The sequence below is a fragment of the Equus quagga genome, unplaced genomic scaffold (genome assembly GCF_021613505.1).
Source record: "Equus quagga isolate Etosha38 unplaced genomic scaffold, UCLA_HA_Equagga_1.0 1045_RagTag, whole genome shotgun sequence".
In the NCBI taxonomy this organism is placed as follows: Eukaryota; Metazoa; Chordata; class Mammalia; order Perissodactyla; family Equidae; genus Equus; species Equus quagga.
This window is the reverse complement of record NW_025795328.1, coordinates 288,835-360,923: the sequence shown is the minus strand read 5'-3', so window position 1 is coordinate 360,923 and position 72,089 is coordinate 288,835. Positions and strand designations below refer to the sequence as shown.

General features: G+C 38.8%; 1 protein-coding gene across 1 annotated transcript; it reads right to left on the bottom strand.

Moving 5' to 3' along the window:
• Window positions 1–44,185: 44,185 nt before the first annotated feature.
• LOC124232684 (arylamine N-acetyltransferase 1) lies at window positions 44,186–61,446 on the bottom strand. Its single transcript, XM_046649627.1, has 2 exons — window positions 61,370–61,446; window positions 44,186–46,182 (listed from the first exon to the last, which is right to left on the bottom strand). Exon 2 carries the CDS (start codon window positions 46,174–46,176, stop codon window positions 45,304–45,306), a length of 873 nt encoding a protein of 290 aa, XP_046505583.1. The 5' UTR covers window positions 46,177–46,182; window positions 61,370–61,446; the 3' UTR covers window positions 44,186–45,303.
• Window positions 61,447–72,089: the final 10,643 nt, after the last annotated feature.

Here is a 72,089-nt window from a genome sequence, read left to right as displayed (position 1 = left end):
TCATATTATAAAATTACAGTTATGAAAATAAGTCTAATACTGGCATAGAAACAAACAAAAATATCAATGCAGCAAACTAGAAAGAACAGAGAAGGACATGTGTATAAATGGAACATGTTATATGATGAAAGAAGATGCTAAAAACCACTGAGAAAAGAATAGATTATTACTGGTAATATTCGGCAGACTTGTAATATGGAAATAATTAAAACTGAATCCTTACCTTACAGCATATGCAAAGGTAATTTCCAGATGGATGAAGACATAAGTGTAAAAGTAAAATTCTAAAGCTAATGGGAACAACTGTAGGAGAATAGTTTTATGGTTTAAGGGTATAAAAAGAGTTTTTAAAACAAGACCAAAAAAGCAAAATCCAAGCTATGTGAAAAACTTAAGGATTTTATGACATCAGAATTAAGAATTTGCATTGAATGATTGATGTGTAGACAAAGTTAACATACAGATACCAGGTTGAGGAAAGATAATCTCTATGCCTAAAACTAAAAAGAATTAATATAGTATAAAGAAACTCCTATAAATCAAAGATTGAAAATCCAATAGATAAATAGGCAAGAGATCTGAATAGGCAGTTTACAAGAAAAAACTTAATGATCATCGTCTCTATTAGGAGTTGTTCAAACCCATTAGTAATCAGAGAAATGCAAAATAAAACAATAAGGAACCGTCACTTTACACCTATTAGATTGGCAAAAAAAGAGAAAAAAGTCAATTCGTCAAAATACGAAGAAACAAGAAGCTCCTTGTTCTGCTGGTGGGGGTGCAGCTTGGTGCAGCCTTCTGAAGAACAACCTGGCTGAAGTTAGTCCAGTCTAATATGTCTACGCCCTATGCACAAGTAGTCCTAATGGATCTATACTCCAAAGAAACTTTCAAAGTCAGCTGTAAAGGGAAATATATGAGGATGCTCACTGCAACATTTAATGGGCATTGGAGGCAAGCAACCTAGTTGTCCATTACTGATGGACAGGGGAGATGAAGAAGAAGTATGATGTGATAGATGCATACTCTGACATAATATGCAACAGTTAGAAGCAACAAAGCTTCAAACAAAGCCAGAGTCACCACAGCAACATGGATGAATCTTAAACACACAGTACTAAATGCAAAAAACAAACCAAAGTGTCTCTATATAGCAAAATAGAATTTATGTGGATTAAATGTACACACACATAACACTATATATTAAAAGGATAACAACAGATTCAAGGATGCATATTGAAAGCATTAGGGTGGTGGCCTGTAAAGGTGGGAAGAGGAATGTGTAAGATAATAGAAACTAAATATAATGGTATCTGCCCCTGGTTCCTGACACAGGGTTCCTGAAACCCTTGTGATTTCCTGGGTGGTAAGAGTGTCTTGTTCTATGACGATGGTTCTGGGTGGGTTTCTGGATGGCTTCTGGATGAGGGCTGGTCACCAGAAAGACCAACTCATGAATAGAAGCTTAGAGTTTTCAGCTCTTCCCTCTATTCTCTTGAGAAGGGTAAAGGGCTGAAAATGACGTTAATGATTGAGCATGCCAATGTGATTTGAAGCATCCATAAAAATCTCGGCAGTACAGGGTTTGGAGAGCTTCCGGGTTGGTGAATACAGGGAGGTGCTGGGAGAGTGGTGCACCCAGAGAGTGCACAGAACCTCTGCACCCTTCCTGCATACCTTTCCCTCTGTGTCTCCTCCGTCCCGGCCATTCATCTGTATCCTTTAGCATATTCTTTTACAATGAGCGGTAAACATATGCAAACTGTTTTCCCGAGTTCTGTGAGCAGCTCTAGCAAATGAATCAAACATGAGGAGGGGGTTGTGGGGACCTCTGATTTATAGCTGATCAGTCAGAAGCACAGGTGACAACCTGGACGTATGATTGACATCTGAATTGGGGTGGGGGCGGTCTTGTGGGACTGAGCCCTTAACCAGTGGGATCTCATGCTATCTCAAGGTAGATAGTGTCAGAAATTAGTTAAATTGTAAAATACCCAGCTAGTGTGAGAGAATTGCTTAATGGGGAAAAAACTCCCACACATCTGGTGTCAGAAGTGTTCTGAGTGTGGTGGTAGTGTGAGAACAAAGGAGAAAAACACAGGAAGACTGAACTGAGTTTTTCTAACTCAAAATGGAATTAGAAAACTTTTTATATGATGTACATCATGTAACAAAAAAGAATAAGACAATATTCGAGTGTGAAGCCTTGCACGGACCAAAGATGTTTATAAGTCATGAACTAAGTTCAATTAATTCAACATGAGATTAAAAAACAAGTGACCCCTTTCTCTTCAGTTTCTCAAAACAAACCAAAGCTTCCTTCCCTTCAGTCAGAATTAAACCAAAAGCAGCATTTTTCCTGATCATTTCTTTCTCTCTTTAAAACTGGCCTTCTGGCAGAGTTGGTAGTTGAAAACATTCAGTGTTTGTGGAATTGATTTTTACACAGGATAAAAACAAATCAACAATATTTCTCATAAAATATTAGCTGAATTGAAACCTGTATTTAAGCTTCCTGGGGCAGGCACAACCTCTCCTACTGCCTAAGGATCTTCAGCGACAGCTCTCTGGTCATTTGTGGGAAGACTCCCTGCATTTTGTGATGAAAATTATGTCAGTCATGCTGGGAACAATGAAGTTTCTAATCTCACGGGAAAAGCATTAAAAACTGACATTTGTAACTTTGTTAGAAGATTTTTACATTTTTTAATCCACAGATCAAAGCACATTGAAGATTTTCTCTTGGGTGAGGTTGATCATTGACAGCCTTTATTTTCATTTTGTTGTGTGATAGCTTTATTTCTTTATTATGTGTCCCACCCATCATTCTAGGTTCTTAGCAAACAGCCCTTGTCAGAGAATCGTTGGGTATCAGCTATGTGAAGAATGTGGGGGGACTGTATTTCCTGTGGCTTCTTCCTCCCTGTATCTCCTATACCCTGGCTTAGTAACTATTTCTATCTGATACGTTATGACTTAGTCAAAATACTCCAGTTTAGGTGAAAGGAAACAGACTTTTAGATCTCTTATTACTTAACGCCTAGTCAGCCCAGTGCAAAGAAGCATATAGATTCTCATTGTTTCCAAAATTCAGATAAATCTATATAGATCTAGAATTTAATTTTTTTAAACAATGAACAGATTTTCCTAATTCAGAGTAAGTCAAGATTTTAAAGTTTCCAATTTTTTTTCACTAATCTTTTCAGTAATAGGAAATCTACAGTCCTTCAAGACTATCACATCATTTATAGAAAGGGAATATTTTGATTAAACCCTTGACCCCCTCATTACAGTTTTTCATTTTGAGGTGACGAGCAGACCGAATCACTACCTTTAAGAGGACCTGAGCTACTTGGCTTTGCCAGGTTGCAATGGGAAAGATGTGTTAAATGATTATTTACCTGGGAATTTCTAGTGGGGTTTTCTACTAGGCAGGAAGTTGGACTCATAGATCTTTGAGGTTTCTTCTAGCATTGAGTCAGTGAAAGCCATATGTTGAAACTGGATTACAAACATCTTTTACCAAGACTAGCAATTCTTCCTCAGATGAGAAGGAATATGGAGGTGTGATCACACATGGCAATTTGATCTCAAATGGCCTCACCCTGGGGAAGGAATATGTGAGGATTGCATGATGGCAGCCCTGATAACCCTGGAGAGCAGCCTCAAAGTCCTCAGGCCTTTCTGAGGCTGTGAAGAATTGCCACACCACCCTTCCTGGGTTGGAGCAAGCTTGTAGGGCTGCAGAGTCCAAGGTGCAGAGAATGTGTGAGTGTGAAGGACGAGGTTTGCTCTGGTTTCCACAGTGACCAGAGGATGTAATTATGTCACTAGTGGATGCCATAAGCAGCTCAAAGGAAGTCATAAAAGTACTTAGCACTTCTTCAATGTTGTTTTCCAAAGCTATGTTAGGGAGAGACACCCTTGTCAGGCCTGAACCAGACAGAGTCCCACTGCAAGAGCAGTGCCAATGGAGATGGCCCAGAAATGACCAAAGTCACCCTTTGCCTCATTTGAGCACTAAAGTCTCTGCCCCAGGAGGAGCCTAAGCCTTATTAGCATAACCTGTGATGTATGTGGGAGCATGTTTTCAGATGGTGCCTGCTCAAGCTAATACCCACCTCTACATGTGATGATAAATCTTCTCTTTTAAATAGTCATTCCTCACCTGGAATAAAAAACACTTGCTTCCTTTGTTTGGGGAGCTGTGACTTTGGAAATGATTCCATGTGGCCTCCTATTTGCTGCAAATAAATTTTACCTTGTGTGACAACTACTTCTGGAGAAGGTTCTGACTTCAACTCACGAAGAAGTGGACCTGCTTTTCTTGGGTAACAACTGTTGCTAGCTTTTCCTCTAATGTCCAACTATCTGTTCTTCCAACAACCACGAGTGAGTCAATTTGCCTGGCTGTTCAAAACAGATTGCTGCAATTGTTACCCAGGGCCCCGGACTCCTGGTCTATGGGTTTTAGGATTAAGCCAGGGAAAACTGATGGTCTTGTCTGCCTGTTTTATTGACATGGTTATCTTAGTTACATATTTATTTTGTTTTCAACTTCTTTCCCCTCTTTCCTCCATTCTCTCCACCTCACCTTGCCCTTGCCTCTCTTCTCCTTCTCACTCTAGGAACAGAGAGGGATCTTTAAAAGAAGGGAATGGATGGGAGAATATAATCGTTAAAGTAGAAGGATCCTTGGGGCAGGGCATATAGTGCCCACTTTTATAATTTCATGCACCTCAGAAGTGACAACTGGTGGAACTGTCAGAAAGCAAAAGGAGCATGCACCATCAATTCACTTAGTTGAGTATGTTTAGCTTCCTTATCAATAAGAAGTGGATGAGTAGATATGGAGGGGAAAACTGAGGAGAAGGGGGTAATTTGGAAATCTCTTGAGAGCAGAAGGAGCCACAGTGACTCCTGACTTTGTCACTATTTGACACATGAAGGAACAACAGTGATTATTTGTTGTATGAGCCTGGGAGATATGCTTCACAAATAATACTCACTTCACAGGGCTGTTAGGAGGATTACATGAGCATGATGATTAATTTTACATGTCAACTTGGCTGGTCCATAGGGTGCTAGAATATTTGGTCAAACCTTATTCTGGATGTTTCTGTGAGAGTGTTTTGATGAGATTAACATTTAAATCAGGGGTCTTCGTGTGAAGCAGATTGCTCTCCACAATGTGGGTGGGCCTCATAGAATAGGCCTGAATAGAAAAAAAAGACCAACCTCCCCAAAGCAAAAGGGAATTTTCCCACAGATCGCCTTTGAACTTCATCTGCCACATCAGCTCCTCCTAGTTCTACAGACTTGACCTGGAACATCAGCTCTCCTGGGTCTCCAGCCTGCCAGCTCACTCTGCAGATTTTGGATTTGCCAGCCTCCACAATCACATGAGCTAATTACTTATAATACATCTCTCTTTCTCCACACACACACACACACACACACACACACATTCTATTGCTTTTGTTCCTCTGGGACCTCTGACTGATGCAATGAGGTAATATTATTATCCTTATTTCATAGATAGGAAAACCGAAGTTCAGAGAGGACACACAGGCAGCATGCGGTAGACAGGATTCGAGTCCAGATGTATTTTCAGAGCCTGGGTACTTATCCACTTTTCTCTTCTGCCTCATGAGAAAGTGAAGCTTAAGAGAAAGCATAGCTCTAGAATTGTATGGCCAATATATCCAGACAGAGTTCTGGCTTCAAGTCCTGGCTGACACTCCATGCACAGTCACTGTCATGTCTTGCTGCCATGTCCTATTTTATTCTTGCTTTTGGTTAGGAAACAATGGGAGGTGCCAACGAGGTAAGGAAGTTCTCATCACAGAGCAGCAGAGACAGTCGTACCCCGCCCTGACCCATGAGGGTCGTGTTTTGTGATGGCCAGCATCACCAGCGAGGCTGCCCCTCTGTCCTCTGGCGCCTGCATCAACAAACACAGTGGGTGTTGCTCTCTGGCATTTCAGCGAGATGTGTGGCCTCTGTGAGGTTATCCGGCAAACAGTGTATTTGGTTTTCAAATCAAGGCATCTGTAAAAACCAATTTGTCAGACTAATAAATTCAATTCTGAGTCACAAAGCCCTGCAAGAAGATTGTAGCTTTGAATTCTTATTTTTAAATGTTTCATCTCCAGTCCCGAAAGGAAAAGCCCTTTCCTCCCCCTCAAGGGTAAGATTATCTCATTCTTCTGATTCATATTCATCTTTTAACATACAAGTTTTTTTCATAGTTCTTTCCTTTTTGAAAGTGGGTGTCTTTTTAGCTCAGATTTAAACAATAACTACATATCCCCAATGCTTGATTGTTTCTGGAAATCTATTTAATTTCACAAAACAAGTTACCATGCGGACTGGCATGATTTCCATTGTAATAGTGCCATCTCCACCTGAAGCTGGGATGCAGATGATAACAGGCCAGTGCTTGAAAATTAGGAGTTTCAAACCCCGCTCCTTCATGGGAGGGATGCCTATTGGACCAAAATGCTTTTCCATTCAGGCCCAATTTTGGAATATGAAGGTGAAAATATAAAATTTGAAAATTACTTGCTTTTCCATTGCTTTGAGTTTGTTAGAAAAATGGATGAGCAGTATCAAAAATTGGCTAAACTAGGGAAACAAGAAGAAATTCATTTTGAGTAAAGATTTATGAGGCCTGTGAAATCTCAAGGAGAAAGCTGAGGGCTGTCAATTACCTGTGAGTTCTGTGGCTTTTTTTTCCTGCCTCAACTGCCTTGCCTAGAATTCTGATGAACTACAGATCACGTGTAATCCAGATCACACATGTTCAGCTATGACACCCCCCCTCCCCCATCTTCCTTTAAAGAAAAAGGATGCATTACTTATCTATAAGCTCATTTCTGTCAGGGAAAACTGATTTTGCAAAAGCACTTGCTTTTTACCTTGCTGGGGTCTCATGGACAGTGGGTAGATGATGGGATTTGCAGACAGGTCAAATCCTTGCTCTACAATTTACCGGCAGGTAAGGATTCTGCTCACCAATTCCAGTTCTGCCCCCAATTCCAATGTCTGTATGTGTGGTTTTTCCTGCCAAACAATTCTCTGATACTAGCTGGGTGTCCTGCAATTCAACTCAATTCTGACATGATCTACCTGGAGATAGCATTGGTCCCACAGGTTAAGGGCTCAGTCCCACAAAACTGCCCTCTTCTTCAGATGCCAACTACAAGCCCAGGTTTTTACCCATGGTTCTGACTAACTGACTATAAATCAGAGGTTCCCATGACCCCTTGCTTGGGTTCAATTAATTTGCTAGAGCAGCTTACAGAACTCAGGAAACCTGTTTACTTGTTAGATTGCTGATTTATTAAGACAGATATTAAAGGATGTGAATCAATAGCCAGATGGACAGATAAATAAGGCAAGGTCCTGACCAAAGGCAGTTCTGTACTCGTGGAGTTTGGAGCCTGGCACGGTGGCACGTGGAAACGTTCTGGCTCACCAACCTGGAAGCTCTCTGAACCCCGTCCTTTTGGGTTTGTATGGAGCCTTCATTACATAGGCATGATTGATTAAATCATTGGCCATTTGCAATTGATTCGACCTCCAGCTCCTCTCCCTCCTCTGTGGACCTCTGTGACAGAAACAGGGATGAACACCAAATGTGTATTTCTTATTGTTAATCACAGCATCACACCAGGAAATCTTTAAGATTAAGCTTCCAGGTTCTCTAAACTTCAGTCTCCTCACCTGTGCAGTAGGTATCATGCTACCTGCCAGGATGGTTCTGAGGAACGAACAAGCTTATCCTTGCAAAGTGCTTACCGCTGTGCCCAATGTAGTGGGTCTTAAAGAGAGGTACTTGATACCCAGAAGCACTTTCACATCCATGATCTCATCTTACTTTTACCATATTCCTATAGACAGGTGCATCAGCTTCCCCCATTCTTTTTACAGAGATAGGAAACTGAGGCAGGGGTGTTTAAACATATTGCTCAAAGCCGCAGTCAGTGACAGATCTATGTACGATACCCTAGTTTCTCCTTGGTTTATTTCTGTGATTTCCTTCTGTCTGAATTCTTTAATTGGGAAAAGAGCATGGTTCACTGAAAGAAAACCCATGAGCTCTGACAGCACTAGAATTAATCTTTATCCAAAAAGGTAAACACCAGTGGACACAAGTTTGTGAAAATGAAGCTAGCTCTAAATGTCTATTATTACCATTTTGTGGTTTTTCAAGATTCACATTTAACCAGTTAAATTCTGCTTCTCGATTTCTTCCTGTGTATTCTCTCTCTGTGGTTATGAATGTTGCTTTGCTCACCTTTTCCCCTGGGCTTCTTTCCTGAGTGTGAGTTATTGACCCTCCCTTCCACCTTCCCATCTCATTCCCTCTATGGGAAGAAAATTTCCATGTGTGTCTTTGGTACACAGAATAGGCACAAAATATTTGTGGACGAAACCAATGAGTGGACTGATGATTTTTCAGAATTATGGCTGGTTAAGGGAAGAAGACTGGGAGAGGAAAATTGAGAGGGAGAATGTGACGGGGTGGAGTGAGACATGAATGCAAACGTGAAGCTGATGTAATTCTTGCCCTCAATCAATTTTCAGTTCAGCAGGTAGGATAAGTCACAAATCTGTAAAATCCTTCTGTGTGTTTAGCCTTTTATTTAATACTCCTAGATTAGACAGAGGAAGCAAAAGGGATAGCTATTATCTTCAAAGTGTTTACAATTGTCACCAACCTCCCTCGTTTTTTGCTTGAGGAAGATTAGTCCTGAACTAACCTCTGCACCAGCCTTCCTCCACTTCATTTATGGGTCGCCACCATGCATGGCTGATGAGTGGTGTAAGTCTGCACCCAGGATCCGAACTCACAAACCTGGGCTGCGTAGGCAGAGCGTACTTAACTTAAACACTATGCCACGGGGCAGGGCCCTGTAGTTGGGGCAGTATCTTGAAACTATGGTGAGTGTATTGAAAGTGGCTCCAGCTTTCAAAAATTTGGGGATTTTTTTTTTTTGTTTATTAATTGGTGGACATTCATGTGAGAGATCCAGTTTCAGGCACTGAGGATGCTGGGAAGTTTTTGGAGTTCTAATCGTCTTTTCTTGGGACAGGGAATATCCAGGGATATTCAACAGGGTAATCTGGTAGGAAAAACTGATATGATAAGGCAGAGATTAATTTTTTTAAAGGAGAGAAGCTGCAAACTGCTTCAGATTTAAGAATGAAGAGAAAGTCTGCTTAAACAGTTTTTTGTTCTGGGAAGAATAATTTGTGTGGCCCTCCTTAGATATGCAAGTGTCAGGCAAGTAGGCCTTGGGAGAAAGATATAATGGGCGTGTAGTATAATTGTTTCTTGAGAAATACTGCTTCAAATAAAATCTCTTTGTAGGGAGTTCAGGTGGACAATTCACAATTCACCTAGTGGCTGGGGATCTTCTAAGATAGTGGGGGCATAGAACCCAGATCTCTCCCAAGTGATCTGAAGTCAATGAAACCTGTCTCCTTGGATGGAGTGATCTTATCGAGGGCTGCTGGTAGAGAAGGACACTGAAGACCCCAAAGGAAAAAATGGAGGAGATTCTGGGTTGTGATCCAGACATATACTCAAGGCCTGAGGGTTCCTGGAGGAAGAATGGTTTCGGTATATGTATGGCTGACATTGAAAGCTCCTGTGGATCCACATATTCTAACACAGTGTCTGTGCATTGGGGAACTATGGCTGAGCAAGGGAACATGAACTGAAAAACAGTTGTCACTCAGTGCTCATTGTGGGTTACTACTACAGCCTGAAAACGTTTGTGGAGTAGCACACACACAGCACTGGTGAAATATCACTGTCTAGGACAGGGCTAGTCTTCAGCCAGGACACCGTATATCAGGGAAGATCAATACATGTCTCCAGGATTCACAGATCAGACTCCAGATTTCTCTGCACTTGGTGTTAAGAAAAGAACTGAGTTCAAATTAAACCTAAAGTGAGACATAAGTTTTAATTTGTACAGATTGGCAAGAGTTTAAAAGCTTGACACACACTCTGTTGCCAAGGCTGTGGGGGAAGCAGACACTCTCACATAGTGCTGCTGGGAGCAAAATTGTACCGTCCCCATGGAGAGGAATTTGGTGATATTTGACAAACTATATATGCATTTACACTTTGATCCAGCAATCCCATTTGCTATGAACTTGTCTTGAAGATACAACTCCAACAATATGAAAAATACATGCACAAGGTTAGTAATTGCAGCATTACATATGCAGTAAAATATTGGAAAAAACCTTAAATGCTCATCCATACAGACTGTTAAATAAACTATGGTACATCCACAGAGTGAAATACTATATGAAGCTGTAAAGATTATGAAGATGATCTGTATAAACTGATATAGAGTAATTGCCATGGTATATTGTTAGATAAAAAAACAAGGTCAGAGTGGTTTCTATATTATCCTAGCTTTTATGTAAGTAAAAAGGACAAAGAAGAACACATTTGTTTAGTTTGCAAAAAGAACTATAAAAAAGCACAATCCAAAAACTAGTAAAACTGGTTACTCACAGGAGGATGGATTTCTCAGAAAATATCCTTCTATATAATATTGATTTTTGAATTACATTAATGTTTTACCTATTCAAAAAATAAAATTAAATCAAGAAGGAATTGTATTTTTCATCTCTAGAAGTTCCATTTCTATCTTCTGTTTCTCTGCTTATTGTGTTCATCTTTTCCTTTAACTACTCTATACAGGCCATTTTAATAGCCTTGTCTGATAGTTCCATCACCTCTATCATTTTGGGGTCATTCTCCTGCTTCTTGGCATGTCTAGTAATTTTTGATTGACATTGTGAAACTGACATGGTTGAGCACCTGACTGTTGTCTTCCTTTAAAGAGCATTAGTCTTTATTCTGCTGGGCAGTTAAGTTTCTTGAGGTCCAATTTGAGCCTTTTGAGGCTTGTTTTTATGCTTTGGTAGATCATGTCTAAAGTAGCCTTTACTCTAGTGATGGTTCAGTCTCACTCCAAGGCTGGCCTTCTGGGTATTCCACTGAATGCTCTGAGAGATCGTAAGGACTCTCCACCATGGCTAGCAGGAACTCAAATGATTCCAGCCTTGTGTGACTCTGGGAGTTCAGCAACTCAAGAACCTGGTGCAGTTGTTCTTTGCCTTGTGGAGTTTCACCCTGTGTATGCATACCTTGGTATTCAGCAAAGACTTGACAGGACACCAGTGCAGATCTCTGGGGAGCTCTTTTCCTGTATAGTTCCTTCTTCTCTGAAAATCTGCCCTGCAACCACTAGCTATCTCAGACTCTCTGAACTCTGATATGTGTCTCCTCAGTTTGACAAGACCACAATGCTCTGCTTGGGATCCCCTTAACTATGTAGTGGTCTCCAATGTGCCTTCAGGCAGAGGGCTGAAGAAACTGTGGGAACTACCTCGTAAACAAACAGACATCTTTTCTTAGGGATCATAGTCCTGTGTTGCTTGTTGTCCAATATCTGAAAATAGTGGTTTTATATATTTACATATTTTATCCAGTTTTCTAGTTGTTTAAAGTATTATGGTAAATCTAGTGCCACCTAATACATTCCATCATGTTTGGAAGCAGAATATATAATATTGTTAATATTATATATATATATATATATATATATAAAATATCTTATGCAATATTTCCTGCTCTGTCCACTATAAGGATCTAAAAGCAATAATACCCTAATAGCAATGAACATACTTAGTGACCAGATCCTGATTTCTAAATATCATTCCCCAGTAACCAACAACAGCAGCAGCAGCAGCAACAAAACTGGGGATCCTTGGATGAATGCCCATTACTAGATCTGCGGCAGAGAAAGTACAAAGTGAGCCTAGAACACCTTTCTGTTTCTGCTGAAAAGTAAGGAAGCACTCAGAAACTAATGGGGACATGTCAAAAGGACAGAGGTTCCGGTTTAAAAGAGCTCCCATTGGACAAATTTGGGAAAATTTGAGCTTCACAAACAATAATGACGGTAATGGATTTTAGCATATTGAATAAAGGAAGAAGCCATGAACTCATAGTGATACTAAAAGGACAGAGTGAGGGTATGGAGAAGCCCTTATTGACAAAAGAATGCCAGTTAATAAATGCAAAAGAAATAACAAAGTTATGAAATTACCATTTTGCAACCACTAATGTAATAGGTGACTCCAGCAACCTCACCAACAAATGCTAACAACTTTGGGTAAAAAATTGATGGGCCATGGGGTATTCACACATTTTTCAAAGTGTGAAACAATAGATATTAGTTGATTACAAAGGGAAAATAAACCGTTATAATGGCGAGACCTGGTGGATACTACCTTAACAAAATAGTCAAACAGCATCATCAGCAACAAAACAAGCTAACATAAGGCATTGAGAAGGACACATCACCAAAGTAGTTGCCAAAAATCATTTAATGTGAACCTAATCAGGAGAAAGCAAACAGACTTCCAGAATGTGAGACATTCTACAAGAAAACATGACTTTATTCCTCAAAAGTATGTGTTATGAAAAGACCAAAGAAAAAGAACAAGATGGGTTACTATTCTAGAGTTGAAGAGATTAAAAAGACTTGACAACCAAGAATAATATATGATGGCTAATTGGATCTGGAATAAAAATAAACAAAAGAAATAAATGGAAAACCCAGTGATAATAGACGTTATTGGGAAAATTGAACACAGAATATGATATTGTTGTATTAATGTAAAATTTCTTGAATATGGCCAGTAGGAGAATGTCTTTGTTCTTGGGAGACGCATGCTGAAATATTTAAGAATGAAGTCTCATGATGATTACTTCCCAATGGGTCAGCAATCACAGCGGTAGGTGGTTGGGGAACTCTGATTCTCCAGGCCTGGATCAGGTACTTGCATATCCTAGGGCTAGAGTCAGCGCCCCAGAACCACATGTCCTGTGGATGAAAGGTATAAAAAGGAAGAGTGGACAACCAAACAGATGTCCACTACCTAGAAAATGAGGAATCACTTTAATATTTTAACAAGATCCCTCTGGAGGGATATGAAGGATAGACTGACATAGGCAAAATTAAAGGCAAGGACACTGGTAGGATGGTTGTTAAAATAATCTAGGTGGAAAAAAATGGACATGAACCAAGGCAGAAGTTATGTGTATGGAAAAGAGAGGACAGATTTGAGCAACAATTATAGGTAACTGAAGGTCCTGGTGATTAAATTGGTTACTTCTCAGATTGTGTGCCTAAATAACCATGAGGTAGGGACTATAAATATCTTTTCATTATTTTATTCCCAACACTTAGAACAAGACTTGGTGTCCAATATGGAATGAATGAGGGGAATTGCTAGGGACATTCAGGTGGAGTGGAGGGCAGATTAATTTCAAATGGAGATGTCGGAGAAGACTTCTTGAAGAAGGTGGTACTTAAAATAGGAAAGGGATATTGACATACCACTAGCGAGTAACTGCATACTTCTGAGAGGTGGCATGGTATGATAGAAAGAGAACAAGATTGGGTAGAGAACTGAATTCCAGAGGTCCGCAACCTTCCATATGACCTTGAAGGAGACACATCCCCTCATAAGTCTCCATTCCTACATTGTTAGAATAAGGAAATTGAATCAGCTGATCCCAAAGTTTCTTCCAGCTCTAATATTCTACTATTATGTTTTAATATCACACAGTTTTCACTAGGTGTCAACTTGCATATGGGCTATATAACCACATTAACATAATATCTTGAATCATGGTGTGCCCTCCCTCAAAAAAGTAAATTCCTACCCTCTGACTCCCAACCATAAAATGAAGATTAACTGTTTGTCACATAAATCAAAGTAGTCTATGATCTGACCCTAAAATGATGTAGTGGAACAAGAATAGACCCGGAGAGAAGAAACCAGGATTTGACTGGGAGTCTAGAGCCGGTTTAGCCTCCCAGGACCTCAGTGTCCTCAAGATCAGGTATTAGTTCCTAGTGAAAACTGTATGGTGATAAAAAAAAACTGAGTTTCAAAAACTGAATTGTTAAGTCAGCTAAGAAAACAGTTGTCTATAAGTCATTTCAACCTACCCACAAATATCAGGGGCAAAAAATATAAAATACTTGGGGAAACTGTTGAGTGTCGGGGTAGCTGGAATGATTCTTAAAGGGTGCCTACTGATGCGCTGTGAGTAGGGACATCGTTGTCTTTGATTTGAATCACAGCCTATTATCCTGCCATTCATCTTGCTCTTAGAAACTTCTGACGTTATTTTGGAATTAAAACAATATTGACTTATTTCTAGTGTAATTTTTCTTTCTTTCCTTTATCTTTTCCTTTTTTAGTTCTAGAATGATTGTTTTCTGAAGGGAAAATGTCAAGGAGGATTAAGGAATGAAATTTTGGTTACTGAATGATTTAGGTGATGTAGTACATATAAGAAATATTACTATATTAAAAATCTCTGGAGAGCCCTGTCACCTTCTCTGGCCTTTATTCAAAACAAGGAATAGAAAGGTCTTACATGATCAAACATTCTCTCAGGATGAATGGCATCTATAAAAATATTTTCCTGTATTGGAAGAAGAGAATGTCATAGGCAGGAAAAAAAAAATCTAGGTTGAAATAGTACTGGGATGTGGAAATTAGATGAAAAGGAGGCAAAACGTTCTAACCAGTTTCATGCCATAAAATCCTTTCCCATAATCAGAGGTCAGTATGGCTCAGAGATTAAATCCTAACTTTATGGTAGAATTCTAGTTATGGACAAATTACCTTCCTATCTCATAAGGTGGTGCTAATTTAGCAAAACAAATATTGACTTCCCATCATCACATTACCCTCATACAGCTCTGGGACTGCAGGATTTGTGCTGCCTTTAGGCCAACTGTGTGAAAATGTTACAGTTCCTAGTGACACAGGCAAGACTATGGATTGAAAACAACCCAAGGAACTTTCCCAACAATGTGTCATGTTAACTAGCGTATTCATATTTGCTTGAGCTCCTGTTTCCTTACATATGAGAAATACTTACTGACCATTCTCTGCCCCACTTTTGGCAGAAGCCTTCATTCCCCTGCCTCGCTTTCACCTCCCCTATACGGTATAGTCTGGAATTCCAAACACTGACTATAAAAAACTTTTTAATCAGCAGGGATCTTTCAGGTTAAAAGTAGTGAAAATGACCTTTAGAGGTGTAAATAGACATTTAGGAAATGTTAGAGGGTGACACTTGAATGAACCACTTAGGGTTCTCTTGGTTATAAGTAATAGAAAACTCCAATTCATTCAATGGAAAAATTTGCTATCTTACAAAACAGGAAGGCTAGACATAGCAAAGTGTTCAGTGTTGATGGAGTCACTGGCTCAAAGATAAACATTGATTGCTCTATCTGTCCAATCTTCTGTCCACAGCATGAGGATTTTTCCTAATGCTGGGCATCCTCATGGTTATAATATGACTCCCAGAAGTAAGTGGATCAACATGCTCTCTTATTCACATCCAGTAGAAGCAAGAGAGAAGTGGTCCAAGCCTGAGGGAGACTCTGGTTCATCTCAGGCAGGTGCCCACCCCTAGACCAATAACAGTGGCTGGCAGAACTGCCTTACTTCCACCAGTTGAATCAAAAGCTCCCCTTTGGAAGTGGGAGTGAGAAGGATAAGAAAACAGTCCATTTCTGTTAGGAAGGAGATAGGAGGAATGGATATTGAGTTGGCAAAAGACTACCATATAGGGCATTTGCTGGCAAAACACAGTTATTCTAGTAATTAAACCTAAATTAATTAGACTAAGCTGCCACCAATGGAAAGGACGGGTCCATTCCACTCACAAAATCCTTACTGAGCACCTAGATGCCAGGCACAGTCCTGGAAACTCAGTACACATAAGTGAATAAGGCAGTTCCCACTCTAAAGGAATTCATCATGCATCTTTTTTCCCAATAGAGTATGGGTTCCTCTTTGTGCACCACTTGAGAGAACTGTTGAATTTTGTAGGAAGAGAGGATGAAGGCCTAATGTGTAGTAGATGTGGTGAACAAAAATGTTTGAGAAATATTCAAGAAGAAGAATTCCCAAGATTTGATGCCTGAAAAGACATGAGAGTGAAGTTAAGTATAATTCCCAGGTTTCTGACTTGCTCAATGGTGGTGCCATTTGCCGAGACAAAAAAATATAGGAGGATGGGTCTGGTGGGGTGCACTCAAGGTCAGAATTTTCTTTCCCCAGTTCCTCTAGTCACCCCATTTTTGTACATTCTCCTTTGTATGCTTATATATTTGATGAACACAAAAAATAAAAAAATACATATTTGCTTTATGCTATAAAAAGTGCCTCTAGCCCTCATGCCCTCTATCATTTATAACAATTTTTGATTGCACATAGCATATATAGATAATCCAAATGTGATGGGCAGGAGAAGGTTAGAGGATTATTAATGCTACAAGGATTTCTTCTGGGAGAGTGATATTTGCTGTAAGTGAGCCAAGATCCCTCTTTGGTTGTTCTCTTGTAGCTGTGAAAGGAAGAAACTGTCAATATGGGGAACTGGAGACGCCACAGAGATGGAGTGACTGCTTTCCTGGGGTCCTTTGGCAAAGGGTGCTTGGTATTCCCCTGTTCTTTCAGTCCTCCAACCATCCTTTTATGCTCTTTTGGTAATCTGGGGTGGGAATTTACGAAATGTAGTTCTCAGGCTCTTTGCCAGTGGTTTCCTACTTAGTTTCACCAGTAGGAGATACTGGTAGGAGATTAGTAGACAGGAGATGGGGAGAAACTACAGTTTTTCTTGCTCTCTTCCTTCTACGTCTATCTTCTTTACTCCTTTTTCTGGAGACATTTCCTCCAAGCTTCTGCTCCTGGTCTTAGGTTCCCTCAGTCCTAGCGGTGATGTCTGTTTCTTGTGGCTGGCTGGGCTAATTGCTGGGCTATCTCATCTCTTCTTTCTTAATGCTTTCAGCTCTCCAGCTGGATGGGAAGGGGTCAGCAAATGGAGAATAACTAGCACACTTGTTTATTTCATTATTATTCCAATTTCCTCCTGAGGGAGGACTATACATGCTCACTGTAATAGATTGAAATATCAACTATAATTGTCTAGTAAAGCTATACATAATTTACAAATAATATGATTCTACTATTCTCAAATTTTTGCTTCATTTCTAAATTCCCAGTTTAAGAGCCCATTTAGGCAATCTGGTCTGGAATAGCAACCCTTAAACTTTAGCATTCTCCAAACTATGCTTGCTAACTGAGGACTGGAATGGCCCTGTGAATGCTGTCCTCACAGGAACTCATGCTACAAAATTGCTTTCCAACACAACTCTTCCACAAAAACGGTTTTCAAAACAAAACAAAACAAAACAAAATAAATAAAACCAGAACCCAATGCCAAGATTTTATTTGTGACCATCTGCACCCTCATCTTGATTATCAGTTGTGCCTTTGTCACCCTCCTACTCCTTTTCTGAACTTTTTCTCCTAACCCATGGTTGCAGGCTGGTTCTCCATCCCCAGCGCCCAGGGCTTCCACAGTGGCCTCAGGCTTTGCAAAGCCCCTTAAGGAATCGATTCACCAAGGCCTGCTTCTCCAAACAGTTATCTGGATTGTTATCAAAAATAAACAATTTTGTCAATAAATTACATTTAAATAGCAGTTTTTAATTTTCAAAGGACATTTGCTTCTCTCGTTTTACACATCCCTAGGAAGCAGGGTGAAACATTTAGTAATAGGCATCACTGAAGGCTTTGGGGCAGGGGTGACATGATCAGATCTGGGAAGAGGCATCTGGCAGCAGGAAGAAACTGGAGCAAGAGGTCAGTGAGGACTCTCCTGCCACAGTCCCAAGGAGTTAAAAACAGGGCCTTAACTAGGGCAGTGGCAGTGGGAATCTGAAGGAGGGAGGCAACGCTGGAAGCATGGAGGTGGTTGAATTGTAGGGATGGATTTGATAAGAAGGTAATAGGGGAAAAAGGTAGTGTTTAAAGACACCTATAAGATTTCTGACCATGAGCGACTGGAAAGAAATGTCAAATTAGGAAGAGTTGTTACCTGAGGGGCAGGCTGATGAAAAGCTGGCTTTTAGACAATGAGTTTTAGATGTTTGGCAAGATACTCAGATATGGATGTCTCGGAGACAGTTATAAATGAGGTATCAAAAATTAGGGGTATGTTTGAAGCTTGAGATATAGAGTTGAGGCTTATCTGCCTCAAAACAGTTGTTTAAGTTCTAGGAAAGAGTGAGATGGTTGAATACAAGGTCTGTTATAGGGGACGGAGTTATTTCCAGGAATGGTAGTCTGGGGGAAGTACTTGTGTAGGCTTTATCTGTACAGCATAAAATTAAGATCATACGGTCTACCGGTTTCACTGTTGACATTAAAATGAACAAGATTATTGTCCTTGGTCCACAGTGATTTTAAAAATAATAATAACACCTGGATAATTACTAGGACTCTACACACTTAACTTTGTACCAAATAACCATACAAAGTTAGATAATATTTTTACACAATGACATTAAAAGTAGTAATTACATGGTTCAGTGATTTTTTAGAAATCATAAACATCCTTCCTTTATGCATGTACAAGGAAAACCAAACCAATGCCAAGAATTTGGATTCTATAAAAAGTTAGGTAGGTCCTCTCCAAAATTCTGCTTAGGAGAATAAACATCAAGACAAGTATCACGACAGCATTTCTGTCTTATCTCTTAGCCAAGTACAGAGCCTGGTACATGGCTCTGGTCTTCTGCAAAGCCACATTGAGGAGAAGTAGAAAGACAAAGACTTTAAAAGACTCTCCCCTTATCCCCTCCTCATTATTTGATGCCTGAAATTCTACCATTTTACTTAACACCTGACTCCTTTTTTAGCGGAGTTTCTCAACCTTGGCACATTGACATTTTGGGCTGAATAATTCTTGGTGGGAGGTCTGACCTGTGCCTTGCAGGATGTTTAGCAGCATCCCTGGCGTCTACCCTCTGAATGCCAGTAGCACACCAATTGTGATAACCAAAAATGTCTCCTGATATTGCCAAATGTCCCACTGGGGACAAGATCAACCAGTGTTGAGGACCACAACCTTAAAGGTAAATGCCACTGTGAGCTGTCATCCATCTCTTTGCGAAGTAAGGGCCAAAGAGAACTGGACTGGCTACGGTGATGGGAAGATTGAACAACAGGCATTGGTGCCACAGGGAGGCTTTAAAGGGCACCTCACAGAGAAAGTAAAGGAGAAAGGACCAGGATGGCTGTGGATGACAAGAGAACTTTCCAGGATGGCTGTGGATGACAAGGGAACCACTGCAAGTCTTGTCAAGGGCTGTGCTGTTTTGGGACATTAACCATCCCACGGTGACGTGACTCACTGCTAGCTGGTGCACCCTGTGTCATATTTATAGACAATGCTGCCTTGTGTGTGGTAGATGTCATGAGCTCCCGTTATATAACCTTAGTTTGCTGTGAGTGGACCGGTGGGCATTTCCTGGCTTATTTGGGTGGCATTTTTCACTGAAGCGTGAATAGTGGTATACTGCAGAGTTTGGGATTGTGCCACTGGAACTGGACCACCTGGGTTTCAAATCCCTGCCCTGCCGCTTAATAACTATGCCATGCTTGTGCTCAGTTTCCCTATCTGTAAAAAGGGCGAACTAATTATACCTACTGCTGGGTACTGCTTGGGTTGCCATAACAAAATACCACAGGCTGGCTGGCTTAAACAGTGCTCTGATATTGTGATTTGTAATAAGAAATATATATTTGGTTTTCATCCCCATTCCTGGCACAGAGCTCCCAAAACCCTTGGAATTTCCTGTCATGAGAGTACAGTTATGTGTCACTTAGCGATGGGAATACTTTCTGAGAATGCATTGTTAGGCAATTTTGTCTTTGTGCAAACGTCACAGAGTGTACTTACACAAGCCTAGATGATGTAACCTACTACACACCTGGGCTCTATGGCTCCTAGGCCACAAACCTGTGCAGCATGTTACTTTACTGAGTACTGTAGGCAATTGTAACACAATGGTATTTGTATATTTAAACATAGAAATGGTACAGTAAAAATGTGGTATAAAAGATACAAAATGGTACACTTGTATAGGGCACTCACCATGAATGGAGCTTGCAGGCCTGGAAGCCGCTCTGGGTGAGTCAGTGAGTGAGTGGGGAGTGAATGTGAAGCCCTAGGACAACACTCTTCACTACTAGAGACTCTATAAACATTGTACACTTAGGCTACACTAAATTTATAAAAAAATATTTTTCTTTCAATAATAAATTAACCTTAGCTTACTGTAACTTTTACACTTTGTAAACTTCGAACTTTTTAACTTCTTGACTCTTCTGTAATAACACTTAGCTTAAAACACAAACATATTGTGTAGTTGTACAAAAAGTTTTCTTTTTTATATCCTTATTCTATAAGATTTTTCCATTAAAACTTTTCTATTTTTTAAACTTTTTGTTAAAAATTAAGACACAAACACACACATTAGCATAAGTCTATACAGAGTTAGGATCATCAATATCACTGTCTTCCACCTCCACATCTTGTCCCATGGAAGGTCTTCAGAGGCAATAACACGCATGGAGCTGCCATCTCCTGTGATCTGTGATGACAACGCCTCTTCTAGAACACCTCCTGAGGGACCTGACGGTTTGTTTACACGACCACCACCGCAAACAACCTGAGTAATGCATTGTGCTACGATGCTGTGACAGTGACAACATCACTAGGTGATAGGAATTTTTCAGTTCCATTATAATCTTATGGGACCACCTTTGTATATGCCATCCTGTCGTTGACCAGAACATTGTTACGTGACCCATGACTGTAGTAAAGACGTCTTTCGTTATGTCAATGAGGTGACTTTTGGAAAATACCTAAAAGTGAGGGCTCACTGCTCAGGAAGCCAACCATGTAATTACGGGGCTGGAACTTTCAACTCCTCTCCAGGGAGGGGAGAGGGGCTAGGGTTTGAATCAATTGCCAATAGCCGACGATTTTAATCAATCAAGGCTATGTAATGAAGCCTCCATAAAAACTCAAAAAGACAGGGTTCAGAGAGCTTCCAGGTTGATGAACACGTGGAGATTTGGCGAGAGTAATATGCTAAGAGAGGGCCATGGAAGCTCCTTGCCCTTTCCCCATATTTTGCCCTATGCAGCTCCACCTGGCAGTTCCTGAGTTATATTGTTTTACAATAAACTGGCAATCTAGTAAGTAATATGTTTCTCTGAGTTCTCTGAGCTGCTCTAGCAAATTAACTGAACGCAAGGAGGGAGTCTCCAACTGATAGTCAGTCAGTCAGAAGCTCAGGCGACAACCTGGATTTGAGATTGGCATCTGAAGTGGGGGGCAGTCTTGTAGGATTGAGTGCTTAACCTATAGAATCTGATTCCACCTCTAGGTAGACAGCATCAAAAATGAGTTGAATTGTAGCACACCCAGCTGGTGTCAGAGAATTGCTTTGTGTGGAAAGAAAACCCACACATCAGAATTGGTGTCAGAACATTAGTTGCATCAAAATTGAATGTAGTGGAGCCATTTTAAAATGGAATTGGAGCTGCCTTTCCAGAGAAACTGCTTTGCGGTCTTGAAACTTGAACTGGGCCAAACCTTTGCATTGGGCTAAAACAACCATTGTTTTACAACTAATTCTTTGAAGAATTAACAGGAAAACAGACATCTTGATCACAAGAACTGATGGTTATGGACATTCTATATGAAGATAGAATCAGTAAACGATCATGGAGAGCAAAGAGTAATTTAGCTTGTTAGCACCAATGATCTCTTCTGAAAACCATCTTACCTCGTCTTCCTCCTTTTCCCCATAAAACCCCTAAGTCCCTCTCCTGTAATTGGGGCACTATTGGGTTCATATTTGAATCTGTGCTCCCTAAATTACAATTCTTTGATCCCAAATAAGTGCTTTGCCTCTTAAACTAGTTTCCGTTTTTGTAGGTTAACACTTGGAACTAGAATTGTGAACAGAAATTGTTTTATCACAGTTTTGGGGGCTGGAAACTCCAGATTGAGGTCTGTCTGGCAGGGTTGGTTTCTGGTGAGAGCTCTCTTCCTGGCTCTGGCTTGCAGACGACACTCTTCTCACCATGTCTTCACATGCCCTTTCCTTGGTGCAGGCACATGCAGAGAGAAAAGGAGCTCTCTGGTGTCTCTTGGTTCTTACAAGGACACAAATTCTATTAGATCAGGGTTCTACCCTTACAACCTCATTTGACCTTAGTTACTTCCTTAGGGACGTCATCTCCAAGCCAGATGAGGCAGGAACTGAGTGGCTTCCCTGAAACACTCTCAGGAGCAATTCTGAGAATCTTGACTCTGATGGGAGAGAAATGTAAGAAAGAAAACAAGGTTAGGTTAGAAAAGGAAAGGGCTTAGAGGATTAATTTGCTAAATTTGATCTTAACTCTACTTATATTATCACATAAATCTCTTTCGTGAAAAAAATATAGATTCTGATTTCTTCTATGACATTCATATTTTCTCAAGGTGCAAACAAGCTTGGGAGAGTTCTGTTATTTCAAATACAGAAAGCCAAATAAATGTCACAAAAAGCTCTTGAACACGTAGATATCCTTGGTTTAAAAACTTTTTTATCCAATTCAGGAGGCACAAGGGGGTATGATTTGATGGGTAAAGATAGCCTACTCAAAATAGGTCCCCTGGGGCCTAGCATAGGGCTGGAAATACTATCATCAACATTTTATTATCTTCTGGAAAACATGTCCCTATCCCAAGAGTATGCAAATTCTCCTGGGCCCACCATTAAGTACCTAAAACCTTAGTACAAATTAAAATTTTCTCCCTGATTGAGTCACTGGGGCTGCTCAAGAACATGTGTCCCCTGAAGATAAAGCCGGGAAAGGATACAAGGGGTATGTCTGCAGGAGGCTGGCTTTGCCAGATTTACAACTTACCTAGGGAAGTTGGCCAGTTTTGTTCTTCTTTCCCTCCTAAAGAAGAGCAACCTTTTTAAGTCAGTTGCATTTTTAGTGTGGCTTTAGATACAACCTCTTAAGATTCTGACTGAGACCATATACCTAAACCCAATAACAAATTCATGGTAAGGCTCTCCCCACTGCTCTGTGAACAAGAATTTAGGCAGCAGGATCTCTCCAGACCTGAGGGCTTCCACAAAGCCTCTTGGTTTTCCTGCCTTGGAAACCAGCAATATTGGCCACTTCAGATTATAGGCCACTTCAGATCATGCTGGGGGCACAGGAACCTTTTCTAATAAACTTGCCCAAGATTCATCTAATTCCCTTGAGGAATATAACCTTGTTTGACTTAGTGTTCACAATTAATTAGGATCTAGACATTTTAAAACTCCGTAATTTAGTGGCCATATTTTGGGTTCATTCAGATTTTAGGGCATCTTAATCAACATAGATGTCACCCAGTATGATGTTATTGACAGTGTCTTATCCTTGGGGCCATGTAGATGGAGAAACATTTAATGATTATCAAGTGGATTGACAGAGCTAGGACTCCTTCAAGCGACCTTTTAAAGAAGACTCAAAGAGGAACTTGTTTAAATGAGAACCACGTTAGTATCCTAATGGAATTGATACTAGGACAGATGACTGCTGGAAATGCCACTCTACTACAACACACATCAACACAACATCAACAACCCCCCCCCCCCCCCCCCCCCCCACCAAACAACAACAGCAACAAAACCCTTTGAGACGGACATACCATTATCGTTCCCATTTTACAGATGGCAAAACTGAGGCATAAAAGTGACTTGTCCAAGCTCACACAACATGGAGTAGAGCACCAAGATTTGAATTCAGACAGTGTGGTGCCAGAGTCTGTCCTTGTAATCACGGCTTCACATGGCATTTTGCTTGTAGACCGTAAGCATCTTCATTGTTCTTCTCATTTCACCATTCTGACCAGGAGAGGAGAGAAGGAAGAGGATAAAGAGTTTGGGGCTCTATTCTTGGTACCTTGCAGGAGCAGTTGTCTTCACTTTAGTAGGGTCATTCCCGCAGAGTTCACCATTGAAAGGTGGGAGGAAAGCAGTGGGAAATTCTATGGAGCTCAAAGGAGCAAGTTGTCCACGGAGAGGCTCCATCTTGAAATGACTTTTTTAAACATTTTTGGGGGAGAAGGTATTTGTCTTGAGGAGTAACGATAACTAGAGGCCTGGGCTATTGGTATCACAGATTTGTCTCTCCACTCAGGGTGGAGGGTCCTACACTTTCCATCTGCCCTGTGGAGACTCCACTGACTTTCTCTGTCTTCTGAACATCCTACCATGATGAAGGGTTGTCACAGGTCTGTACTGTTATCTCAGCTCTCAGTTTATGCTCCAACTTTAGAATGTTTTCTGCCTCAGTCCCTCTGTTTAAATTAAATACTTCATACCAGTAACATATATGCTTATTTGCATTAACGAATATATGTTTTATGAAATTACTTCTTATTTTTATAATATTGACATATATTATTTACCGGCAATATTTCTATGAGATTCCTGAACCAGCAGTGGAAGGCATTACAATTTCATAACTGACAGGTGGTAAAGAAAAATATCCCCTAAATCTCTTCCATCCTTCTTATAATTCCTCACAAACTCAATACTATTTTCATCATTTCAACTGTAAAAGAATCTGCATGAGAGCCAACATAAAAAAAAAGAAATGAAAATAAGAGGTAGGAAAGAGCACATTGTGTATTCAGCAGAGTGACTCTATTAGAATCCCACTTCTGACCTTAGTTGCTGAGACCTCAGGCAAGGTACTTAATTTTTTGATAGCTTAGTTTCCTAACCTCTAACATGTGAAGATACTAATAGTACTTACTTCATAGTTAAAAAAAAAACTTTTCTCAGGTGAGAGGTCCTATTCCTTCCTGGAATCTTCATAGGGTTTTTGTGAGGGTTAAATGTGTTAATAGATGTGTGTGGTGCCTAACACATATTATTAATACTTGAATAGAGGAAGAAAAATATTACTACATGTTGTAGGTATGAGTACATACATAGAACACCTATAATTTACTGAAAAGTCTTTAGAAATAATAAGTGAGTTTCGTAAAAGAATCAAATCCAAATTAAATCTCAAAACTTCAAACATTTTCTTATAATTCAGCAATAACTGGTCTTATGGACTGAACTGTGTTCCCTTCAAATTCATATGTTGAAGTGCTAACCTCTAATACCTAAAAAATGTGAAACTGGCTTTGGAACTGGGTAACGAGCAGAGGCTGGAAGAGTTTTGAAGTGCATGTTAGAAAAAGCCTAAATTGCTTTGGAGAGACTCTTGGGAGAAATATGGACATTAAAAGTGCTTCTGGTGAGGCCTCAGTCACTGGGGAAGGCAATCCTAGTTATAAAGTGGCAAAGAACTTGCCTGAATTGTGTTATAGTGTTGTATGGAAAGCAGGAAACACGAGTGATGAATTTGGATATGAGGTTGAGAAGATTTCTAAGCAAAATATTGAAGATGTGGCCTGTTTTCTTCTTATTGCTGATAGTAAAATGTGAGAGGAGAGAGATAAATTCAAGAAGAAATTGTTAAGTTAAAACAAACCAGAACTTGAAGATCTGGAAAATTCTCAGCCTATCCATATTGCAAAAAAGAAGAAAGTATGTTCTGGAGAGAACACCAAAGGTGTGGCTAGACAATCACTCCATAAAGAGGTTACAGTGTGACTCATAGATCTAATCAACCTCTCAGCAGAAGTGCTGCCTGCTTAGACTGGAAGGGACAGAGATGGCACAAAATGAAAGAGGACTGTCAGACGCCTGGGATTCTGTTAGTAGGCCTAAAGGACAGAGAATGGAGCCAAAAAGGATTACTCTGCAGTCTTAAAATCTAATGAAATTTGCCTTGCTAGGTTTTGGACATGTCTGGGACCCTTTTCTTCTTTCTCATTTCTCCCTTTTGGAATGTGATTGTCTATCCTATGCCTGTCCCACCACAGAATTTTGGAAGCAGATAACTTGTCTGATTTCACAAGTACAGTTGGAAAGGAATTTTGACTCAGGATGAATCATACTTCAAGTCTCACTCATACATGACTTAGATGATATTTAGAGTAGACTTTGGATTTAGAATTGATGCTAGAATGAGTTAAAATTTGGGGGGCTATTGGGATGGGGTGACTATATTTTGCATACAAGAAGGACATGGATTGCGGGGAGCAGAGGGCAGAGTGTTATGGGCTAAATTGTGTCCCCTCAAAATTCATGTGTTGAAGTCCTGACCAAAAGCACCTCAGAATGTGACTATATATATTTGGCGATGGGGCCTTTAAAGGGGTAAATAAGGTAAAATGAGGTCACATGGGTGCTCCCTGATCCAATATGACTGGTGTCCTTATAAGAAGATGAGATTAGGACACAGACACACAGACCATGTGAAGACACAGATCTGCATGCCAAGAAGAATGTCCTCCTGAGAAGCAAAACCTGCTGACAGACATCCTGATCTTGGACTTTTAGTCTCCAGAACTGTGAAAAAATAAATTTCTGTTGTTTAAGCCACCCAGTCTGTGATATTTTTCCCTAGCAAACTAATACAACCACTTAGAAAATACAATGGGAAGCTACCATTTAAAATAGACACTACTCCGGATTGTCAGGGAAATGGTCTTGAAAACAGGGAGCACGGCGTATCCATAATTTGGGAACTTGCGTGGTCACTGGGGCCCTGAAGCTACTGTTGATATCCAAATTTTCTATGAGAATAACCCACCAGCTCCTCCCCCAGGAGAGACTCAGTGTTCCTTTGCAGGGCTCCCATTTTACATTGTCATTGCAAAGCTGTTCTGCTTAGGGAACTGCTATTCCACAAACACCTCCTTTCTGGAAGACAGCTTTACCTCACATTTGCAAAACAAAAAGGTCCATGTAGGGGGATTTTTCAGAGCAAAGGATAAAGCTGCCCCGAGACAGTACTGAAATCTCAGCATTCTGGGAGCTGGTGGGGAGGGTGAAAAAAAAAAATAAGAGTTTGCTTTAGGAATGCAAGCAATTCCTTTCATCTACCGAGGCTTCATGTATCTTGGCAATCAAGTTTTCGGAAGGCGTTTGGTCACTGTAGCCATGGGTACCTCATGGTATGGTGGGCTCTGCAATGACTCAGATGAATTTCAGTCCCCAGACTCCGGTGTGCAAGAATATAGCATCTCTTTATTTTCTATAAAGGAAAACTGAAGTCCAAAGTCTGATACAGCAGGAAAGTATTGAGCTTATTTATTTGCCAGGCAAAGGAACTCACGTGGGTGAATAACTCACCAAGTGGCTCCCTGGCAGAGCCATAAAAGAAGTCAGGAGTTTTTATGGCTGGGAAGGGGAGTTTGGCAGTGGCTTACAAATCAGATATTAACACTTTGGATGGGATATATAGATATTCCTTGGGATAGGACCAAATAGTTACATCAGTTTTTTACCTTGTTGGTTAAAACAAGTCCCACTATTCATTGGTCAGGAAAGAATCTTTAATCAGGTCCAGTGAGGCTCTGGTGTAGCTGACAGACCACAAGTCTTAGTTCTTCTTCAGCTTTAGTTTGAGTTCACAGTTGCTTATCAATGTTGGCTGGTTAGAATGAGCTCTCAGAAAACACAGCATTCGTTTTAATAACTTTTAGGCAATTGATGCTTCAAGTGGAAAGTTCTTCATTTACACTCACATGTAGCCTGGCCAGTGGGAAATCCAAGCACAGCAATTCTTGGCACTTAGCTTCCCTGCTGTTTTGTGCTGCAGCTTTAGAGTTTCACACAGGGTCAATGTGTATGTGCAAGATAGGGGAGAGTCCTCTGATCATTGGCCACCTGCCCTCATGGCTACTACTGAGAAAGACATCCATTGTCCCTGTTGGCATTGTTTCCTCAGAATCACGAGCTCTTCTACTTCATGCTCCAGATCTAGTGAGACTGTGACATAGGGGAGAGCTCAAAGTCCTCAGTTATTGATCAACTTGACCAGTGAGTCATTCAAAGTTCCCTCTTCTTTCTCAGCTAAGGTAATCTCATATCTGAAGTCTTTCAGGTCACACCCTTTAAGCACATACCAATATGACTTCCCTCACTCATTCCCTTACAGGATACACTTCGTGTTTGCTCACAGTATTATAATTATAATACTTAATGATATGGTAATTATAATATTTAAATAAAATGTTGAGGACACAATTGACTCCATGATTTCTTAGTTGGTTGCCCAAACTCGTTCCTTTCCTATCAAAATCTTCCTGGCCCTCCTACTAAATAACCATTTAACACTTTGGTAAGAATTGGTTTATGTGTAAACCCAGAGTCAGTTTACTTATCTGCTTACTTACTTTAATTTTCTAATGGAAATATTTTTGACATACAACGTTGAGTAAATTTAAAGTGTATAACGTTACTTTGATTATGTTTATATATTGTACTATGATTGCCATTGTAGCAATAATTAGCACCTCTATCAATTCACATAACTATATTTTACTATAGTAGCTAGAATAATTAAGTTCTGATGTCTTGGCAAGTTTGATGATTATGATACAATATTGTTGTCTATATTCACTAGACTGTGCATAAGATCTCTAGGACTTATTTACCACTTGTTGCAAGTTTGTATGCTTAAACTTCTCTCCTGTCCTCACAACCACCATCCCCCAGTAACCACCATTTTACTCTTTTTACAAACTCATACTCGTTTGTATGAGTTTGGCATTTTTAGAGTCCACATTTGAGAGTTATTATTCAGAGTTATTTCTCTGTCTGCCTTATCTCACTTAGCATAATGCCCTCAAGGTCCATCCATGTTGTTGCAAATGGCAGGACTTCCTTCTTTCTCTTGGCTGAATAATATTCCATTGTGTGTGTGTATATATATATATCACATCTTCTTTATCCATTTATCCATTAATGGGCCCTTAGGTTGCTTCCATATCTTGGCTACTGTAAAGAATGCTGCAATGAACAAGGGAGTACAGATACCTCTTCCATACCCTTTCTTCATTTCCTTTGAATAAATACCCAGAAGTGGAATTCCTGGATCGTATGGTAGGTCGATTTTTAATTTTTTTGAGGAACCTCCATATTGTTTTTCCTATTGGCTGAATCAATTTACATTCCCACCAACAGTGTACAAGTGTTCCCTTTTCTCCATGTCCTTGCCAACACTTGTTATCTCTTGTGTTCTTGATGATAGCCATTCTAACAGGCACGAGGTAATATCTTGTTGTGGTTTTGACTTGCATTTCCCTGATTATTAGTGATGTTGAGCATCTTTTCACATACCTGTTGGCCATTTGGACGTCTTCTTTGGAAAAATGTTTATTTAGTTGCTCTGCCCATTTTTAAATTGGACTGTTTGTTTTTTTGTTATTGAATTGTATGAGTTCTTTATATATTTTGGATATTAACTCCTTATTTGATATATAGTTTGTAAAACTTTTACCCCATTCTGTAGGTTGCTCTTTCATTTTGTTTATCATTTCTTTTGCTATGCCAGAAGTTTTAAGCTTGACATAGTCTCATTTGTTGAATTTTGCTTTTGTTGTTTGTGCTTTTGGTATCATAACCAAAAAGTCATTGTAAAGATAAATGTCAAGGAAATTCTTCCCTATGTTTTCCTCTAGGAGTTTTAGGGAACCAGGTCTTAATTCTTTGATCCATTTCAAGTTAATTTTTGTGAGTAGTGTAAGATAGGGGTCCAATTTTGTTGTTCTGCATGTGTTTATCCAGTTTTCCCAAAACACTTTTTTGAAGGGACTATTCTTTCCCCATTTTGTTCTTGACTCTTTTGTCAAATATTAGGCAATTGTATATGTGGGGGTTTAATTCTGGGCTCTTTATTCTGTTCCGTTGGTCTATGTGTCTATTTTTACGGAAGCACCATACTGTTTTTTGTTACTATAGCTTTGCAATATTGTTTGAAATCAGGAAGTGTGATGCCCCTGGATTTATCCTTCTTTTTCAGGATTGCTTTGGCTATCTGGAATCTTTTGTGATTTCATACAAATTTTAGGGTTATTTGTTTTATTTCTGTGGAGAATGCTATTGTAATTCTAATAGGGATTGGATGGAATCTACACAGGGCTTAGGGTAGTATGAGCATTTTAATAACATTAATTCTTCTGATCCATGAACATGGGATGTCTTTCCATTTGTTTGTGTCTTTTTTTTTTTATTGAGTTATTGATAGGTTACAATCTTGTGAAATTTCAATTGTACATTAATGTTTGTCAGTCATGTTGTAGGTGCACCACTTCACCCTTTGTGCCCACCCCCCAACCCACCTTTCCCCTGGTATCCACTAAACTGTTCTTGGTCCATAGTTTTAAATTCCTCATATGAGTGGAGTCATACACAGATTATCTTTCTCTTGCTGGCTTATTTCACTTAACATAATTCTCTCAAGGTCCATCCATGTTATTGCAAATGGAATGATTTTGTTCTGTTTTGCAGCTGAGTAGTATTCCATTGTATATATGTACCACATCTTCTTTATCCATTCGTCTGTTGATGGGCACTTAGGTTGCTTCCATGTCTTGGCTATTGTAAACAGTGCTGCAATAAACATTGGGGTGCACAGGACTTTTGGGATTGCTGACTTCAGGCTATTTGGATAAATACCCAGTAGTGGGATGGCTGGATCGTATGGTAGTTCTATTTTTAGTTTTTTGAGGAATCTCCATACTGTTTTCCATAGTGGCTGCACCAGTTTGCATTCCCACCAGCAGTATATGAGAGTTCCTTTTTCTCCGCAACCTCTCCAACATTTGTTGCTATTAGTTTTAGATATTTTTGTCATTCTAACAGGTGTAAGGTGATATCTTAGTGTAGTTTTGATTTGCATTTCCCTGATGATCAGCGATGATGAGCATCTTTTCATGTGCCTATTGGCCATCAGTATATCTTCTTTGGAGAAATGTCTGTTCATGTCTCCAGCCCATTTTTTGATTGGGTTGTTTGATGTTTTGTGATTGAGTTGCGAGAGTTCTTTATATATTAAGGATATTAAGCCTTTGTCAGATATATGACTTGCAAATATTTTTTCCCAGTTAGTGGGTTGTTTTTTTGTTTCAATCCTGTTTTCATTTGCCTTGAAGAAGCTCTTTAATCTGATGAAGTCCCATTTGTTTATTCTTTCTATTGTTTCCCTTCTCTGAGAAGGCATGGTGTCTGAAAAGATCCTTTTAATACTGATGTCAAAGATTGTACTGCCTACGTTTTCTTCCAGAAGCCTTATGGTTTCAGGTCTCACCTTTAGGTCTTTAATCCATTTTGAGTTTATTTTGGTGAATGGTGAAAAAGAATGGTCAATTTTCATTCTTTTACATGTGGCTTTCCAGTTTTCCCAGCACCATTTGTTGAAAAGACTTTCTTTTCTCCATTGTATGCCCTCAGCTCCTTTGTCAAAGATAAGCTGTCCATAGATGTGTGGTTTTATTTCTGGGCTTTCAATTCTGTTCCATTGATCTGTGCACCTGTTTTTGTACCAGTACCATGCTGTTTTGATTACTGTAGCTTTGTAGTATGTTTTGAAGTCAGGGATTGTGATGCCTCCAGCTTTGTTCTTTTTTCTCAGGATTGCTTTAGCAATTCGGGGTCTTTTTTTGCCCCATATGAACTTTAGGATTCTTTGTTCTATTTCTGTAAAGAATGTCTTTGGGATTCTGATTGGGATGGCGTTGAATCTGTAGATTGCTTTAGGTAGAATAGACATTTTAACTATGTTTATTCTTCCAATCCATGTACATGGAATGTCTTTCCATCTCCTTATGTCGTCATCCAATTCTCTCAGAAAGGCCTTGTAATTTTCATTATATAAGTCCTTCACTTCCTTAGTTAAATTTACCCCACGGTATTTTATTCTTTTTGTTGCGATTGTGAATGGTATTGTATTCTTGAGTTCTTTTTCTGTTGGTTCATTACTGGAGTATAGAAATGCTACTGATTTATGCAAATTGATTTTATACCCTGCAACTTTGCTGTAGTTGTTGATTACTTCTAACAGTTTTCCAATGGATTCTTTGGGGTTTTCTATATATAAGATCATGTCGTCTACAAACAGCGAGAGTTTCACTTCTTCCTTCCCTATTTGGATTCCTTTTATTCCTTTTTCTTGCCTGATTGCTCTGGCCAGGACCTCCAGTACTATGTTAAATAAGAGTGGTGATAGATGGCATCCTTGTCTTGTTCCTGTTTTCAGGGGGATGGGGTTCAGTTTTTGCCCATTGAGTATGATGTTGGCTATGGGTTTGTCGTATATGGCCTTTATTATGTTCAGGTAGTTTCCTTCTATGCCCATTTTGTTCAGAGTTTTTATCATAAATGGCTGTTGGATCTTGTCAAATGCCTTCTCTGCATCTATTGAGATGATCATGTGGTTTTTATTCCTCAGTTTATTTCCATTTGTTTGTGTCTTTTTTTATTTCTTTTAACAAAGTCTTGTTTCTTTGTACAGATCTTTCACTTTCTTGGTTAAATTTATTCCTAGATATTTTATTGTTGTTGATGTTATTATGAATGGGATAGTTATTTCCTTTTCAGATGTTTCATTATTAGTGTATAAAAATGCAACTGATTTCTGTATGTTGACTTTATATCCTGCAACTTTACTGAAATCATTGATTTGTTCCAACAGTTATTTGGTTGAGTTTTGGGGTTTTCTGTGTACAACATCATATCATCTTCAATAATGACAATTTTACTTCTTCCTTTCCTATATTGTTACCTTTTATTTCTTTGTCTTGCCTAAGTGCTCTAGCTAGGACTTTCAGTACCATGTTGAATAAGAGTGATAAGAGTGGGCATCCTCGTCTTGTTCCTCATCTTAGAGGAAAAGCTTTCAATTTTTCACTGTTGAGTATATGTTAACTATGGATTTGTCATATATGGCCTTTCTTATGTTGAGGAATGTTCCCTCTATACTCAAATCTGTTGAGGATTTTTATCATGAAAGGATGTTATATTTTGTCAAGTGATTTTCTGTATCTATTGTGATGGTCATGTGATTTTTATCTTTCATTCTATTGCTGTGATGTATTACATTTATTGATTTGTGTATGTTGAACCATCTTTGCATCTCAGGAATAAATCCCACTTAATCATGGTGTATAATCCTTTTAATGTGTTCCAGAATTCAGTTCGCTACTATTTTGTTGAGAATTTTTGCATCTATATTCATCAAGGATATTGGTTAATAGTTTTAGTTTCTTGTAGTGTCCCTATCCGGCTTTGGTATCAGGGTAATACTGGCCTCATACAATGAGTTTGGAAGTGTGCCCTCCTCTTCAATTATCTGGAAGAGGTTTAGAAGGACTGTCTTTAATTCTTCTTTAAATATGTGGTAGAATTTGCAAGTAAGGTTGTCTGGTCCTGGGGTTTTCTGTATTAAGAGGTTTTTGATTATTAATTCAATCTCTTTACTCACCATTGGTCTATTCAGAGTTTCTGTTTCTTCTGATTCAGTCTTGGTAGGTCGTATGTTTCTAGGAATCTATCCATTTCTTCTAGGTTATTTAATTTGTTGGCATATAATTGTTCATAGCAGTCCCTTATGAGCCAATGTATTTCTGTATTATCAGTTGTAGTGTCTACTCTTTCATTCCTAATTTTCTTTACTTGAATCTTCTCTCTATTTTTCTCAGTCTAGCTAAAGATTTGTCAATTTTATTTATCTTTATGAAAAGCCAGCTCTTAGTTTTGTTGATCCTATCTGGCCTCGATTTCATTTATTTCTGCTCTGATCTTTATTATTTCTTTCATTCTACTAAAATGGGTTTGATTTGTTTTTCTTTTTCTAGTTCTTTTAGGTATAAAGTTAGGTTGTTATCTGAGATCTTTTTAATTTCTCAGTATGTGCATTATCACTCTAGACTTTCCTCTCAGAACAATTTTACAGCATCCCATAGGATTTGATATGCTGTGTTCCCATTTGTATTTGTTTTGAGATAATTTTTTATGTCTCTTTTAATTTCTTCTTTGACCCATTGTTTGCTCAGAAGTGTGTTTTTTCCACATATTTATTGATTTTTCAGCTTTACTCTTGTTGATTTCTAGTTTCATTCCATTGTGGTCAGAAAAGATAGTTGGTATGATTTCAGCCTTCTTAAATTTACTAAGACTTGTTTTGTGTCCTATCATGTGATCTATCCGGGAGAATAATCTTGAGAAGAATGTATATTCTGCTGTGGTTGGATAGAATGCTCTATACATGTCTGTTAAGTCCATTTGGTCTGAAGTATGGTTCAATTCCAATGTTTTCTTGTTGATTTCAGCTCAGAGTCCACTTAATACGCCACTTGCTTAGAGACAGCATCCCTTGTTGACTCTGGAATAGACTGGAGGAAAGAGCAGGAAGAGTGACAAAGTCCCCAACCCATTACCAGCTTGCAAGTGACTTGAGGATCCCTGGGCATGAAGGACTGTGTTAATTTGCAAAATGAGGGAGTTGGGCCCAATTATGTCTACAGTTCCTTCCCTCCTCACATTTTCTATGATTCTATAAATACAGCAAAGGTAGAAAGTATGCTGGGGAAACAACAAGAGAGTTCATTGTTAAGTTTTTCCTAGAGTAGGGTGTCTGCAGAGACAAATCCATTTTGTCATTAAGAGGCTGGATTTAGGTAAGCAATTGCTTTATGACTGGTCCCTTTAAAAGCCACTGTTATCTGTAGTTCCCTCCCCTAACATAATTTCCATCCACCAGTCACCAAATGCCTGTGCCCATTTCTCCCTCAGTCTATTGGTAGCAGTGCATGGGCAGGAGTAGCAGGGGCTGGAGGCTGCACTGGGAGGTCAAGCCTCTTCCAGGGTCAGTGTTTCCAACTTTGCAGGTGAGGTGGGATTTGATTAAGGAGTGAGCAGAAGGGCTGGAAATGTGTGTGAACAGCACTGTCCAATATCACATGCTGCAAAGACAGCCATTTCTGCTGGCTCCTTTTCAGTGGATTTTATCTTTTGAACTCCCAAGTTCTCTGTGAGACAGTGTGTTAGGACAGCATGCCTATGGCTTGGAGTTAATTCTCAATGATTTGGGAGCTAGTTATCCTGAGTTTAAATTACCCTTGCTTTTATTCGACTGCCTTTTGCTTCCTTGCTTAAAACTAAATGCAGGCCCTTTTTTGGCAAGGTATTTTTTAATCCAGATTCCCATCTCACTTTCCCTACCTCATGGGACCTCCATTACAAGGTGGTGATACATTTCAAGCTCCGGAGTTCTCGCATATTTCTTTGCCTTTATCTCGCACATCTGATAGAGTCTTTACTCCCATAATCTCTCTCTCATATTCTCCTTTATTATACCTCACTACTACCACCTAATATCAAGTCCTCATTTCTTCTCTATCAGCTGATAAAAAGCTGGGGTTTCTGGGAAGTCTCTAGTCTGATTCATCTAGGAAAAGCTTCTTTCTGCGCCTTGTTCTTTCCCTTTCTAGAATGCACATGTGCTGGGTGGAGGTCTAGTAACCATTTTATATCTTTTGTTCCAGCTTTGGTGAGATATAATTGACCTATAATATTGTGTAAGTTTAAGGTGTACAATGTGATGATATGATACACATATATGTTGCAAAATATTTACAACAATAAGGTTAGTTAACACATCCTTTACTGCACATAATTACCATTTTGTTGTTGCTGTTATTACGGTGCTATTATGGTAAGAACATTATCTCTACTCTCATATAAACTTACAACACATTACAGCATGGTTAACTGTAATCACCATGTGGTAAGATGCTCAGAACTTATTTACCTTGTAATTAAAAGTTTCTACCCTTTGACCAACATCTCTCCATTTCCTCCAACCCTCAGCCACTGGCAACCACCATTCTACTTTGTTTCTGAGTTAGATGCTTTGATTTTTTTATTTTATTTTTTTGAGGAAGATTATCCCTGACCTAACATCTGCCAATCCTCCTCTTTTTGCTGAGGAAGACTGGCCCAGGGCTAACATCTGTTCCCATCCTCCTCTACTATATATGTAGGACGCCTGCCACAGCATGGCTTGACAAGCGATGTGTAGGTCCACAACAGGGATCCGAACCTGTGAACCCCAGGGTACTGAAGCGGAACATGTGAACTTAACCTCTGCACCATTGGGCTGATTCTTTTAGATTTCCTTTATAAATGAGATCATAGAGTATTTTCCTCTCTCTCTGAGTTATTTCACTTATCATAATGCTTTCAAGGTCCATCCATTTTATTGCAAAAGTTAGGATTCCTTCTTTTTTATAGGTGAATAATATTTCATTGTGTGTATGTATATGTATATGTGTACGTATATCCATTCATCTGCCAATAGACACTTAGGTTGTTTCCATGTCTTGGCTATTGTGAAAAATGCTACAATGAACATGGACATGTGGGTATCTCTTTGAGATAGTGATTTCATTGCCTTTGGATATATACCCAGAAGTGGGATTCCTGGATCATATAATAATTCTGTTCTTAATCTTTTGAGGAAGCTCCATACTGTTTTCCATAGTGACCACACCAATTTACATTCCCACCAATGGTACACCAGGGTTCTCTTTTCTCTATGTCCTCATCAGCTTTTGTTATGGCTTGTCTTTTCGAAAATAGTCATTCTAACAGGTGTAAGGTGATATCTCATTGTGGTTTTGACTTGCATTTCTTCGATGTTTAGTGATGTTGAGCACCTTTTCATATTCTTATTGGCCATTTATTTGGAGAAGTGTTTATTCAAGTCCTCTGCCCTTTTATTAATTGAATTAACTATTGAGTTAATAACAATTAAACTATTGAGTTATATAAGTTCCTTATATATTTTGGATATTAGCCCCTTATCAGATATATGGTTTGCAAATGTTTTCTCACATTCTATAGATTACCTTTTCATTTTTTGATTCTTTCTTTTACTGTGCAGAAGATTTTTAGTTTGATGTAGCCCCACTTCTTGGTTTTTGCTTTTGCTGCATTTGCTATTGGTATCATGTCCAAGACTGATGTCAAGAATCGTTCCTTTATGTTTTATTTAGTAGATTTATGGTTTCTTGAGTTTAAATCCTTAATCTATTTTGAGTTAATATTTGTCAGTGGTATAAGACAGGGGTCCAATTTCATTCTTTTGCATGTGAATACTCATTTTTTCCAACATCATATATAGAGGAGACTATTGTTTTCCTATTAAGTATTCTCACCTCCCTTGTCAAATACTAATTGACCTTATATACATGGGTGTCTTTCTAGGCTCTTGATTCTATTCCATTGGTCTATGTATCTATTTTAAAGCAAGAACCACATGGTTTTGATTACTGTAGCTTTGTAATATAGTTTGAAATCAGGAAGTGTGATGTCTTCATCTTTATTCTTTTTTCTCAGAATCACTGTGGCTATTCAGGGTATTTTGTGGTTCCATGCACATTTTAGGATTTTTCTCTATTTCTATATAAAATGTCATTTGAATTTTGATAGCGATTTCGTCAAATCTATAAATGGTCTTGAGTTGTATGGACATTTTAACAATATTAATTGTTCTGACCCATGAATATGGTTTATCTTTCACTTATTTGTGTCTTCTTCGATTTCTTTCATCAATGTTTTATAGTTTTCAGTGTATAGATCTTTCATTTCCTTGGTTAAATTTATTTCTAAGTATTTTATTGTTTTTGATGCTATTGTGAATTTTCTTTTTGGATATTCAGTCATTAGTGTTTAGTAATGAAACTGGGACCCATAGCATCAATGACTGCATGGTCCTTGATGAGCACTGTGGGGAGTCTGTAGTGGCTGCCAGCACTGTTGGAGTCCTTAGTGGTGCCTCCTGGCCAAGCAGGTAGGGGCTAGGGCAAGCAAAAGTGGTAGCTGAAGCCAGTTGTGTGCATACACTCAGCTGCAGGTGCTTGTGTAGAGGTAAAGGCTGGTTAGAGAAACACACATAATGGTGGAGGCCAGAGCCAGCAGCAAGGCTCAGGGAAAACCATGGATACACTGGCAGCTGCAGGAGCCCTGGTTGTTGGCGTAAAATCCTTTGGCTGCAGGATCTCCCCACAGGCACGTGCATGGTAGTGTAGGCCAGTGAAGGGAGTCAGTCTGGTAGCATGCAGGTGCACAGCTGGAGAGGCTAGCTGCAGGTGAGCCTAGCAGGCCCTTATCCTAACCCTAACCTTAATCCATAACACTAACTGACATAACTGGCTGTAATATTTAGTAGCTGTTTAACCTTGGGTATGTTATTTAGTCTTACAAGTCTCAGTACTCTCCTCTATAAAATGGAGATAATGAAACATATTTTGCAGAGTTTGTAAGAGAATTAATGATAGTGTATGTAACTAAATTCAGCCCATTGTTAGGAACTCAGATGACTCTTTTTCTGGCTATGCTAGCCCAGGGCAGAGAAGAGGGGTTGGCATGAGTGAAGCAGAGGTGTATGAGATGACCACCCTGTTCAGAGACCTGTCTGATTGAAAATCTATCAAAGATACCTTTACAAAAGATTAAGGATAAAGCAGAATACCAGTATCCGGAAATACAGGAAAGCATTGTTAAGGAGAAAGAGGATCGAAAGATAAAGTTCCTACTGCATCCGGATTCTAACTGGTTTAATCAGTCCTTTGTTCCAAACAACTTGAATTTTAAATGTGTATGTTGACTTTTGATGGAGACAGAGTGAATGGTTTCTCTGTGGGTAGGTGACAGTTATGAGAAGGTCAACATCCCAGGGTTTAGACATCTGCTTCTGCTTTCTCTTGGTTGTGGAAAGGCACTAGTGACATACCCTGCATATAAATGGCCTCCTTGCCTCGGAGCTGAATTTTCAGGTGGAGGACACCAATGATGGCAGATTGACGGAGGTCAAACTAGAGTCAGTAAGAGAGAAAATAACAGTAGCCAAGCAGCCACATCTGTTCATCTTTAAAATCCTGCCTAGCTGAGAAAAAAATAAATTGAATTCTAATAAGGAGGTATTTATTAAATATCTTAAATCCTATTGCAAAGGGAATGCTGAGGGTTAACTTCATTTGAAAATGAAATGAGTATTAAAATATGACAACATTGGGAAGCGAAAGGTTAGTTTTTTGGCACCCACCTTGGCTGCACAATATCCTTTTACTCTTAAAAAGTGTTGGATAGTAGGCTTTCCTTGTAGCAATTGAAATTCGCCTCCAATCAGAATGACTGATTTAAGAAGTTGGGAGTTGGCTCATGTACCAAATCACAAAAAACAATTAACGCACAATTACAGTTTTATTTGTGTGTCTAATTGCCAATACTATTCATTCACTGGGCTACACTTATTGAGCACCTGGATATTCTTTTTCCTAAAAGAACTTATAGTATAGTGGTGACCTGCTGGGTTGGAGAAGGAGGGTGATGTAAGGACAACAGAGCAACAGTCATGGACCCGACCTCTTGGTTCCCTTGTGGCAGAGGTTAGCAGGGTGCTGCTGATGGCTGCCTGCTGGTATCTGTGTGGGCTTTCTACTGGTTTTGCTGCTAAGGCCTCCAGGAAGGCTCCAATCCTGGCTTTGGCAACAGTGACCAGAGTAGCCATGCCAGCAGCTTCCTCTCCTGTTACCTCCTTCAGTATTGACACCAACCAAGTGATGTTGCTGACAAGCTGCTGCCAAGATGCAGCCTTCCCCAATTGCTCAGTGAAAGCTATTTGATTTTCAGTGCTGCTTCTCTCTCCTGGTCATGGCAGAAAGAAAAAAATAAGAAACAAAACCAGAAAACCAAAATCTGCTCCAGGTATACATAATAATCTTCTGCTTCTTACTTCCAGGAGCTGAGAAAGCAAGGAGCTTCTGGGTTTTGGTCATTCCAGCTATCCTTTCCGGGCAACCACCTTGCCATCTTGCCAAGGTAGGCAGGAGATTGAGACAGCAGCCTAACTACTTGCACAGAAGCACCATATACCACCAGAACTACAGCCAACTCTGGAGCCTGCTTGATGTGGGCCTGGGGAGAAGCTGACCCCAGCAGCAGAAGATGACTGTGTGTGTGCTCCCTTCTGACAGCAGGGCATGCGTTTGTACCTCATGCCATTATTCAACAAACAAGTTCTGAGCACTAGTATTTGTCAAGCATTGTACTAGACAGAAGCTGGTGTTATCCATTCATTTATTAACAAATATTTACTCAATGCCTACTTGGTAAGTGAACACGGCAGAGTCCCCGTCTACTGTGAACCTATTTAAACCTCCATCAGGAGGGACACTCCTTTGGCGCTAAAAGTCTTCCCAGATCTCTACAGTTCTTGAGTCATATGTGGACCTGCATATATTTACTAAGCCGCCTTGAAGACCACATTTGCTCATCAGGCAACATAATTCTCACCTTAAAACTTCCTCATACATATTGCTGCGTAAAAAAAAAAAAATTATCTTTAGGCACTTCATGCTCTTCCCCAATTTTTTGTGCTTAAAGCAGCTGTTCAAAATCTCTCTTTTCATGCAGTTTGGCCATATATGTGGTGCTGTTTTATTTGGTATCTCACTTGTCATACAAGATGACCAAAATCCTGGAAAATAATAAGATAAGCTAAAGGAGCTAGATTATTTGTCAAGGAAAAAGAAAACAAAAAATACACATTTAGTAACTCATTCAGGGATTCACACACCCCTTTGATGTAGCTCCATGAGGTACTTGTCAAGATGGGCTAGAGTGTACTGCCATAACAAACCACCCCCAAATCTCAGTGGCTTAATAGAATGAAATTTTAATGCTAATGATTGAGCTATGACTGTCACAGTTATTCTCAAAAACATCCAGAAAAAAAAAAAACAACCAACGGTTATTGACAGGGAATGTCACTGGATATTGTTAGAGATTACTAAAACTGCATATGGACTTGCTATTTCTTAAAGTCCTGAAAATAGAAGGTCCCTGTTCAGCAGTTCACATTCCTGCTGTAAGAATGAAAGCTTTTCTTCTGTTCCATAGGTTCTTTGTGTGTTTGTTTCTCTCTTATTTGCATTTGTGTCTAGTGTTTGCAAATCATGAGACAAAAAAAAGGTTAAACTTTTGTACCAAGCCTGAATCTTAATCCAAGCTTGGCTGCTCTGACAACCCAGAGTGATTTGGAGGGGCCCTGGATTCCATCCCCAGTCTGTCCCCATCCCTCAAGCCCACATCAACAACTGCTTTGGCTGAATCACTCGTCCAGAATGTGGGCTTCCAATGACTTAATGCTGACAGTGTTTCATCTCACATGTATACCGGGTGATTTTGCTTCCTGCCATTGGGCTTCTCCAATGGATGCCCATAGGAGCTCACTCATGCAGAGCTTGGAAATGCAGGGGAGGTAATACCTCAGGGGGAACTCTCACTCTATGGGAGATGGGAACCAGTGGATAAACGCTCTTACCTCTTGTGCCTTGGTGGAAAATATGGGAGGCATTCATATATGCTCCTTTGTAAGTCCTAGGGACATTGAGCCCCTGCTGCCCATAGCAGCAAATTTAATGAACCCTCTTATTGACTTTCCCTGTCCCCTCTCCTGCCTGGTATCAACTCCCAAATAATCTACCTGCACACAAGTCTCTAAGTCTTAAATTGCTACATCTAACCTCCACACCCTCAAGTAATCTTATTTTCTTACCTAGCGTTCTTCCATTCCAGTTCCTCCTTCTCACTTGACCTCATGGTTATGGCCACAAGTTGAAGATAGCCCTATTTCAGGGTACCCAAACTCAGGACACTGCTTTCTAAAAACCATTGCCATATTAATGAATGCATGCATAGTTAGTTGTGTATACTTATACTCATCCTTACAGTCATCAAACTGCATTTGAGTCTAGGGTCTCTTGGTGTTTCTTGGGGGGTCTGTGGATGAAAATTATGGTAGAGACATATGGTGAATCCAAGAGACCAGAGAATAAAGGCAAGAACTGTGGAAACAACTCCCATGAAATAGGGCTGAGCTCTAATCAAGGAACTGGTCACATGCGCCCAGCTGAATTTCAGAACTGTTATGGACTAGGGACTGCTGTGTGTTCCTTGTTTACCCCTGTTTGAATAGAAGTGCCACAGTGGTTACTTTATGCTTGTTTCACTATCATGTGTTGGGTATGTGGAGGAAAGGTAATTTGTCCCAATAGCTCACAAGTGTTCAGATCAAGAAGAATAGTGCTCAAAGAGTCGTACCCACAAAACTGCACCTGAGGAGCCTCATCTGCACCCAGACTTGATGACACGATCCTGGGCTTCAAGCCTGAGCCTGATGCCATAAACGGAGGAGATCTGGGGGATTTTCGGAATGAGTAGAGTGTATTTTGCGTGTATAAGGAATGTAAATTTTTATGACAAGAAGGTGGATTCTGTCAGATTTTATTTTCCAAAGATGGCCATAAGAATATCTTCCATCCCAGATGATCAAGAGTTTTTCTGTTTTCATATCAAGAAGTGAAGTCCAATTCTCTCCCCTTGAATCCAGGAGGACTTGTGACTTGCTTATAACCAACAGAATGTGGCAGAAAGGATGCTATGTGACTTTGATGCTAGGTCATGACAGGTAATTCAAACTGGTCAATGGGTATGGGGCTTTATTTTGGGATGATGAAATGCTTTGAAATTAGATAGAGGTGGTGGTTGCACAGTATTGTGAGTGTACTAAATATCAATGGGTTGTTCACTTGAAAATAGTTAATTTTATGTTACGTAAATTTCTCTTCAACTAAAAACAATACATTTTAAAAAAAAGTGACTCAGCTTCCACATTATAAGCTGGAACCCTCATACATAGAATTCTGAGTCACTATGTAAGAAATGACTGCCCTAAGGCCAGCATGCTGTGAGGAAGCCCCGACCACATAGAGATGCCACATGTAGGCACTCCCACTGTGGCCCCAACCCAGCACCATGCATGTCAGTGAAGATGCTTTTAGATGATTATAGCATGCAGCCATCAGAAACCACCAGCCACTGGAGTCCTCTCAGCTGAGACTGGACATTGGAGAGCAGTTGTGCCCTTCCTAGTTCCAAACCCACAGAATCTGTGAGTTCAATAAAGTGGTTGTTTCAAACTACTAAGTTTCAGGGCAGTTAGTCAAGCAGCGGTAGTAACTGGATCAACAATCACTAATCCATAGAGACCACTCATTTAGATTTCATTGGAGAAAAGTTAATACTGCACAATGAAGAAAAACTCTTCAATCTGGCAGCTAAATTTTATGTCTCTGAGTCTCAATCAATATATTTTTGCCTTTTTTTCCTGTGTGGTAGATGTATTCAAGGAAAAACAATTACACTGGGTTTCAGGACACTCATTGTACAATATGACTTCCTTGGCTCATTTATACAAAATTGCATCTTTCTACTTAAGCCATTTTTTAAATCTGATTGGTGTCTCTTGCCAACATCTCCTCCATTGGCATAGTCTTAGTCAGAATGTGAGAAAATCCTTCCTGCCCAAGAGTAGCAGAAGTGACCTGGGGGCGGGCCCCGTGGCCGAGTGGTTAAGTTCGCATGCTGCGCTGCAGGCGGCCCAGCGTTTCGTCAGTTGGAATCCTGGGCGCAGACATGACACTGCTCATCAAACCACACTGAGGCAGCATCCCACAGGCCACAACTAGAAGGACCCACAACGAAGAATATACAACTATGTACCGGGGGGCTTTGGGGAGAAAAAGGAAAAAAATAAAATCTTTAAAAAAAAAAAAAGAAGTGACCTGACATTGCTGCAAGTAGCAGCAGAGCTTAACAAGGCCTATCATTTAAGGTAAGGAAGATGGCAAGCTGTCAAATACTAAAATATATCTTTCATCCTTCCTTCTCACTCAGGTCAGGTCTCACATCCACATCTCCCTAGGATCTCCACCCTGAGCAGTATCTCCCAACTGTTACATCGGTACGTGAAGTACTCATGATCCAAAGTAATTTATTCTTTTAACTAACATTTCTCCATTCCAGTCCCTGCTCTTCTCTTAACCTTATTATGATAATCACAAGTCAAAGAGAGAAAATAGTGTAAGAATAAGTCTGCAGTTTAAATAATAGCCCTGATTCTGGAATTCATAAACAGAAATCTGAGTTATAGATAAACAGATTCTGATTCTTCAGCACAAAGCCATACTCAAATTTGGGCCATTAGATGTGCTATTAATATTTAAGCAAGGAAGAAGCAGACAGATTGAGCAGTTTCAGGACCAGGGTTTCAAGCCAGGGGGAAATAAAGCAAGATGGAAGAAACTACACTTTGGGAGGGAAATAAAGCAAGATGAGAGAGCTCTTATCAGATGCTGACTCAGTATCAAAAACATTTACTGACATTATTCATTCATCCATATAGCAAATATTTATTGAGAGTTTAGTCTAGGTCTGGCGCTTAATTATAGAAGTATCATCCCCATTTTACATATGAAGAATTGGAGCCATAGATTCACCAAGTAATTTGCCCAGTGTCCACGGGATTTAAATTCAGATCTATATACTTTGAAGTTCATACTCTTTCTCTTATGACAAAATGTGGAAGGAAATAAAAGAACATAACTGGGAGACAAGAAAGACCATCGCAGAAAAATAGCCTAGCCTCATCATATCCTAACTCTGACAAACAAAAACTTTGTGACTGACATTGTAGTAGCCAGCAATGTTTTAACAGACTTTTTAGACATCAAGTTTTTACAGACAAGTATTTTAAAATTCACAGTAATTATTACTTTTAGAGATAAATGACAATTCTGGAATTTGAAAATTCTAAATTTCAGTGTTCCCATATTTAATAAAATGGTACATGAAGGACTGCGGTTGCAAAAAGTACCATGTAGGAAATTATTAGCTGTGTTACCCTCTTGTGACTTAATCACATGTTACTATGTACTGGCTTAAGCTTTGCCTTGAGAACTATTAGGTTATTTGGAAGAAATATCATGTCTCATTCTTCTTTGCTAAATTCTAAGTTACACATGTGGTATTTTTGTAAAAATTGGACATTGGATATATGCTAGTTGAAAATAATGGAAACAACTTCCTCAATATTCTATTTACTGAACCATGGTTAACTTTTCTACGAATTCAACATTCAACCAATGTGGAAGGTCTTCTAGCACAAATCACTATTTTCCCCCAAAACAACCATAGGCCATCCTTAAAACATCTTTACTATCATTAATTTTGAAAAGGAGTGAGGTTGTTTCTTTAAAATGTTATCTAATTGTGCATACCCACATTATTAAGGGTGAAATGATTTTATGTCTAGAATTTTCTTCAATATAATGTGGGAGCACTGAGGAAATATGATAGCTAGGCTACCAGTTGATAACTGTAAACTGGGTGATAAATACACAGGGTTTTTTTTTTTTATTCTCTGTAGTTTTGTATGTGCTTAAAATTTTTAATAACAAAAAGTGTCAGTATGAGGAAATAATGAAGGACATTTTTACGCCTTACTCTAAATAGTAAAACATTGATCACCATGTTTGGGCATAAGCTTTCTCTCCAAGGAAATATTAAATATATTTTTCAGCTCTTCTTCTACTTCTTCCTCATTCAGTGTCTTAAACTCCACCAAATCCATGTTGTCTTTATAATTGAATTTCCTATAGGTGAGAGTGAAGCCCACCAAACAGTGAACCCCTTCTGGGGTCTGCAAGGAACAAAATGACTTGCTTGTGAACACAGATGCTGGAGATATCTGAAGGTATGTATTCACAGACTCAAAATCTTCTATTGTGCGAGGTTCAAGGGTAAAGTTGTAGATTTTTCTGTATTTATTCTTTTCCAGGAGATCAGAATTAAGAAATTCTTGGTTTGGAATGTACTGTTCTCTTCTCATTTGGTCCAGGTACCAGATTCCTCTCTCTTCTGTCAAGCGAAAGATGCAAGGCACCTGAGGCTGGTCCTGCCCAGAAGTTAACTCCATAGGCTGCCACATCTGGTAAGAGCGTCCAAACCCAGCATCAGCTATGTAGTTCCTGCCATCAATGGTCACCTTCAGCAGAAGGTGAATCATACGATTGCTGTATTTGTTGGCTGTAGGGTTGTAGACATACCCTCCTAATATGGTGGTCTCAAAACCTATTGTGGTCAGAGCCCAGTACAGAAGATGATTGACCTGGAGACACCATCCACCCCGGTTCCTCCTCACAACTTGATTAAAAACCTCCTCCAAACCCAATTCCATGGGTTCCCCACAATGGATGTTAAGATTCTCAAAGGGAATGGCTCGGATATGGTGCTGAAGAATGTCAGTTAATGTTTCCAAGTCCAATTTGATCTTAGAGTTCTCATAACCGATTCTTTTAAAATATGCTTCAATGTCCATGATGCCCTAAGGCAAGGAAAACAAAACAAATACAAATAGTATTACTTTTGTACTTGAATTTGATTGGCCAAATTGTAACTAATGTATTTTAAATAAGTAAATACAGACAATAGTTATACACATCTGTAATCGTCTTTTGTTAGTGCTTTTATTGTATTAATTGTTTCACATACATAAGTTCATTTAATAGTTTCAGTAATCCTGTAAGAAAGGTATTATCACTTCTATGTTTTAAGCATGAGAAGTTGGAAATCCAGATTAAGTGATGAGCAAAATGATAAACAGCTTACATGTAGTATTTTTGGGGATGAATAAAAAAGGTTCAAGTTGTATCAATTAAAATAGGGTTTATAAACAGTTCTTAATATAAACAGGAGAATTATGTAATAAAGTATGTTGTATTCATGGTACCTGACCCCTTTTCCCTTTTAGCTGAATCTTACCCAAAGTTCTGCATTCAAATTTACAATCATTCATGCATTGATTTATTGATTCATTGAATAAATAGTTTACTGAAGGGTCTGGCCTGGTGGCACAGCAGTTAAGTTCACATATTCTGCTTCAGTGGCCTGGGGTTTACCAGTTTGGATCCCAGGTGCGGACCCACACACTGCTTATCAAGCCATGCCTGTGGCAGGCATCCCATATATAAAATAGAGGAAGATGGGCACAGATGTTAGCTTAGAGCCAATCTTCCTCAGCAAAAAGAGGAGGATTGACAACAAATGTTAGCTCAGAGCTAATCTTCCTCAAAAAAAATTTCTTTTTAAAGTTTATTGAAAATCTACTATGTATTTACTATTGATCTAGGGCTTGCTTGCCCTTGGAAATCTTACATTTTAGCCAGGATTGAGATGACACAGAGTGAACTGAATAAATAAATAAAACATGCAATTTCTTAGATTGTGATAAGTGCTCTGGGAAAACTAAAGCAAAAAAAGCAGATGGAATGTGCACAGAGCGAGTTTCAATTTTAAATAATGTGGTCAAAGAGAGTCTCACTTTGACTTTAAGGCTGTGAGAGAATGAGCCAGGTCCACATCGTGGGGGTGGCGGGGGGGGGGAGACCCTTTGGGCATAAGGAATAGAACGTAAAAAAGCCTTAAAATGGAACCTGCCTACAGTGTTCAGGGAACATCAAGGAAACCAGGGTGACTGGAGTGGAGCATGTGAGAGGGAGTGTGGATTGAGATGAGATCAAACAGGTGACAGAGGGCTTACAGGCGATGCTGGCCTTTTGGCTTTTACTATGAGATGAGAAATCATTGTCAGACAGGCAGGAGAGGAAGGATGCAGTTTAGGCAAAATATAGCATAATCAAATTGATATTTCTGACTATTGTGTGGAGAATGAGCTGGACATACTGAGCTGAATGAATTGACATGTGATCCAGGTAGGAGCAATTCAAAGCACATATGGTCTAGGACCAGTGCTTTGCTCACGGGTGGCATGTGACCCAAGTACAGTCAATGAGACTCTATTGAGGGATTTTGCTGAAACCTAAGCAGACACTTTCTGCTGTAGGACTAGGAGCTGGCAGGATTTTTTCTCAAAGCTATTGGGAGAGTTGGCAGAAAAATAATGTCAACAAAGAATTTATCAAGTTAAGGAATGAAAAGCAGAAGGGAAGACAAGATAAGACCTGAATCAAATCTTAAGTTATCTCTTGACCTTCTGGTAAAGGAAGCCAGAAAAAAAGACAAAAAACTCTTGTTTTATTAAATCCCATGTAGAAAAGATTTGTGAGGTGAAAGTGGATCAAAAAGGAATCAGGAGGTTAATAGCCTGGCTCTTTGATTCTTGGTTAGACCATTAGTCCTTCTACTAGGAAATTGTTTTATATTTCTTTTTAAATGTTATAATTTGCTTTCAAGTGTTTGCTTTCCTCATTTTTCCTTTCTCTTCTTTCTTTCTTTTTTTTTTTTTTAAAGATATAATGTTGAGTTAGAATTTAGTAACTGCAGGCCCATTCAAACAAAGTCAGTGTCTAATAGGGGTCTGGATGCAAACAACCTGTTGTAACCAAACAGTACTTGAGTATTCTGTGACTAAACATAAGAAATTATGTATCACTAAAGTTGTGATTCAAGGTAAAATGCTGGAAGCCCTGTGAAAGTAGTTGCCAGGAAAATAGCTGACTGAAAACTTTAGTAGCTTTATGTATTGATTTGTAGCATCTCTGTGCAGTGATATAATCTTTCCTTTCAGCTTGATGATAAATGTAAGAGAACATTCAATGGAGACAGAGTGAATGCACTCAGAGAGTCTCCTGAGAACTCTCAGAAAGTCACTTAATACCTTTCTAAGAAAATTGTAAGTAGGCTGATTTTCAGTTTTAGTTCAGAAAACTTAGAAATTTCTTTTTCCTGGCCCAAACTCTAGAAATAATAGAAAAGATAGTGAAACATATAATGTGACCTTCCTTAAAAACAAAAAGGTAGTTTGGTGGACCATAAATTATGAAAAATCCCAAAAAAGCATAAAATAGAAGGCAAAGACTGCAAAGCAAAGTGAACATCTGAGTTGCATAGGGAGGGTGTAGATCTTATACCTGATGGAGATGGGAGAAATACTGAAGGGGTCTAAGTCTGGTAATTGTGGAAGCCAAGAGGAGGGGGTCTCAGAAGAAACCAGATAGATGATTAGTTGCCATGGGATCAGCAAGCAGGGGGTGAACCACATTCCATGCCCCTCATTACTACTAGATGATTTATGAAACACAGCAAAGACCAGTATGTAATGGTAGCACCTGGTCATTCTTTAGGTGTAAAGTATAATTGGTGATATTGGGGCAGAAAAATAAGGCAATGTTCTTAATGTGTGGTGTCACCAGAAAGGAAGAATGACCGATATATAGAAGATCAACCATCAAAGTGTCTTCTGTCATATTCATCTTCCCTCATCTCCAATGAAAAGATTAAGGAGTCCAAGCCCCACCCCAGCCAGACATCTCACCAGTCACATTAGATTCAAGAAACAAATAGAAGGTGGAGACAGAGCTATACATGCATGAATATGATGAAAAAACAGAATGCAAATATGCCATGAGGTTGGAATTAGAAGAGAAGGGCATAATATGCAAAAGATAGGTAAATAAAGTACATCAAACTCATGAAGAAAGTAAACTGAACAATGGAAAGAAATTCTTTACAGAATTTCTTCCCTTGGAGTGATAGCGCATTTAAAATGGACTCATAAGTCAAAAAATGAGGAGTGATGTCAGCATCAGGGCAAAGTGAGGCCTCTCAGAAGCCTTCCCCCTCCAATATACAACAACAAAAGTCCATACTCCAACAGAGGACATCCAAACAGCACAAAAAATGTTGGACAGATCCATGCAGCCATATGACAAAGGGCAGAGAGGCTGGAGCCCCCCTCAGAGCTGGACTGGGGTAAGAGAAATCTTTGCTCCCTCCCCTAAAGCCTGTGAATCAGACAGTGGGAGGCCTCTGAGAGGGAAGGAACGGGGGAGGGGATGTTCATTTGCAGGAACATCAAGCACTCTCAAGGGGCTGTGCAGCCTAGAGGGAAGCCCTCTACCAGGGTGAAAGGTTTTACCGGGGTGACCCCATCAAGCCAACACCCTAGGAGAGCAGAAGGGGAAAACCCCAAGAGCACACAGTAGAAAGCACCCCTCTCCCCATCCACTCAGTGCACCTCCAGCCCCTGGGATTTTGGCTGAAGGCAGAGGGCTTAGAATACAGGGCTCTTGACCCCCCACCCAGTGGTGATAGGTGGTAACTGGGACCTAATAACAGCAGGATGCAAAAAAAAAAACAGAGCCTTTAGCAATATCAAACACTATATTAGATCTCCAGACCAGAGAGAAAATGGCAAGAACCCAGAAAACAGTCCTGAGCACGCAGAAATATGTAATCTAAATGACAAAGAATCCAAAACAGCTATCATCAAAAAACTTGGTGACATAAAAGAGAATGTAGAGAAACAATTCAATGAGTTCGGGTGCTACTTCACAAAAGAGATTGAAACTATAAAGAAGAATCACTCAGAAACATTAGACATGAAAGACACAATACAAGAAATAAAACAAAATATGGATTCCCTGAACACTCAAGCAGACACCATAGGGGAGCATATTAGCATAATCAAAGATAGACATATTGAAATGTTCCAGATATAGGAGCAGAGAGAACTAAGACTAAAAAGAAATGAAGAAAGTCTCCAAGGAATATCTGACTCAATTAGGAAAAACAACATAAGAATTATAGGTATTCAAGAAGGAGAAGAGAAGGAGAATGGAGTAGAAAGCTTGTTCAAAGAAACAATAGCAGAGAACTTCCCAAATCTAGGGAAGGAAATTCTTGTGGAAGAGGCTGCCAGATCTCCTAAATATGTCAGTGTAAAAAGACATACTGCAAGGCATCTAGTAGTGAAACTGGCAAAACTGAATGACAAAGAAAGGATACTAAGGGCAGGAAGGCAGAAGAAAATTACCTACAAAGGAACCCCCATCAGACTTTCAGTGGATTTCTCTTCAGAAACCTCACAGGCTAGGAGAGACTGGAATGACATATTCAAATCATTGAAGGAAAAAAACTTTCAGCCAAGAATACTCTACCCAGCAAAAATATCCTTCAGATATAATGGAGAAATAAAAACTTTCCCAGACAAACATAAGCTAAGAGAGTTCTTAACCATGAGATGCCCCCTACAAGAAAGCCTCAAGAAGGCCCTCATATCTGAAAAAAAAAAAAGGGAGAAAAGGGTTACAAACCACAGAGTAAGGAGATAAATAGGTAGACAGAATCAGAGCAGGATAGCAAATACTCAAGTATAGCATTAAGCTAAAGGGAAAGAAAACACCAAAAAGAAAGATAATCTTGTCATTTTAACCACAAACCCATAACACAAGATGGAATAAGATGTGAGAAAAACAACTTACGAGGGGAAGAGGAGAGGGACTGAATCTGTTTAGTCTAAGGAAATTAGAGGCCATCAGAAAAGGGATTATCTTATCCATGAGATCTTGAATACAAACCTCAGGGTAACCACTAAGCAAAAAAGCAGAACAGAGACACAAATAATAACTAAGGAGAAAATAAAGAAATGCAACATAAAAAACTACATAATTCGATTGGTAGACCAAAATACACAGGACGAGAAACAAAGGAAATGCAGGAGAACTGGAAAATGAGTGATAAAATGGCAGCATTAAGCCCTCATATATTGATAATCACCGTGAATGTAAATGGATTGAATTCTTCAAAAAAAAAAAAAAAAGACACAGAGTGGCGAGATGGATTAAAGAACAAGATCCAACAACATGCTGCCTCCAGGAAACGCATCTCAGCTCAAACAAAAAACACAGGCTCAGAGTGAAGGGATGGAAGATGATACCCCAAGCTAATGGCAAACAAAAGAAAGCAGGTGTCACAATACTGATATCAGGCAAAGTACACTTCAAGATAAGACAGGTAAAGAGAGACAAAGAGGGCAATATATAGTGATCAAAGGGACACTCCATCAAGAATAACAGTTATAAATACCTATGCACCAAACACAGGAGCACCAAACTTCATCAAGCAACTGTTAACAAACCTAAAAGAAGCATTAATAATAAGACAATAATAGTAGGGGACCTCAACACTCCACATATGTCAATGGATAGATCATCCAGACAGAAAATCAACAAGGAAACAGTAGAATTAAATGAAAACCTAGACCAGATGGACTTAATAGACACATATAGAACATTCCATCCAAAACCAGCAGAATACACATTCTCAAGTGAGCATGGAACATTCTCAAGAATATACCATATGTTGGAAAACAAGGCAAGCCTCAATAAATTTAAGAAAATTCAAGTAATAACAAGCATCTTTTCTGATCACAATGCTATACAGATAGAAATTAATTACAAGAAAAGAGTTGAGAAAAGGACAAAGATGTGGAGACTAAACAACATGTTATTGAATGAGCAAAGGATCATTGAAGGAATTAAAGGAGAAATAAAAATATCTGGAGACGAATTAAAATGAAAACATACCACAACATCTCATGTGGGATGCAGAAAAAGCCATATTAAGAGGGAAATTCATTGCAATAACAAGCAAGAAAAAACCCTTAACAAACAAGAAAAAAATCAAATAAGCAATCTCAAACTACACCTAATTGAATTAGAAAAATAAGAACAAACAAAGCCCAAAGTCAGTAGGAGAGAAATAATAAAAATCAGAGCAGAAATAAATGCTATTGAAACAAAAAAGGCAGTAGAAAGGATCAATGAAACAAAAAGCTGGTTCTTAAAGAAGATAAATAAAATTGACAAACCCCTAACCAGACTTACAAAGAAAAAAGAGAGAGAGCTCAGATAAATAAAATTAGAAATGAAAGAGTAGAAATTACAATGGAAACCACATAAATACAACATATTGTAAGAGAATACTATGAAAAATAACAACAAAATGGACAATCTAGAGGAAATGGACAAATTCTTAGACTCTTACAACCTCCCAAAGCTGAATCAAGAAGAAACAGACAATCTGAATAGACCAATTATCAGCAAAGAGATTGAAACAGTAATCAAAAGCATCCCAAAGAATAAAAACCCAGGACCAGACGGCTTTCCTGGGGAATTTTACCAAACTTTCAGAGAGGATTTAATACCTATCCTTCTCAAGCTATTCCAAAAAATTAGGGAAGATGGAATGCTTGCTAACACATTCTACAAGGCCAACATCACTGTGATACCAAAGCCTGATAAGGACAGCACAAAACAGGAAAACTACAGGCAAATATCACTGATGAACATAGATGCAAAAATCCTCAACAAAATATTGGCAACCCGAATACAGCAATACATCGAAGAGATCATACATCATGATCAAGTGGGATCTATTCCAGGGGCACAGGGATGGTTCAGCATCTGCAAATCAATCAGTATGATACACCACATTAACAAAAATGAGGAATAAACACCACATGATCATCTCAATAGATGCAGAGAAAGCATTTGAAAAGACCCAACAGCCATTTATGATAAAAATTCTGAACAAAATGGGCATAGAAGGAAACTACCTCAACATAATAAAGGTAATATGTGACAAACTCATAGCCAACATCATACTCAATGAGGAAAAACTGAACACCATCCCTGTGAGAACAGGAACAAGACAAGGATGCCCACTATCACTACTCTTATTCAACATAGTACTGGAGGTTTTGGCCATAACAATTAGGCAAGAGAAAGGAATAAAAGGAATCCAAATAGGGAGTGAAACTCTTGCTGTTTGCAGACAACATGATCTTATATATAGAAACCCCAAAGAATTCATTGGAAAACTATTAGAAATAATTAACAACTCCAGTAAAGTTGCAGGGTACAAAATCAACTTACAAAAATCAGTTGCATTTCTGTGCTCTAATAACGAACCTACAGAAAGAGAATTCAAGAATACAATTCCATTTACAATAGCAAAAAATAGAATAAAGTACCTACAAATAAATTTAACTAAGGAGGCAAAAGACTTATACAATGAAAACTAAAAGACATTATTGAAAGAAATAGACAGTGACAAAAGATATGGAAAGAGATTCCATGCACGTGGATTGGAAGAATAAACATAGTTAAAATGTCCATACTACCCAAAGCAATCTACAGATTCAATGCAATCCCAATCAGAATCTCAATGATACTCTTCACGGAAATAGAGCAAAGAATCTTAAAATTCATATGGGGCAATGAAAGACCCTGAATTGCTAAGGCAATCCCGAGAAAAAAGAACAAAGCTGGAGGCATCACAATCCCTGGCTTCAAAATGTACTACAAAGCCATAGTGATCAAAACAGCATGGTACAGGTACAAAAACAGGCACACAGATCAATGGAACAGAACTGAAAGCCCATAAATAAAACCGCACACATACGGACAGCTAATATTCAACAAAGGTGCCAAGAACATACCATGAAGAAAAGACAGTCTCTTCAAGAAATGGTGTTGGGAAAACTGGACAGCCACGTGCAAAAGAATGAAAATAGACTATGATCTCATGCCATACACAAAAATAAACTCAAAATGGATCAAAGACTTGAAGATATGCCCTGAAACCATAAAACTCCTGGAAGATAATATAGGTAGTACACTCTTTGACATTGAACTTAAAAGGATCTTTTCGAATACCATGCCTTCTCAAATAAGGGAAACAAAAGAAAAATAAACAAATGGGAGTTCATCAGACTAATGAGCTTCTCTAAGGCCAAAGAAACTAGGATCAAAACCAAAAGACAATGCACCAATTGGGAGAAAATTTTTGCAAATCATATATCGAATAAGGGGTTAATCTCCGTAATATATAAGGAACTCACAAAACTGAACAACAACAAAACAAACAGCCCGATCAAAAAATGGGCAGCGGATAGACATTTTTCCAAAGAAGATATACAGATAGCCAATAAACACATGTAAAGATGTTCAACATCACTAATCATCAGGGCAATGCAAATCCAAACTGCACCAAGATACCGCCTTACACCCGTTAGAATAGCTGTAATCACTAAGACCAAAAATAATAAATGTTGGAGAGGGTGTGGAGAGAAGGGAACATTCATACATTGCTGGTGGGAATGCAAACTGGTGCAGCCACTATGGAAAACAGTATAGAGATTCCTTAAAAAAGTAAAAATAGAACTACCATATGACCAAGCTGTCCCACTTCTGGGTATCTACCCAATTTTAAATCAACAATCCAAAGTAACATAAGCACCCCTATGTTCGTTGTAGCACTATCTAGAATAGCCAAGACATGGAAATAATCCAAGTGCCCCTCAACCAATGATTGGCTAAAGAAGATGTAGTATATATATATAATGGAATACTACTCAGCCAGAAAAAAAAGACAAATTCATCCCATTTGCAACAACAAGGAAGGATCTGGAAGGAATTATGCTAACCAAAATAAGCCAGGCTGAGAAAGACAAACACCAGATGATTTCGCTCATATGTGGCATATGAACAAACACGTGGACAAAGAAAACAGTTCAGTGGTTACCAGGGGAAGGGGGGTGGAGGGTGGGCACAGGGGGTGAAGGGGAGTACCTATGTAGTGACAGACAAGAAATAATGTACAACTGAAAGTTCACAATGATGTAAACTATTATGGACTCAAATAATAAAAAATAAAAAAGAATTAAAAAAATCAAAAAAAGAAGTGATAAAATAATAAAATTTTATGGAAGAAAAGATTTCAGACCTTAGGAAACTAATTAAGAACAAAAACAAGACCAATACATAATCAATTGTAAATAGAAAGGGACTGTATAGATACAGCATAATATCAAACTACTTATGTAGAAGAAAAATTTAATACTCATAGTAATGGTCAATGAAAAGATAAAGCCAATAAACAGAGAGAAGCTAATAGAAACAGAAAACAGTCAAAGGCAATCTAACAAAAGACAACTGGTGCTTTTGAATAAGAGAACTTGATACTGACCTTGATATTGGTTCCCCCACATTAAACCCATGTTTTACGTATGCTGAGGAATTTTCTATGAGAAAACACATATTTCTAAAAGGTCTGTATACAAGGAATGTAAAATATATGTTTTCAGTAGAAAAGGTATAAAGAATGGAAATATTTTTGTTTCTTGAGTTAAGAAAGATAAATTTGTCCTAAAGTACCGGGACAAATTCTGAATGTAGAAAAAGTAACCAAAGTTTTGTGAAAGTAAAACCCTGTGGAATTTTGTGCATGGTCAAGTTTTCCGAGGTTAAAATAAATTTGTTAAGTAAATAAGTTTCAGTATCAAAAGTAAACTGGTACAAAATTAAAACTTGGTTTCTTCTTTCTTAAAAGGATAATTTTCCTAGACTTTTAATCTTCTCTTGATAAAAAGATTATAAAAAGGTCTGTTTTTACTATTTTAACTCCGTTTCCCCTTGTCTGTTTCTGTCATCACTTTGAATAGATACCCGAACATGGTTTCGCAGTGACTTTTGTTTCCTGTCTGAACAAAAGTTTTAAAGCTTTTAATATTTTTGACAAGCTCCCTCCAACACAAATATTCAAGTTTTATTCAAGAATAAAAGCTTTCTTTTGATCTGGAGGAGGAAGGAAAGTTTCTCTGGGGATTTTCAGAGGGACCCTGAGACTTCTTGGAGAGATTTGCTTTCTTCCTCTAAGAAAAAATGCTAAACTAATTAGGCTTGTTTGACATATTAGACTATATGGGAAGCATTATCAAATAAGTAATGATAAACTTTCTTAAGTGGTATTATGTAAATGAATGTTATTGATATAAATATTTTTTAAATTACCTAAAATTCTGATTTGTTCTGATTGTCAGCCATAATTCTGGTTATTATCTCAAAATGTTGTACATCACAGAGATGGTCCAGCATCTTTGTAAATTGCCACTTTTAGATGTTTTGTTATTTACAGACAGTTGTTTGATGTTTTTGAAAATATGTTTCATCTTTAGCAAAATTCATGGAAAGGACTCTGGTGCTTACTCTAGAGTACAGGTTCCAATAAACTTTCAGATTATAAAACTGCACTGGGTAAGAAATTACAGAACTCTAACAGAAAAACTGACGACTTCATGAAACTGCTAAGATTAAGATCGAGAACCAATTACACAGGACTGAATAAACCAATAGGGATGATTATAATTTTTATGGCTTTTTCATTGAGATATTGCTGATTTTTGATGTTTTGTTTTTTCCAGTTTTAAGAAAACTTTATTCTCTTAAGGAACTGTATTTATAGCAATTTACAGACAAAATTAAGGCATTTACCTTTTTCTCCCTATCTGAGCCCTAGAAAAATGTAAAAACTCCTGATAAGTAAGTATTCTTATTCTCATGGCAATATGGTTTTTTGCATAAGTCCAATAAGAATTTGCTCTTCTTATAACAGGACACAATTGTAAACACTAGTTATATTACCTAGGCTTTGACTAGAATGTCATATTTGAGAAAAACATACAGACTCGGATATGACTAGGCAACTTTTGAGGAACGAAGGTTGACATTCTGGAATAAACTCACTTCAAAACATTGGCCTGGTACCATTCTTATGGGTTTCCAGTGACCTGGTAAGGTTGAGCAAAGGATGTCGCCCCCCTGGCAGGTACAAGGAACCTCAGTATTTTGGGGAACCTCACGAAGAGAGGGATTCATCCAAATCAGTAGGTACAGAAGGCAGAATCTGATGACAAGTTCTTGGTCTGGCTTTCCTGGCCGTGAGAGGCCTTTGAAGTTAAACCAGAGATTCCTTATGTGGTTCCAGCAAAGCAGATTTGAAAGAGCCTATATAATCAATTACTATTCTTGCTGTACTTATGTAAATAATTATGCCAAATTTATTAAAACTAGACTTACTTTACAAACAAGTTAGTCTTAACTTGGCTACGTCCAGTGAAATTGAGGGCGATTTTAGAGAGAAAGATTATGTTTCAATAAAAACTATAATACACATTTGTGGATATTAGATTTTGGTTCTGTCAATTGTCTTTAAGATTTTTTGTTACACCTGTTAACTGGACTGGATCCTGAATTGTTTTAGTCTCCTGAAATATCTGGCTACAAACCTCCAAATTAACATTTTCAGGTTTTTCCCCATCATTTGCATTTGGAGTCACTGAAAACTAAACCTGCCTTTTTTTTTCCCCCTGAAACCTTGCAAACTAAAGCTGGAGGACTTGATGTAAACTTAAGAGAGATTCACGCCTGCTGCTGTGTAAGCCACTCAGAAAGCTACCTGAGTGCCCGATGACACCATCAGAGATATTTCAAACTGAAACAGATGCTTCGACCCTGACTTCTAGGAATCTTGAGTGGCTGCCCCCTGGCTCAAGAACTGGCTTATAGGGGCCGGCTCCATGGCAGGGTGGTTAAGTTCATGTGCTCTGCTGCGGTGGCCCAGGGCTCGGATCCTGGGTGTGGACATGGCACCATTCGTCAGGCCAGGTTGAGGCGGCGTCCCACATCCCACAACTAGAAGGACCTGCAACTAAGATATACAGCTTTGTATGGGGGGGGGGGGGGGGGGAGATAAAGCAGGAAAAAGAAAGATTGGCAACAGTTGTTAGCCCAGGTGCCAATCTTAAAAAAAATAAAAATAAAAAAAAGAACTGGTTTATAATTTGCTCCAACCATTAACCTTATTTTTCTCTTTTCATTTCTCAAGAAAAACTCTTATTAAATCTCTGGCTACTTACCTGATACAGGCCTAACTTTGGGAGTCTACCAGCATCAGCACCTTATTAAAAGACTGGTTCAATGAGATGAAACAACCTATGCCCCAATTCAGCAGGAAGAAGCTAGATCAGATGCCGCCCCAAATCCATCAAGAATGAGAGATTAACATAAAATAGGGGGGAATTGATACCAACCCTGATATTGGTTCCCCCACATTAAACCCAGCATATGTGGAGTTAAAACCAAAACACTCTTTCCCTGCTCACTCCCTGACTCCCTTTCTGGACAGAATCGGCAAAGCAGCTGTGTACAGCTGAAGAACAACCTAGACTATGAACAGCTATACAAGAGTTTTTGTCTTTTCTCTCTTCTTTTCATGTAATTACCCCTGTCCTTTCCCCATAAAAATCCTCCTCTTTCACTGTGTAACTGGGATACTATTTGGGTTTCTACCTGACTCTGTGCTCCCCAAATTGCAATTCTTTTATCCCAAATAAACATTTGCCTCTTAAACGCGTTTCTGTTTTTGAAGGTTGACACAGTTAGAAGCTTCCTTTTGAGGGAAGAGTGGAGTCCACTGTTTTGTGCTTGAGGAACTAGATTGAGGACCCCGGGGAGGGAATAAGATGCTGCCCTCATGCTCAAGGCTACAAGCAGCACAAATACACTTTGGACTGAGGTAGAATCTTCAACCTCTACCATGAGGATTCCTTGTATTACTGAATAGATCTTTTCAAAAATTGATGTGAAATTCAAATAACATAAAATTAACCATTTTTAAAGGTATTATTATTATTATTATTATTATTATTACTTTGGTGAGGAAGATTGGCCCTGAGTTAACATCTGTTGCCAATCTTCCTCTTTTTTTTTCTTCTCTCCGAAGCCCCAGCACATAGTTTTATATCCTAGTTGTAAGTCCTTCTAGTTCTTCTATGTGGGATGCTGCCTCAGCATGGCTTGATGAGTGGTGGGTAGGTCTGTGCCCAAGATCCGAATTGGTGAACCCCAGACTGCCAAAGTGGAGCATGTGAACTTAACCGCTCGGCCATGGGGCTGGCCCCAAATTAACCATTTTAAAGTGAACATTTAAGTGTCATTTAGTACATTCACCATTTTGTACAACCACCACTTACTTCTATCTAGTTCCGAAATATCTCATGACCCCAGAATAAAACCCCATACCCTTTAAACAGTTACTCCCCATTTCCTCCAGCCCCTGGCAACCACCACTCTACTTTCTGTCTCTATGGATTTAACTATTCTGGATAATTCATAGAAATGTAATCATATAGTATGTGGCCCCTTGTGGCTAGCTCCTTTCATTTGGCACATTTTCAAGGTGCATCTATATTGTAACCTGTGTTAATACTTCATTCCTTTCTGCGACTGAATAATATTCCAGGATATGGATCCACCCTTGTTGTTGATCTCCTCATTCCTCGACAGGCATTTGGGTTGTTCCCACCTTTGGCTATTGTGAATAGTGCTGCTCTGAACATTCACGTTCAAGTACTTTCTTCAGTATCTGCTTTCCAGTCTCTTGAGTACAAAACTCAGAATAGAACTGCTGAGTTGGATAGAAGAATTTTAATGAGAACTTCTTAGTGGCTTTTCTTTCTGTGTGTTTTTATTTTCTTTTCCTCTCCCTATCCTTCCTCTTCTCTCCCCACCTTCCCTCTTTCTTCCCTCCCCACTTCCTTCCCTCCCTTTTCCTCTTGGCTTTGTGGAAACTGCAAGGACACTACATCCCAGCCCACTCCCAGGGGCAAGGGCCGGCCCAGCAATTTTCTGGATGGAAAAGGAGACGTCGCCAGGCAAGCTATGCCCCCAGACCGTCCTTCAACAGTGCTTGGTGCACTGAGGGCTCATGGAGCAGACCCCGAAAGCCCCCCAAGGAAGCAGCAGTCACAGCTAAGCCAGCGGAGGAGCCCTGGCAGCAGGAAGTGCTGAGTGGGCTTTGTTCCCTCCTCAGGAGAAGCTGAAGCTCAGACTTGCTAGTGAAATCTGTCCATTTTTAAAGTTGCCTCTGGGTTTTTAAACCCAGAAAGGGCAAACAAAATAAGCCTCTGGGCGGGGTGCAGCTAACAGACAGTTAACAACTTCCCTGTGAGAGAGAGGGTGGGGTCAGCCGTTTTGTGACTGAGAAACTAAAATGAGGACCCTGGGGAGGGAAACAGCAGTTAATCAAAAAAGAGCCAACAGGCGTGCCATTGTGGGCATCATACGGGGCACAGGAGCAACGTCCACAGCGAGAGCACGCAGGCCCCTTGCTCCTGTGGCTGTCTTCCTCGCAGGCCTCTCTCTTCTACGGAATTCTGCACATCTGTGCTCTGAGAGTGGAGTCCTCAGTCTGCCTGACAGTGAAGGAGCTTACTTCTGTCATTTGTGGCTCCTGGAGATCTTCCCCACTATGCCTCCTTCCTGCACGATGAGACCCGCCCTGGGAACTCCCTTAAACACAGCAGATGATGTAACCCAGTCCCCCTGAACATTTGAGGTCATTAGAGAATTTCTGATCAGCTAGTGCAGGAGGAGTGGGAATTGTTATGAACTTGTTGCCTGCAGGACTAACTGGGCCCATTGGGACACACTCAGATGGGGACAGAGGAGGTGGACACACTGTTTCAATTATCCAAGAGGGAAATCCTGCTCCCTGAAACACACATAGACACATCAGCTATCTTTTATATCCTCTTCAATCCTCACAACCACCCTTTTAAGGAAGCTCTCTTATAGCTCCGTTTACTGACAGAAGCACTGGCTCTTAGAGACACTGAGTGACCTGCCCAAGTCTCACAGCTGGGATGTGGTGTGGCTGTGACTCTCACCCAGACATTTGGAATCACAGGGCTGTTATCTTCAGCATTCTGCTGTACAGTAGTTTCAGCGCAAGGATTCAAAGTAAGTATCAGCCAAACATTCTGAACAGCCTTGGGACTTGAAATTTGGCCTTGGTGTAGTATCTAGTCTCCTGGACCCACATTTGAGATAGGATTTAGTCCAAGTTCAAAGCATAAACAAGTCACTCACCAAGTTCCACCAGGGCCCGCAACCAGGAACCAGGCTGACTGCAGTCCTTCCACCTCCAGGTCAGCACAGGAAGTGTCCTCACTGGCTTCCCACACAGCTCCACCCCCAGAGGAGTGGAGCTTTAATCACCCGGGGATCTCTGGGAAATGTAGTCATGGGGCCTTGGTTGTCCTTGTGCACCTCTTATTCAAATCTATTCACTGAAAAAGAGCGGAGAGCTGCATTATCAGAGGAGTCCAGCCACAGGCTGTGGAGGTGTATGACCTTGTACTGGACACAGTTCCTGCTCTTAGGGAGCTTGAATCTAGACGTCTTGTGTGGAATGTGAGAGGTGAGTGTTTTGAGGGGGTCCAGGAAAAGCAGACCCATTAACTGAGAGGAAGCTGATAAAGATGGATGTTTCAAATCACTCTCCCCAGATTATGACACCCTTTATTCATCAATTTCTGAGCCCCCTCAGTTTCTATTTTTTTCCTTTGACCCCCATCTTCAGTTCCATTTACCACTCCACCCAAAGGCACTGTGTCATGTGTCTGTAATGTGTCCACGTATATGGTATGAGTGTGACATATGTAATGTGGTTTTGTTTCTGCTTGTGTTGTTAATTTATGTTAATGATACTGGTCTATAGCTCTTGCTGTTTCTTATGCATTTTCCTCTGCACTATATTTTAGAACCTGTCTGCATGACACAATTGTTGCCTTGTGCTCTCCCTTTGGCACTAACAGTTCTAGTGCCCTTGATGTCCTACTGCACAAACTTGGGAAGGCTTTCTCTTGGCCTGTGCTTGGACAGGATAGATGGACCTGCAATTTAATGCCCTGGGGCTACATCTCAGCCCAGCAATATGGGAGTTGGAGGATAAATACCTCGTGTCCTACCCACTCTGGTGAGATTACTCTGGGCATGGACAACACTGCCTCCCAGTGTTCTCCCGTGGGATTATGCTCCCTTTGTCCACAGAGGTAACCTGCCAATAATGTACTCTTTACTGACTCTCAAGCTGCCTTTGTCTCACTCTCCCACTCCCATACTGGTGCTTCCTTAAATCATCTCTCAAATAAGCTATTTGAATGCAAATCCTCATCTCAGGGTCTAGTTTAGAGGAAACAAACCTAAGACCACTTAACCTGTCAGTACCACTGGTGAAGGACACTTAGGTTGCCTCCAACTCCTGGTTGCTACAAACACTACTGTGTTGAAGACTTTCCCACATGTGCCATATAGATGGACCTGAGACCTTTACGTGGATCCACATTGGGGATGGAATGTGCTGAGGGACAGGGCAAATGTGTACATAATTTTGCTGAGCATTACTGTCTTCTTCTGTAGAAAGCTTCCTGTTTTCTACACATCTTGTTTGACACTTTCTCTTAGCAACCTTCAAATGTCTGCTGATCCTGTGTGTCTGAGGTGATACCTCAGTGTTGTTTTAATTTGTACTTCTCTGATTATTAGTGAGTTTGAGCAACTCTTCATACTCCTATTGACCCTTCAGGTTTCCCATTTGTCAATTAAATGGCAAAGTGTTGAGGAAGCACTCCTCCTGCCATAGAAGCCAGAACACCGCAGAGAGGAAGGATGGATTGCAGAGCAGATCTTGCTGTAAAAATATTGCAGGGGAAGGATATGATCCCAGAATGCAGGTTTGTGGTTTGATCATTTTGGCACAAAGTACAGGAGAGGTATTATTCAATGGAGTAGGACTATTGTCCTCTTGATTCTTGGAAATTTGACCCCTAAAATTAGCCATATGGCAAATTTATAATTCTGAGATTACTTTTATCATTCTAGCCAAAGTAATAGAGGCCCTGGAGGATCTCCAGCAATAACTGTCATAGGAATCTGAGATCAGGAGGCTTGTAGCTGAGGGAGATTAACACCGGAGTCATGGATCCTGATGTCCAAGGGCAGAAACATCTGAGGTTATAGGGCTGGGATATCTTGGGCTTGAGAACTTCCTCCAGTGTCCAGCAGAGTGTCTATCCAAAATTTAAGGATCTAATTATTCCCTAGCCTTTTCATATTTAAGGAGAGCAGAACTGGGAAATACTTGAACTGTCACTGGGCACTCTCTTCACCATAGAAGGAACAGAGATACAGAGGTGGACTAGGGCTAGTAATAATGGTAGTATGAAGATACCTCTTGATTCCAATATATGCAAGTTGGAAAAGTTGTAAGTGTACCACTTTAAAAAAATATATACTTAAAGTAGTAGAATTAGCACTTTATAAAGAATCTAATATGTGCTAAATTGTTTCATTTCAAATATTACAGCATGCTAAATCATTTTTTTATTTTGTTGCTAAAGAAAAAAAGAAACCTTTAGTTTTGCAAAGATAGGGAGATTGAATTGAAACTTTCCCTCTTAATGATGGAATCCATGGAAAAAACTGGCCTCTAACTGAAGATTTTTTTTGTTGAATAAATCTTTTTTGAAAATTTGGTTTTCAAGACTTCTGGCTTCTGTTCCAACATGTAAAAGTTAGGAAGTCAACTTTCCCATTCTCAGTGAAAGTCAGTAAGTCCTGAAAATTAAATAGATCCTTCAGAGTATCTAGGTCACGAGGCAAACCGCTGCCTTGAAAAGGAGAAGCAGATAGGTGCATATGTAGAATCGCAGATCACCGGGAGCCAAAGCCAAGGACTGGAAGCCCGTAGTTGAAGCCAGTGTTGCTAGGAAGAAATACTTCAAAACTTTAAATTGATGAATTCCTGGAGACTCAGTGTAGACTAGGTTAAGAGTGAAAAACTCCGGGGGCATAGCCTCAGGGAGGCCTCCCTACTCTTGTGAATTTTACCTCCAGGATCTCCACCAGTTCTCACTAGGAAGACCAGAGAAAAATCTCCTTCTGCTTCTGATAGAAGGACGAAAACGTAGTTATTTTGAAGTAAGCCCAGAGCATTCTCTTCTCCTCCTTCCCTCAAGGGAAATTACTTTTTTTTTTTAAAAGATTGGCACCTGAGCTAACATCCGTTGCCAATCTTCTTTTTTTTAAAGATTGGCACCTGAGCTGACAACTTGCCAATCTCTCTCTCTCTTTTTTTTTTTTTTTGCTTTTTCTCCCCAAATCTCCGCCCCCCCCCCAGTAGATAGTTGCATGGCCTGATGAGTGGTGCCATGTCCACACCCAGGATCCGAACCAGCGAAACCTTGGGCCACCAAAGCAGAACACGCGAACTTAAGCACTGGGCCAGGGGGCGGGCCCTGGGAAATTACTTTGTAAGAGTGTAGTCAGTGATGTAAAGGAAATAGCCAACTCCAACCCTCTCTAGCATTCCTGGCTCATCTAAGGGGGAAAAAGTTTGGAAGCACTTTTGAAGGTCACATCTTGAGAAACAGCCCAGGCTTACTTTAAGTTTGAGACTAATAGTGGGACTACAGAAATCTTCTTTACTCACCATACCTTATCACAAAATCAATTGTTCTACTGCATATAATAATGAATTACAGCTGAAAAACTACCAGTTTCAGATTCTATTTAATGAAGAATTTCTAGGGAATCACAGAGACAAGAGGGGAGAGAAAAACAAGGACACTAAAGGAAATTGAAGTGTTGGACATGTATAGCTACAGAAAACAGTAAACATAGCTCAACTCCTACCAAGATAAACATAAACCCTCACACTAAAGGCCTACAGACCTCAGTTCTTACTACCCAAAACATGATGTCTAGCTTCCAAGATAAAATTACAAGGCACATTAATATACAAAAAAAACCCCCAACAATTCTGAAGAAACCAAGGATGAGAATAAGAGTCAGATATGGTAGAGATTTTGGAGTTATCAGAGTGAGAATTTAAAATAACCCTGATTAATATGCTAAACTCTCTAATGGAAAAGTAGACAACATGCAAGAATAGATGGGTATTGTAAGCATACAAATTAAAACTCCAAGAAAGAATCAAAGGGAATGCTAGAAATAAAAAATACTGGAACAGAAATAAACAATGCCTTTGATGGGCTCACCAGTAGGCTGAACATGGCCAAAGGAATATTTAGTGTTGCCTGAATATTTGTCAATAGAAGCTTCCCAAACTAAAATGCAAAGAAAATACACAAACAAAAGAATATTCATGAACTGTGGGATAATTATAAAAGGTGTAACATCATGTAATGAAATATCAGAAGGAGAAGAAAGAGAGAAAGGATAAGAAGAAATATTTGAAGTAATAATGGCTGAATATTTACTTTCCAAAATTAATGATATACACTAAACCACAGAACAGGAATCTCAGATAGCATCACACAGGAGAAATATCCAAAAATCGACACCTAGACATGCCATGTTAAAACTGCAAGAAACCAGAGACAAATAGAAGATCTTGAAAGTAGCTAGAGGGGAAAAAAACCCCACCTTCCATATAGAGGAACTATAAGAAGAATTATACTGGACTTCTTTTCAGAATGCATGCAGGCAAGAACTGGAGTGAAATATTTAAAGTATTGAAAGAATAAACCCACCAATCTAGAATTCTGTTTCCAGCCAAACTATCCTTCAAAATGAAGGAGAAATAAAGATGTTCCCAGACAAACAAAAATTGAGGATATTTGTCATCAGTAGATCTGCCTTGCAGAGATGTTAGAAGTTCTTCAGAGAGAAGGAAAATTATATAGGTCAGAAACTAAGATATACATAAAGAAATAAGAGTATTAGAGAAAAAATAGAGGAAGGCTAAAAAAGCCTTTTAGTTTTCTTATTTTTAATTTTCTTTACAGATAATAATTTGTTCAAAAGAATAATAGCAATAATGTATTGTGTAATTATTGCTCATGGATAAGTGAAATGAATGACACAAAAATGTTATGAGGGATCTGAGGAAGAATTTGGAACACTCAGTGATACAGTACTTGCATTCTCTATGAAGCATTAGAGGGTTATTTGAAAGTGGACACAGATTAATTGTGAATGTATGCTGCAAATCCTAGGGCAACTAGTCAAAACATTTTTAAAAATACCTATAATTGATATGCTAGGAAAGGGGAGACAATGAAATCATATAAAATGTTTTATTAAAAGTAGAGAAGGAAGAAAGAGAGGAAAATAAAAAAGTAAAATTGCATCAAACAGAAAACAGTTAAAAATATGATAGATTTTAATACAACCATATCAATAATCATTTAACTGTGAATGGTATCAATTCAGTAACTAAAAGATTGAGATAAAAGAGTGGATAAGAAACCAAGACCCAACTGTATGTTGTCTACAAGAAACCTATTTTAAATATAAAGATACATATAGATTAAAAGTAAGGGGATGGGAAGTAACAATGCATATCAAACTACAGAAACTAATATGGTCTCCTCTCCCCCAAGGGTAAAAATATCTCTTGCCTAAGCATTGGTAGCACCTGGCACAGGGTTTTCCATTGCTTGAGACACTTGTATTGCCTCTACTTATATGAGAGCAAGGAACACTTTTTTTGGATACCTGGTATCCTGTGGCCAGTTCATGGAGCATATGCAACAGGGATAGTAAAGAATAACTATAGTGGCTTTAAAGTATTTTCCAGGACTTTATTGCTAGCAAAGCACTGTGATTAAAATGTTTTTGCTTTTCTATAAAGCGGAATCTCCTGAATTCTTAGCTTATGTTACTCAAAGTGTGATCCAGAACCACCTGTGCCATTATCACCTAGCATTCTTATTAGAAATTTAGATATCTGGGAATCACTTAAAACTAGTGAGTTAGAATTAGATCAGCATTTTTAACAAGTTCACTAGCTGAAGCTTATGCATACCAAATATAATTTTGTGGTTTCCCATTAAGGTGTATAAAGTTCAAGTTCAATCCAGGTCAGGTATATTAAAATACATCTCAAACTTTTTGGAACATATGAAAGTGCTTATGAGGTAAAGAATCTGTTAAACATCCATTTAGCACCAAGGGGAGCAATCACCTATTAAATAAGTATTTATTGAGAGATTACTGTACACTAGGTTCTGAAGGTATGAATCACTGGGACCTAATTTAAAGGAGAGTCCTGTCTGGTTAGAGACAGACTTGAGAACAACAACAACATTTTAAACAGCCTTGTTCTACTGGTGGAAAGTATGTAGAGGAACACTTAACCTAGAGAAGTAAAAGATGCTTTGAAAGAGCAAAAAGAACACATGTAATGTTCAAGGTATAACAAGATTTCCCCCTTTTTTTCTGAACACTAGAGACTATAGAAATAAAAGTAGTGTAAATGTCTAAAAATTTCAGATTACTGAAACATCTACTGTTAGATTATATGTGCAACCCCAAGTCAGTCAAGGCTGCATATGGTCCAGTCTTGGGAAGAATTGTATTAGGACAAGCCCTGTCTAGGAGTTAAAATAAATAAAAATAAAGAGTAATTCCAGAATTTCTTGAGTAGAAACTTCTCAGATCTTTCTTTTTGTCTCCTCTCCAATTATTGCAAACTCTGACAATACTCTGGAGCCTCTAATTAGCCAGACTTCAAAAACAAACCAACATGATAAAGAGTGTCTACAAAGAACTACAACCAGCCTCATATACAATGGTGAAAGACTAAATGCTTTCCCCAAACATCAAGAATTAGACAATAATGTCCATTCTTGCCACTTGTAGTTAACATTGTACTAGAAATTCTAACTACAGCAACAATAAAAGAAAGAAAGAAAAAGCATACAGTTTGGAAAGGAAGAAATAAAACTACCCTTATTTGAAGATGACATGGTTGTCTAGGCATCTACAAAAAACTCCATGAAACTACTGCTATGATACATGAGTCAAATATGTCACAATACAATTTCTAGATACTAACAGATAATGAAGATACAGAACTGAAAATTAAAAACACAAAACCGCTTACAGTCATGTCAAAGAAAATGAAGTACTTAGATATACAGATAATGAAAGATGCTAAGGATCTATATGCTGAAAATTATAAGATACTGATAAAAAAGAATCAAAACCTAAATAAATTCAGAGACATATCTTGTTCATGGATTGAGAGAGTCATCATGTTGTCATTTCTCTCCAGATTGATATGTAGGTTCAAGGCGATTACTATAAAAAATCTAGCAAGTATTTTTGTTTGTTTTATTTTTTATACAGACAAGTTTATTCTAAAATTTATATGTAAATGAATAGGTCCTAGAATAGCTAAGACAAAACAAAAACAGTAAAGGGATGGAGAGAGATATGCCATGCTAAGATGAATCAAAAGAAAGCTGGACTAGCAGCATTAGTATTAGACAGAGCAGCTCAGAGCAAGGAAAATCATCAGAAATAAAAAAGGATACTGCATCTTGCTTCAGAGGTCAATTCTCCAAGAAGATACAGCAATCTTTAATGTGTTTGTGCCTAAGAAAAAAGCATCAAAATATATGAAACAAAAACTGACGGAACTTCAAGGAAAAATAGAGAAATCACTATTGTAGTTGCAGACTTCAACTCCCCTCTATCAATAACTGACAGATCCAGTAGACAGAAAATCAGTAAGGACATAGTTGAACTGAAGAGCACAATTAATCAACTGGATCTAATTGGCATTTATAGAATATACCCAGTGATAACAGAACATACATTCTTCTCAAGCTCACATGGAACATTCAACAAGAAAGACCACATTCTGGGCCACAAAATGCACTTTTATTAATTTAAAAGACTAGAAATCAAACAAGGTGTATTCTCAGACCATAGTGCAAAGTAGAAATCAACAGAAGAATGATAACTGGAAAATCCTAAAATATTTAGAGATTAAACAACACACTTCTAATAACACATGGGCTAAAGAAGAAATTTCAAGAGAAGCGAAAAAAATATTTTGAACTAAATGAAAAGGAAAATACAACCTATCAAGATTTATGGAATGTACAGTGCTTAGAAATTTATGATATTAAGTGCACAAATTAGAAATGAATAAAGATCTAAAATTAATAATTTAAGTTTCTATCTTGGAAAAGTAGAAGAAGAAGAGCAATACAAACCTACATCAAGCAAAAGCAAAAACATAGTAAAAGGAATCAATGAAATTGAAAAGCAACAGAGAAAACAAAACCAAAAAGCTGCCTCTTTGATAAACATTAGCTCTTATTTAATTTATAATTCTTTATATCTCAGCAGCTTTCAATATCTCCTAACATTTCTTTCATTTAAAAAAATTATTTTCTTGTGGTCACATTGGTTTAGAATATTGTGCAAATTTCAGGTATATGTCATTATATTTCGACTTCTGTATAGACTACATCTTGTTCACCACCAAAAGTCTAATTTCCATCCATCACCATACATACGTGCCCTTTTACCCCTTTCACCCTCCCTCCGACCCCCTTCCCCTCTGGTAACCACCAATGTGTTCTTATCTATGTGTTTGTTTGTTTATCTTCCATGTATGATTGAAATCATACAATATTTGTCTTTCTCTGTCTGACATATTTCATTTAGCATAATACCCTCAGTGTTCACCCATGTTGTTGCAAACGGCGTGATTTTATCTTTTTATGTCTGAGTACTATTCTACCGTATATATACCATATATATATGTAACATCTTCTTTATCTGTTTATCCATTGGTGGTCACTTGTGTTACTTCCTGTCTTGGTTATTGTGAATAATACTGTGATGAGCATAGGGGTGCATAAATCTTTTTGAATTATTGATTTCATGTTCTTTGGATAAGTACCCAGTAGTGGGATAGCTGGATCATATAGTATTTCTAATTTTAATTTTTTGAGAAATCTCCATACTGTTTTCCATAATGGCTGCACGAGTTTGCATTTCCACCAGCAGTGTATGAGTGTTTCCTTTTCTCCATATCCTCTCCAACGCTTGTAATTTCTTGTCTTTTTAATAGCCATTCTAATGGATGTGAAGTGATATCTCATTGGAGCTTTGATTTGCATTTCCCTAATAATCAGTGATGTTGAACTTATTTTTGTGTGCCTGTTGGCCAGCTGTATATCTTCTTTGGAAAAATATCTGTTCATGTCCTCTGCCCAGTTTTTGATTGAGTTGTTCATTTTTGTTGTTGTTGAGTTATATGAGTTCTTTATATATTTTGGAAATTAGCTTCTTATCAGATATATAACTTGCAAATATTTTCTCCCAGTTGGTATGTTGTCTTTTCATTTTGTTGATGGTTTCCTTTGCTGTGCAGAAGCTTTAAGTTTGACGTAGCCCGATTTGTTAATTTTTTCTTTTGTTTCCCATGACTAAGGAGACATGGTATTCAAAAAGCTACTATTACGACCGATGTTAGAGTGTACTGCAATGTTTTCTTCTAGGACTATATGGTTTCAGGTCTTAGATTTGAGTTTTTAACCCATTTTGAGTTAATTTTTATGTATGGTGTAAGGTAGTAGTCTACTTTCATTCTTTTGCATGTGGCTATCCAGTTTTCCCATCATCATTTATTGAAGAGACTTTCCTTTCTTCATTGTGTGCTCTTGGCTCCTTTGTCAGAAATTAGCTGTCCATAGATGTGTAGTATTATTTCTGGACTTTCAATACTGTTCCATTGATCTGTGTGTCTGTTTTTCAGCCAGTAGCTTGGCCTATTTGATTACTATAGCTTTGCAGTATATTTTGAAGTGAGGGATTGTGATGCTTCCAGCATTGTTCTTTTTTCTCAGGATTGCTTTAGCTATTCGGGGTCTTCTGTTGTTTCACATAAATTTTAGGATTCTTTGTTCTATTTCCGTGAGGAGTGTCACTGGGATTCTGATTGGGATTATATTGACTCTGTCGATTGCTTTAGGTAATATGGACATTTTAACTATGTTTATTCTTCTAATCATTGAACATGGAACAGCTTTCCATTTCTTTGTGTATTCTTCAATTTCTTTCAACAATGTCTTATAGTTTTCAGGGTATAGGTCTTTCACATCATCGTTCAAATTTTTTCTGAGGTATTTTATTCTTTTTGTTGCAATTATAAATAGAATTATATTCTTGATTTCTCTTTCTATTAGTTCATTGTCAGTGTATAGAAATGCAACTTATTTTTGTATGTTGATTTTATACTCTGCAACATTTCTATATTTGTTAATCATTTTTAACAGTTTTTTTGGTGGATTCTTTAGGATTTTCTATATATAGAATGATGCCATCCACTAATAGTGACAATTTCACTTCTTTTCCAATTTGAATACTTTTATTTATTTTTCTTGCCTAATTGCTCTGGCTAAAATTTCCGGTACTGTGTTGAATAAGAGTGATGGGTGGGCATCCTTGTCTTATTCCTGTACCCAGAAAAATAGCTTTCAGTTTTGCCTCCTTAAGTATGATGTTTGGCTGTGGGTTTGTCATATATGGCCTTTATTATGTTGAGGTACTTTCCCTCTATACTCATTTTCTTGAGAGTTTTTGTCATAAATGAATGTTGGACTTGTCAAATGCTTTCTCCGCATCTATTGAGGTGATCATGTGATTTTTATTCTTCATTTTGTTAATGTGGTGTATCACATTGATTGATCTGTGGATGTTGAACCATCCTTGCAACCTGGAGTAAATCCCAAGTATACCATCCTTTTGAAGTATTGTATTCTATTTGCTAACATTTTGTTGAGGATTTTTACATCTATGTTCATCAGTGATATTAGCCTTTAACTTTTCTTTTTGCTGTCTCCCTTGTCTGGTTTGGTATCAGGGTAATGTTGACCTCATAAAATAAGTTAGGAAGTGTCCTGTCCTCTTCAATTTTTTGGAAGAGTGTGAGAAGGATAGGTATTAAATCTTATTTGAATGTTTGGTAGAATTCACCAGA

Coding starts and splice junctions, on each gene's coding strand:
- LOC124232684 (XM_046649627.1), bottom strand. CDS start 46,176: ATGGACATTGAAGCATATTTTAAAAGAATCGGTTATGAGAACTCTAAG.